The sequence below is a fragment of the Bufo gargarizans genome, chromosome 2, assembly GCF_014858855.1.
Source record: "Bufo gargarizans isolate SCDJY-AF-19 chromosome 2, ASM1485885v1, whole genome shotgun sequence".
Classification (NCBI taxonomy): domain Eukaryota; kingdom Metazoa; phylum Chordata; class Amphibia; order Anura; family Bufonidae; genus Bufo; species Bufo gargarizans.
In genome coordinates this window covers 167,612,476-167,684,564 of record NC_058081.1, presented here as the reverse complement: position 1 = coordinate 167,684,564, position 72,089 = coordinate 167,612,476, and the positions used below count along the sequence as shown (strand labels likewise).

The window sequence follows — 72,089 nt, the reverse complement described above, 5'->3', positions numbered from 1 at the left end:
CAACGCCTCATATGCGACGTGCCCACCAGGTGGATTTCCACCTTGCACATGCTGGACAGACTGTGCGAGCAGCAGCAGGCCATAGTGGAGTTTCAGCTACAGCACGAACGGGTCAGTCGCACTTCACCACCAATGACTGGGCCTCCATGCGAGACCTGTGTGCCCTGTTGCGCTGTTTCAAGTACTCCACCAACATGGCCAGTGGCGATGATGCCGTTATCAGCGTTACAATACCACTTCTATGTCTCCTTGAGAAAACACTTAGGGCGATGATGGAAGAGGAGGTGGTCCAGAAGGAGGAGGAGGAGGAGGAGGAGGAAGAGGGGTCATTTTTAGCACTTTCAGGCCAGTCTCTTAGAAGTGACTCAGAGGGAGGTTTTTGGCAACAGCAGAGGCCAGGTACAAATGTGGCCAGCCAGGGCCCACTACTGGAGGACGAGGAGGAGGTGGAGGAGGATAAGGATGAAGCATGTTCACAGCAGGGGTGGCACTCAACGCAGTTCGGGCCAATCACTGGTGCGTGGCTGGGGGGAAACGCAGGACGATGACGATACGCCTCCCACAGAGGACAGCTTGTCCTTACCTCTGGGCAGCCTGGCACACATGAGCGACTACATACTGCAGTGCCTGCGCAACGACAGCAGAGTTGCCCACATTTTAACGTGTGTGGACTACTGGGTTGCCACCCTGCTGGATCCATGGTACAAAGACAATGTGCCCACCTTACTTCCTGCACTGGAGCGTGATAGGAAGATGCGCGAGTACAAGTGCACATTAGTAGACGCGCTACTGAGAGCATTCCCAAATGTCACAGGGGAACAAGTGGAAGCCCAAGGCGAAGGCAGAGGAGGAGCAAGAGGTCACCAACGCAGCTGTGTCACGGCCAGCTCCTCTGAGGGCAGGGTTAGCATGGCAGAGATGTGAAAAGTTTTGTCAACACGCCACAGCTAACTGCACCACCACCTGATACGGAACGTGTTAGCAGGAGGCAACATTTCACTAACATGGTGGAAAAGTACGTGTGCACACCCCTCCACGTACTGACTGATGCTTCGGCCCCATTCAATTTCTGGGTCTCCAAATTGTCCACGTGGCCAGAGCTAGCCTTTTATGACTTGGAGGTGCTGGCCTGCCCGGCGGCCAGCGTTTTGTCTGAACGTGTATTCAGCACGGCAGGGGGTGTCATTACAGACAAACGCAGCCGCCTGTCTACAGCCAATGTGGACAAGCTGACGTTCATAAAAATGAACCAGGCATGGATCCCACAGGACCTTTCCATCCCTTGTGCAGATTAGACATTAACTACCTCCCCTTAACCATATATTATTGTACTCCAGGGCACTTCCTCATTCAATCCTATTTTTATTTTCATTTTACCATTATATTGCGGGGCAACCCAAAGTTGAATGAACCTCTCCTCTGTCTGGGTGCCGGGGCCTAAAAATATCTGACAGTGGCCTGTTCCAGTGTTGGGTGATGTGAAGCATGATTCTCTGCTATGACATGAAGCCTGAATCTCTGCTATGGGACCTCTCTCCTCTGTCATGGGTGCCGGGGCCTAAATATTGACAATGGACTGTTCCAGTTTTGGCTGACGTGAAGCCTGATTCTCTGCTATGACATGAAGACTGATTCTCTGCTGACATGAAGCCTGAATCTCTGTTATGGGACCTCTCTCCTCTGTCTGGGTGCCGGGGCCTAAATATATGACAATGGGACTGTTCCAGTTTGGCTGACGTGAAGCCTGATTCTCTGCTATGACATGAAGACTGATTCTCTGCTGACATGAAGCCTGAATCTCTGTTATTGGACCTCTCTCCTCTGTCTGGGTGCCGGGGCCTAAATATATGACAATGGACTGTTCCAGTTTTGGTGACGTGAACCATGATTCTCTGCTATGACATGAAGAATGATTCTCTGCTGACATGAGCCTGATTCCTCTGTCTGGGTGCCGGGGCCTAAATATGATGACATGGACTGTTCAGTGGGGTGAAGGGGATGCTTTTATTCTCTGCTGACATGAAGCCTGAATCTCTGTTATTGGCCCTCTCTCCTCTGTCTGGGTGCCGGGGCCTAAATATATGACAATGGACTGTTCCAGTTTTGGCTGACGTGAAGCCTGATTCTCTGCTATGACATGAAGACTGATTCTCTGCTGACATGAAGCCTGATTCTCTGCTATGGGACCTCTCTCCAATTGATATTGGTTAATTTTTATTTATTTTATTTTTATTTTTATTCATTTCCCTATCCACATTTGTTTGCAGGGGATTTAACAACATTTTGCTGCCTTTTGCAGCCCTCTAGCCCTTTCCTGGGCTGTTTTACAGCCTTTTTAGTGCCAAAAAGTTTGGGTCCCCATTGACTTCAATGGGGTTCGGGTTCAGGACGAAGTTCGGGTCAGGTTCGGATCCCGAACCCGAACATTTCCGGGAAGTTCAGCCGAACTTCTCGAACCCGAACAACCAGGTGTTCGCTCAACTCTACTCCCTTTCCTTTCCATACACCTTCAATAATCTTGCCCTGCACTTGTAAATCGTTTTTTTAGCACAATGAAGTTTTTTCTAACACTGTCCCTAGCGCCTGCTGACGTCTCTCCTTGCATTAAGTACACTGGTAAATGGCAGAATCTAAAATGGCTGATGCTATTTATAGGGCTGTGACATCACAGGGCTGGCTGGCTGCTGATTGGCTGCATGCATGGAATTATGGGTGATCCCGCCTTCCCAGAGTTCCTTTCTCCATGTCCTCACACGTACAGCAGCCATGTTAGGAAAAAATGCGATTTGTTACCACGAAGCACGAGGAAATTCGGCTTAGTTGCAAATCGAATTTTCCTGAAATTCGGATCGAATTCCACTTTGTCAGCTTCGATTCGCTCATCTCTAGTCATAATGTACACACGCTCACATACAAAGACTTCTGGGTAGGCTTCTATTATAGAACATAAAAATAATGGTAATGTAATAGAAGCTGGTGCAGTGAGAGAAACTGAAGCGCTGTCCACATGGACCAATTAAAAGAATAAAAGGTGAAAGTGTCTGACCAGAGAACAAACACAGGTGCCAGGAGAGAGCTGAAAGGTGAAATTTTCACATGCCAAGGAAGGCAGGATATATTGATTTCAGAAGGTTTCAGTGATTCATTTTATTAACTCTCTAGGTATCTTGGAAGATTTGTCTTTACGGGTTTTAATAAGAAAAAACAAGCAAATCTGAGAAATAATTTTACTGTGCATATGTGTAAAGACCCTGAGGAACCGTACTTAAATGGGTTTGCATTATGAAGACAACCCCTATGTAAATTGATCCCGGCAAACACCCTCCCCCCCCCCCCCCCCTATGGGTGAATTGTTATGGCTGGGAAAGTTGTGGCCAGTGGTGAAAATAAATGACCATTCATGTTTTACATGAATGGGCTGGGTCATGCTGGAGTGAAAACTGTTCTTTGTGAACTGCTCTCTGCACTGGTTATTAAAAGAGGGTGAATGAGGGTAAGTAGTTCCCTTTATGATGTTCATATGCCGTTGATATGACATATGGAAAGGGGATATCTTCATGATGCAACAGCATAGTAAAATACATATGGATGATCTTCACAAACTTTAGGTTGAGGGACACCTGGGAAATAGTGACCAATCCTAAACTCTAACCATGAGAAGTACATACCTTATGGGAATAAAAGGGCGAGTAACAAGAAAAAAAAACTATGTGGATAGAAATGGAAATAAAGCAATAAAGGACAAAAAGAAAGCATTTAAATCACTAAAACAGGGTATCAAGAAAGCATTAAAAAACTATAAGAAAAAAATTGAATGTGTAAAAGACAAATAAAAGCAGCCAAACTAGGGGCAGAGAGATTCATTGCTAAATAGTGTAAAACTAACCCTAAATGGCCAATATTAGAAAAGTTCTGGCAGCCCAGGATGGACAGAGGGGGGTAGAAAGTGGAACTAACCCCACGCTTCTGGCATTCAACGCTGAAAAGGTGTTCGACGTTAGTTGGAAATGGCCGAGGGAGGTCATGTTTAGGAGGGGCCCTTCTGAATTTATCTGGAAGCATTAAATGACTACCCCCAGGTGAGAGTCTACCTTCTGGGCTTCCTGTCAGGTATTATAGAACTCAGAAAGGGTACGGAACAGGGGTGTCCACTATCTCCCCTCCTTTTTAACATAGCCCTTGAACCTTTGGCCCAGTTATTGATACAGTCAGATATTTATGCAGGGATAGGGTTGGGCAGGAAGGAGATTAAGTTCACATGATTTGCAGAGGATCTCCTTATATTTCCAAAGACCCCATACCCTGGGATCCTAGAACTGGATTTGGCATATCCGTGGGAATTATCAGCACTGCTACACACTAGACTTAGGGATATCCCGGAGAAGGTGAAACATTCAGTGTTTCTGAGACATACTGTCATGGCATGGAGTGCTGTCTGGAAAATATACAAGCTTCCAATCTATCTTACCCCACAAATGCCTTTAGGCTCAAGTAGGAGAAACTAGGTAGCTAGTGGGCTGGGGTTGAGGGGGAAGAGAAGTTCCGGGGAGGGGGTGTTTTAGGAAAGTGGGAAAAAGTAGAAAATGGATCGGGAGGTAGTTGAGAGAATTTGGCTTATGTCATTGTGAACAATGATTGGATTAATTGGATTATTATATATGAAACTGATCTCTGGGACAGTACACCTGTCTGCGTTACAGGCATTGCACTGACATATCTTACTGTATAATGTATCAAACTGTATTGTATTCTCCTCCTGATCTCAATATAAAATGTTCTTCAATTATATAAATTGGAAAAAGTATAAACCTGAAGGTTTTGGCCCTTTACAGAATATTGGGGGGAGTTGCAGAGAGCGATAAGGAGAAAGCAAATATTTTTACTGTATTTACTGAGGAAAATAAACTGTCAGGTGAAATGCAGAATGTAAAAGTAAATTTTCCATTAAAAGTGGCCTGTCTGACCCAGCAATAAGTGTAGCAGTGTCTTAAAAAGATTAAAATAGACAAATCGCTGGGACCAGATGGCATACACCATCGTATCTTAAGATAATTAAATAATGTCATAGCCAGACCCTTATTTGTGATATTTAAGGACTGTATACTGACAGGGAATGTTCCACAGGATGGACCCATAGCAAATGTGGTGCCAAAATTCAAATAGGGTCCAAAAACCGAGCCTGGAAATTATAGGCCTGCAAGTTTTTACATCTGTCGTGGGCAAGGTGTTTGAAAATTTTCTAAGAGATGCTATCTTGGAGTACCTCAATAAAATTAAGTGAACAACGCTGTATCACCATGGCTTTATGAGGGATCGGTCATGTCAAACTAATTTAATCAGTTTCTATGACGAGGTTAAGTTCTAGACTTGACCACGGCGAATCAATGGATGTCATATATCTTGACTTCTCCAAAGCATTTCATACTGTGCTACATAAAAGGTTAGTATATACAATGAGAATGCTTGGACTGGGAGGAAACGTCTGTATGTGGGTAAGTAACTGGCTCAGTGATATAAAACAGAGGGTGGTTATTAATGGTACAAATTTATGCAGGATACCAATGATTTTTCTGTCAAAGATATTACCAGGAGTGTAACTACCATAAAACCCTTCTGCTCTGTAGTGGGGGGCCTGGTTTGATCCTTACTATGTAAGCCACTGGATATTACTACTAATTCACTGCCAATAAAGGATGGTAAAAGAAGAATACAAAAAAATATTTAATAATATAAATAAAACAAAAAAAAAGGCATACCCCCTCTAACAATGTATTTGAGACAAGCAGATGGGATCTGTATCCTGAATTAGGGCTTGTTAAATGCAGTATAATTAAGCCTGATTAATACTGTGTCAGGATACAAGGGTCTGAATAAGTGCACTCTATTGATATTGGTGCATTCAAAATACATCCAGATATAAGAGCTAATAATGATAATTAATGGTACACACTCAGATTGGGTCACTGTCACTAGTGGAGTACCAGTTATGGGCCCTATTCTCTTCAATATTTTTATAAATGATCTTGTAGAAGGCTTGCACAGAAAAATATACATTTTTGCAGATGACACTAAACTGTGTAAAATAATTAATATATAAGAGGACATGGTGACATAAATACAAAATGTATATATTTAAATTATATATTAAAATAAATACATAATAATATTAAAATTGATAAAATATCTTTATTTTGTTTTGGTAAGTATATCGCTGCAATGTCTCCTTGGTAACATTAAACATAAATATATAATATTTACAAAATATTTATTAGAATAATAAGAACATTTTTAATAATAAACTACTACTATGTCTACCCTGATTAAGGGCGACTTGCCCCACAGGTAAACATTGTGAACAAAAGGGAGGGGGGGTGGTGTGATTCTTAGTTTTCTTCCGTTTGAATGAAATAATAAATTTTTTATTTATTTTTAACAGGTGCACCAGATCAACAATCTTGTCCTGGATTGGTTGTCTTCCTGTCTCACGCAAGTCAGAAGATTACATTTCCGCAGAGGGATAATCATCTTTTGGTAAGTATAAATAATAACTGATTTTATTTGTTTATGTCACCATGCGTCCCCCTATTGTAATTACAATGGTAGGGGCTGACAGTATACTACTACAGATGGATCTGGATAAATGGGAGGCTTGAACAGAGAAGTGGCAGATGAGGTTTAACACTGACAAATGTAAGGTTATGCACATGGTTAGGAATAATACAAGTCACCCGTACATACTAAATGGTAAAACACTTGGTAACACTGACATGGAAAAGGATCTGGGAATTTTAGTGAACAGCAAACTAAGCTGTAGAAACCAGTGTCAGGCAGCTGCTGCCAAGGCCAATAAGATAATGGGTTGCATCAAAAGGGGCATAGATGCCGGTGATGAGAACATAGTCCTGTCACTTTACAAATCACTAGTCAGACCACACATGGAGTACTGTGTACAGTTCTGGGCTCCTGTGAACAAGGCCGATATAGCAGAGCTGGAGAGGGTTCAGAGGAGGGCAACTAAAGTAATAACTGTACCCAGTACCCAGAAATATTATCAAAATTAGGGTTATTAACATTAGAAAAAAGATGACTAAGGGGCAATCTAATAACTAAGTATAAATATATCAGGGGTCAGTACAGAGATCTCTCCCATCATCTATTTATCCCCAGGACTGTGACGAGGGGACATCCTCTGCGTCTGGAGGAAAGAAGGTTTCTACACAAACATAGAAGAGGATTCTTTATGGTAAGAGCAGTGAGACTATGGAACTATCTGCCTAAGGAATAGCGATGGTGAGTTCACTAAAAGAGTTCAAGAGGGGCCTGGATGTATTTCTGGAGTGTAAAAGTATTATAGATACATGCAATCTTCCCAAATGTCCAAAGGCATGTAATCACTCTCAATATTTCTCTGCAATGCACAACTGTGGGATGCAGTCCAAGGTCGGGCCAAGTCTGTATCAACAGTCAGGGCCGTCTTTAATATTGATTGGACCCTGGGCAAAAATTCACTTGGGCCCCCTGGATCCCACCTTCCCACACCTTAGCAGGCAATCACTGCCTCCACCACAACACACACACAAAAAATCCCCAATGCCTTTAGCCCCCCTCAGTGACATCAGCTCCCCAATGCCTTTAGCCCCCCCCAGTTCCATCAGCTCCCCCATGCCATCAGTCCTCTGTGCCATCAGCCCCCCCAGTGCCATCATCTCCCCCCAGTGCCATCCCCCCTCCTTGCCATCAATACTCTGTGACATCCACTCTATGTGCCATCAGCTCCCCCATGCCATCAGTCCCCCAGTGCCATCAGCTTCCCCAGTGCCATCACCCCCCCATGCAATCAATCTTCTGTGCCATCAGTCCCCCAGTGCCATCAGTCCCCCAGTGCCATCCATCCTCTGTGCCATCAGCTCTATGTGCTATCAGTCCTTTGTGCTATCTGTCCCCAATGCCATCAGTCCTCTGTGCCATCATCCCCTCCAATGCCAGTGTCCCCTCAGCTCCCCCAGTGCCACCATCTCCACTCCTAGTCTCCAGCAGCCCTTTAATACTTACCTCTCCTGTAGGGGCACCACTCCACAACTCCTCTGTCTTCTTCTCCGCTCGCTGTACTGTCATCCTGACGTCATGCAGCGTCAGGTCATAGGGCACGCTTATGTGCACTATGTCCTGACGATGTGTCAGGAGGACAGTGCAGCGTGTGGGCTGGTGGGTGACCAAGGAGCGGTGAGTGGTAGCAAGTTCTTCACTCTCTCTCCATGGTCACATGACACAAACGAATCCTCAATGCAAAAAATTTGCATCAAGGATTTTTGGTGTTGCATTTATGCCGGAAAAGAAAAACACTAGTGTGAAAGTACCCTTTTAATTATTTAAAATGTTACATATTTAGCTTTAGGAAAGTAAATAAAATCTGCCTGCCTCATTTCCCAGGAGATTTGTGTGTTGTGTTATACAGTCTACCTGCAACAATTTGACTGTGACAGCAAAAGCTTTCTCAACCTCAATATATTGAGGAACTCTATTTAATTTAACATTGATATTGTAGGCTAGTAAATAATTTGTTTTATGTGGCTGTCATGGCCCATAAAAGGTAGGAACTAGTGTTAGGGACCACTCATGAAGGCGACCTTGACGTGGTGAGTGGCTTATTACGCTTTGGCCAAAATGTACACCAATGCCTTATTCAACATCCAGCATAAAGGCAGGGCAGAGTGCTGGTTGCAGTGTGCGATTGCATTTTGTGTTTTTACGTTTGTATCTGTATTTCGCCATAGCAATCTGCACCTGCTAGGAGTTGTGCGGGTTGAATTTTCCATATTATAGATTATAGTTGCTAGATTTATGGAGAAGGGTCGTTGATCTAGGGAGCTATCCTGACTGCCTGATTGGAGTTGGGAAGGATCCCCCCCCCCCCTAAAATGAGGAAAATTGGCTTCTACCTCATAGTTTTTTTTTGCCTTCCTCTGGATCAACTTGCAGGAAATCAGGCTGAACTGGATGGACGGATGTCTTTTTTCCCCCCTACAAACTACAGTATATTACTGTTTAAGAATAGACCAAAATTTCAGCCTCTAGAAGATGTGCAAAGCTCGTAGAGACATACAACAAAAGACTTGCAGCTGTAATTGCATTCAAGGGTAATTTCAAGGCAGCAGAAATTGTTTTGTACTCTTTTACAGATCTGTGCCTCCACAAGATCATGTCTATAGGCATTTTTTTTTCCACCTCATGGCTTGGTTTTTGCTATGATATGCATTGTCAGCTGTGAGACTTTATATACACAGGGCTGTGTCTTTCTAATCATGTCCAATCAACTGAATTTATCACAGGTAGGCGTGGAAACAATCAAGAGAAATTAGATTCCCACAGAAAAAAAATTCAAGCATCATAGCAAAGGGTGTTAATATTTATATCCATGCAAAATTTTTGTTTTTCCGATTTAATAAATAAATATCGATTATTTTAGTAATCAAGTAATCTATCAATTAATCCAACGATTAATCAAGTACTCTAATAAGAAAAAACGAATAAGAAATAAAATTTTCCTGTCATCATGAGACCCCTGTGCCATCATCAGACCCCCGTGCCATCAGCTCCCCCCAGTGCCATCAGTCTCCCAGTGCCATCAGCTCCCCAATGCCTTTAGCCCCCCTCAGTGCCATCAGCTCCCCAATGCCTTTAGCCCCCCTCAGTGCCATCAGCTCCCCAATGCCTTTAGACCCCCCCAGTTCCATCAGCTCCCCCATGCCATCAATCCTCTGTGCCATCAGCCCCCCCAGTGCCATCATCTCCCCCCAGTGCCACCCCCCTCCATGCCATCAATACTCTGTGACATCCACTCTATGTGCCATCAGCTCCCCCATGCCATCAGTCCCCCAGTGCCATCACCCCGCCATGCAATCAATCTTCTGTGCCATCAGTCCCCCAGTGCCATCAATCCTCTGTGCCATCAGCTCTATGTGCTATCAGTCCTTTGTGCTATCTGTCCCCAATGCCATCAGTCCTCTGTGGCATCATCCCCTCCAATGCCAGTGTCCCCTCAGCTCCTCCAGTGCCACCATCTCCACTCCTAGTCTCCAGCAGCCCTTTAATACTTACCTCTCCTGTAGGGGCACCACTCCACAACTCCTCTGTCTTCTTCTCCGCACGCTGTACTGTCATCCTGACGTCATGCAGCGTCAGGTCATAGGGCACGCTTATGTGCACTATGTCCTGACGATGTGTCAGGAGGACAGTGCAGCGTGTGGGCCGGTCGGTGACCAAGGAGCGGTGAGTGGTAGCAAGTTCTTCACTCTCTCTCCATGGTCACATGACACAAACGAATCCTCAATGCAAAAATTTGCATCAAGGATTTTTGGTGTTGCATTACTTCATTCAATCGAGTATTCGTTTCAGGTCTATTGCAAACATTTCTAAAATTCTATTTTCGCTTTCTCATTAAGCGATATTGAGTACAGATTGATGGGTGAAACTTGATTTTTTGTTTAATTGTAGCATGAGGCCACAATTTAACCAAATGTGAATACAGTGAAAGGGTCTGAAAGCTTTCTGAATGTGCTGTATATCATATTAGAGGAAATGGATTTTTGTGCCAAAGAATATACATTTTCTGATTCTTCAGATGTGTTCAGTGAGAAAGTCTGAACACTGGGAGTCCCACTGGAAAACAAAGCTTTACAAACCTTGCGGTCTATTAAATTAATAATATATACTATTATATTTATACTGTATGTAAATCACTCATTTTCATAATATATTTTTTAGCTGTCTCCTGATACTTGTTTTCTTACTTTTATTCAGATTTCATTTCCACTTTTACTATTATTACTCATTTGTTGCTTGCTGAAAGATTGCTGCTCTAAAATCCTAGAGATTTCATTATATCTTTCAATTTCTAGACTTTAATTGTGCTTTCACTTACCAGGCATTACTTTCTTCATTTGAACCTACGGTAATACCTGACATCACTACAATGTTACTATGATGTTTAGTGATATGCTACAATAACACCAATGGGAGACGTTAATTTGAAGAAACAGTGTGGCAAATACAAGCCTTCAAAATAGATTACATAGCTGCATAACTTATGATTGAGATGTTTGTGCAATATCTGATGAATCAAATTCACCATAAACATCAGCTAGCTACCAACGCTCCCTCAAGTTTAACAATTCTACACATAACAAGCAATTAAATTTCAGCTTCACGTGCAGTTAAAAGGGGTTCTCCGGGATTTACACAACGTACACTCAGGATAGGCCATCTATATGAGATTGGCGGGGTTCCTACTCCCGACACCCCTTCTAATCAGCTTTTTGAGGAGGCCACAACGCTCCCGTGAGTGCCACAGCCTCCTCACAGCTTAACAAGCACAGTGCCGTACAATGTACAGTGGCTGTGCTCAGTACTGTAGCTCAGCCCCATTTCGTTGAATGGGGCTCAGCTGTGCCTAGGCCACGTGACCAATGAACGTGACATCACCTGGCATAGGAAGAGGTCTAAGCGCTCACAGAGCACCAAAGCCTCTTTGTGAAGCTGATTATCAGGGGTCCAGGCATCCAGCCCCCTGTTTATCTCATATTGATGACTTATCCTTAACCTTAACTTCTTTAAACTGGTAATCAAAACTGGACTGAGTATAATATGAAATTTGATATAGGCTATTTCTGGATTTTATTAAGTGGATATATGCCAATATTAGCCACAATCTGCCATTTCTCCCCGCTCACGCCAGGTCTAAAAAAGTGGGTGTAAAGTGGGCAGTGAAGGGGAAGGGCCACAGGCCCATCTCATTTATCATTTTCTACAGCTGTTTCAGGCTCAGAAGCTGTCTTACATTTATAACTGGTGGAGGATCCGCCAAAGTTATGAAATCTTGATCTTTCTTGAAGACCATGATGTGTATTTTGAAATAGATTTGTGATAGAAACTAAAGAATAGTTACAATGACATAATCAATACCATTCATTTGCACCTAGGACATTGGATATGGAAATTCCTGGAGCCCCTGCTTTGGTTGAGGGTTTACAATATATACACATAACTTTCTTTAAAATGTAATCAGAGGAATCTCATTTGTTCTATATGAATTTATGTGCCTTTCTTCCCATCAAAAAGTTATAAGCGGTCTTTCCTATGAAAACAATTTCAAGGAAATTATTAATTGCTAAATCATATCATCAATGATGAGATCCACATCTATCACTAGCAGTTTAAAACTGAAGACATGATATAAGGATTAGAAAGTGGGGTATCTGTTTGTAAAGGTAGGAGGAAACCCTGTCTTGTAAAATAGTTTTGCAGGGGAGGCTTCAGGTGTTACACAATTGCTTAGGCAGCCTCCATCTTGTTGAATGTGGCTCCTGCTTCAAACTTTTAGTGGGACATAGAGTTCCCTATTCACTTTAGAAAAAAGACGACTGAGGGGAGATCTAATTAATATGTATAAATATATCAGGGGTCAGTACAGAGATCTATCCCACCATCTATTTATCCCCAGGACTGTGACTGTGACGAGGGGACATCCTCTGCGTCTGGAGGAAAGAAGGTTTGTACACAAACATAGAAGAGGATTCTTTACGGTAAGAGCAGTGAGACTATGGAACTCTCTGCCTGAGGAGGTGGTGATGGTGAGTACAATAACGGAATTCAAGAGGGGCCTGGATGTATTTCTGGAGCGTAATAATATTACAGGCTATAGCTTCTAGAGAGGGGTCATTGATCCAGGGAGTTATTCTGATTGCCTGATTGGAGTCGGGAAGGAATTTTTTATTCCCCTAAAGTGGGGAAAATTGGCTTCTACCTCAAAGTTTTTTTTTGGCCTTCCTCTGGATCAACTTACAGGATAACTGGATGAACACATGTACTATGTTACTATAACTGGATGTACTCTTTAAAAGGATTCTTTTGATTTTGGGTTTTTACTGCTAATGATTAATCAGGACTGACGAATGAAGAAGTTCTATTTTAAGATAGCAAAACCATGCAATCATTGCCATTATCCTTACCTTGCTTTTTACTGGTAGACCAAACTGTAGTTCCATCTAGTTTAGTCAGTTGTAGATTATATATCATGAAAATGTAACTTCTATTGAACAGTAAACAATTATGTAATCTGGATTGTTTGAAACAGTGATCATCACAAAAACAGATTTAGCATATTATGGAATTTATCACTGATGACCTCTTAAATCCAATATTCATATATCCATACAGAAAGCGTCACCAACTGCCTACACTAACCACCCCTGCTCATGTAACACCAGAAAACAACATGATGACTCAATATCAACCACTTAGGATACAGAACATTTAAATATAATGAGCCAAGGGGTTCCTGACATCAAAGATCAGCATAGTAGCAAGCAGAGGGGGCAGATTCTCATTCTCATCCTGGAAGCCACATCAGTGAGTAACTTGTCGGAAGCCAGAATTGAATTAGTCAACACAGTCAGAATTGATAAATGCTGGGAGTGGTGAAGAGACGCTACAATTAGACACTAGCTGTAGCCAACAGAAAATGTAAATGTTCAACCATTATATTTAGATGTAAATCTTTATGCTTATGTACAATACAGTCCAACTAAAAATTAACTGAATATCTGGCTTGGGCAACATTTGGAACTTTTGATTGTTTCATCTTTCAAATGTATTCACATATGTATGAATAGATTTTATCTGTATTTCAATTGGCTTTATTTTTAAAGGCACGATCATATTTGATTATTTGGGGTTAGAATTGTTCCCCACTGTTACAAAAGAATGCAGCCATTTTTATGTTGACCACTAGATGTCAGTGCAAGAAGCAGAGGTTCCTTGCAAAGACATGTTGCTTTTCATTTTTATGTATTCTGCTTTTGTGCAGAAAATTTAGTAATCAGAGTAGGAAGGGTGCAATAAATCTTATCACTGACACTTAGGCACCCGATCCTTGGCTGAACAATTAGTTAGGTCTACATGCCTTCTGTTCTCTGCTGCCAAAATCATGTGGAGTATAAAAATATGGTATGCTCCACTATTTATGAGCTTCTATAATGATCATCTTGTTATTTTTGTTGTACATTTTATGCGGTACATATGAAGGATTTTGGATTAGACATTATAGGAAATAGTGCATGCACCCAAGTCATATTTACTTAGGGACTGGCCATCATTTTTCTTATGAATAATGAAAAAAAATGAAAATCACACATAATCTAGTGTACGTGACAACCTCTCCCAACAAAGCTAGAACCAGCCCTATACCTCACATGGATCCAGAGGGCTCCTCATTGAGCTTAGTGTCTCCTTTCTTAGGGGGTGTGTCCTTTTTGCTGCAGCTGGTGGCAGTTAAACAATGGAACTGAGCATATGCTTACATCTCAGTGAGCAGGGCAGATAAATTAGAAAAAGAGCAAGCAGCAGGTGGCGCTATACAGATAGATTTCATTGAATAACTCTGTGGCTATAATAAATCTTTAATTACATGCAATTACAAAAGATATTCATATCAAGGTGCTGGTTTAAAAACAGTAGAATATTTTTTGTAGGACAGTCCCTTTAAAGTCTGCAGATGTTCACCTTATGCAGTCCAGCTAATGCTACAGTAGGACAGAGATTGCCTACAGTGTAGAGGTAGAATGTCTAAAATAGACACAGTATTGAAGGCTTTGAAGGTTGCAAGCTAACATTGTAAGATTGCATAATTTATTTTGTGACATTTCAGTTATCATGTAATTGATATGTATGCCAAGTGTATTTCTTCCTGACAGGTACATGTGGAAGTGTTTACTAAAAGCTGTCATAGTTGTCGCAACTTGTAACAGGATTTGTGAAGGCTTCATATGCTTCTGCCTCTTATTGTAATATTCTACCTCCTATACCTCAATGACTCATTTTTGGCAGATATGCACCATAATTATGCCATAAAGGTGAACAAATCATATGATAATTCTGATGGTCTGCTCTTCCAGTGCCGCCTTATTACCAGGGACAATAATTACTCCTCAATGGTAACATAATATTTTATACATATGTGACTGAACACGTAGTAGAATTAATCTTTTCTGGCCATTGCAATCATTGTCTTGTTTTAATTGAAGAATACACACAATGGCCCAGATCTGCTAATCCTACCAATGGTGTAAGCTTAGACCGGCTGTCTAGATCTGCACCAGATTTATCCCAGGAGCTCAGGCTGGATGATAAATCTGGTGCAGGGATGGGCGCTTTTCTCTGACTCTCTGCCAACTATTGGTTGGAATCCTTTGAAACAGATTGTAAGTCAGAATTGTGGCACAATTATGGCACAAAAAGCTAGTATTAGGCTATGCCCCTTTCTCTTGAAGCTCCTCCCTTTTAACTATGCCCTATCCTCAAATTGAGCATGTAGAAAAAAAAAGCACAGATGCTCCAAATTACACCAAATTATGACACTTTTTACACCATTTTCTTGGCACATATACTAAATCTAGCCCATATTTTTTTTTTATCCCAGATTGAGTACCTGAAATACATGTATTTTAGGAACAAATGTTTCTAGAGTTATGCTATGTTAGGATCATTGCCTGGCAGAAATACAGAACATCTGTAGCTGGTGCTTGATCTACATTGCTAAGTCTTCTAAGTATTAATTTAAAACGTTTTACGTTTTAGACGCATCCAGCACCGCTTCTAAATGTAAGACAGCTTCCTTGCTGGCTTACATTTGAACCATTTTATATACGTAAACCAGGCATAGAAAATGATGAGTGAGACAGGCCTACCTGCCTGTCCCTGTCACTGAGAACAACTACCTAAAAAATAACTTTTAATAGAATTGTTTAAAATTAACGATCCCTACCAGGGGAATCCACAATAACGCATAGACAAATACAACAAGACACAGAACAAAAACCACAAAAAGAAGAGCAGGTACGGATCAGGCAGGCAGCTAAACGTGAGGAGACGGGGGGGAACGGGGCAACACGTATAAAAATCAGTGTCTGTCCCTGTGATATCCCTTGAAAAAGTCCTCAGCCCGCAGATGTGCCTTGATGGTAGGTACACTCTGTCCACGTGCCTCAGCTGTCTATCCTTGTAGCGCCCTTGGTATACTAGCCCATATGGATATTTGGGTACTAGTCTGTATTAAATACTAATTATTATGCCACGTGTCCCATCTGGTGATGGAGACGTGATTCATGCTGTAGGATCCAGGATGATTGTCTTGGGGGACTCCAGGGGGCAAAAACTGATGTAGCTCCCTAATTTTAAACAATTCTATTAAAAGTTATTTTTTAGGTAGTTGTTTTCAGTGACAGTGATTCTTCATTTTACAACTACCCTCTATAATTATTGTTTTTTGACAATAAACAACTACCTGCCTGTCCCCTTCCCCGCCCATGCCACATCTACTTTTTAAGACCCGGCGTGAGCGGGGAAAAATCTCAGATTGCGGTGATGCGTCACAGTCTGCACCTGAAATACACCTAATTTAGGAGTATTTAAGGTTAATAAATGACCCCCTAAATCTATAGACAACTGATTAATAACAAAAAAAATGAAATCTCAATATTATTTACTAGCCTACAATATCAATGTTACATCAATAGAGTTCCTCAATATATTGAGGTTGAGAAAGCTTTTGCTGTCACAGTCAAATTGTTGCATATAGACTGTATAACACAACACACAAATCTCCTGGGAAATGAGGCAGGCAGATAGATTTTTTTTTGTATTACTTTCCTAAAGCTAAATATGTAACATTTTAAATAATTAAAAGGGTACTTTCACACTAGCGTTTTTCTTTTCTGGCACTGAGTTCCGTCCTAGGGGCTCTATACTGGAAAAGAACTGATCAGGCATATCCCCATGCATTCTGAATGGAGAGCAAACCATTCAGGATGCATCAGGATGTCTTCAGTTCAGTCATTTTGACTGATCAGGCAAAAGATAAATCTGCAGCATGCTATGGTATTATCTCCGTCCAAAATGCCTGATCAGTTGCCGGAATGCCAGCTCCGGCATTAATTTACGATGACATGTATTAGTGCTGTATCCGGCATTAAGAAACACCTGAAGGACGGATCCGTCCTTCCGGTCTGCTCATGTGCAGAACGGGAAAACTGTGGAAAGCGGAGAGACGGATCTGTTCTTGCAATGCATTTGTGAGACGGATCCGTCTCACAAATGCTTTCAGTCACATCCAGATCAGCGGATCCGGCAGGCAGTTCTGAAAAACGGAACTGCCACAAGTGTGAAAGTAGCCTAAGAATATATAAAAAATGTCTTCAGTATCACACTTTACAATGAATGAAAAATAAAAAGTTGGAGCCAGAAACTAGAAACCATGGAAACTACAAATAAAACATCTGTGCTAAGCATATTTAGAATGGTCTGACTGTACATAAAACTCAAAAATGTCCTAAAAGAAATTATAATGAATCAGACTATAATACATTTCCAGCTGATGCAATGAACTCCTTCCTTAGGCTGAATGCACACGGCCGTGTTCCGCGGCTGAGAGTGGTCCGTGGTATGCCGGGCTGGATTCCTGCTGACAGCAGGAGTGCACGGCGTCATTGGTTGCTATGACGCCGTGTGCTTCATGCCGCCGCTGCTGTACAGTAATACACTAGTATAGAGTATAGTGCATTCGGCCTTAGACTTGGGTTTTCCATGGTATTAAATGGCTTTTTGTTATTACAATAACAAAAGACAGAGCCGGACTGGGGGGCGCAGCCTTTAGGGGAGGCGACCATGACGGGGGGCTGGTTTGAGGGAGCCCCTGGGGAGGGATTGGTCAGTTTAAGTTATGGGGGCGGTGGAACGAGGGGTTAAATAGGTGAGGGCCCGGGATGAAGGAGGCCATTTTGTGGAGAGAACGGAGCTGCGTACACGTGCACTCCTCACTTACCTTCTATCATGGATGTAGAGTCGCTTCTGGCGGATCTCAGGTCGGCAGCAGCTGCTCGGGGACCCGGCTGGCTCCAGGAGCAGGTCCAGCAGCTGCTCAGAGGGGCGGCTGAGGCTCCCGTTTCGCCTCAGCCACGGGCATCCCGGCCGCGGCGGGCCCGGCCGCCGGCGCGCCTCAGCCCAGATATGGCCTCCCCTCGGGCTCAGCGCCGCAGACGGAGCCCTGCTTCTCAGGACCCTTCACGCCTGCAGGCGCCGGGTGCAGTTCCTTCCCGGGCGTCCAGACGTGGAAGGAATCCAGCCAGTAGGCGGAGCTCTCGGGCAGGCCTCAGCAGGCCTCATCAGCAGTGCAGCAGCGCCACCTTGTGGTCGGGACCGGGAACGGCGGGCTCTCTCCAGGATCCTGATGTGGATGAGGCCCCTCAGCATGAGCAGTCTTCCAGAGGGCACGGGGCTGCTGCGGACCTTGGCAGCAGGCCCTCGTCGGCCAGGCAAGTCGGGGAGGGAGTCGTCGCCTCGCAAGTCGTTTCCAGAGAGGATCCGGAAGATCACGTCCCTGGCCCCAGCCCGGCCAGGGGACATCCGTGGGAGCTCGCTGTGCCAGGACCGTCTCAGAGGACCGAGCGGCGGGAGTCAGGACCTTCGGCTGATGGGGTCACAGCACCCAGGCAGCCAGGTGAGGCACCTTGGGGACCTTTATGTCAGTTAGTGTCTGGGGGGGCTGGGGGGTCTCAGTCGGATTTGAGTAAGGGACTGGGCCAGCTCTTGGGGGGTTTGGTGGGGTTGTTAGCAAATTTGGGGGCGGCAGGGAATCCTGTGTTACCGTTGGGGGGTGGCGTCGGCGGGGCGGTAGCGTCAGGGCCATTGCCGGCGTGGGGTGTGGGGGCGGTCGCTGGGGGGCCGCCAGCTTCAGATACACCCACGGTGGTTTCATGTGGGACTTCGGCGTCCGTTCAGACGCAGGTAGGTGGGTCTGATCAGGAGGATGGAATGCGGTTAGATGATAGGGCTAAAGGGGAAGTTTATGTTTGTTTCGAGGGCCCGTTGGGGGCACATTTGAAGCAGGAGGTTAGGGAGCGCATTTGGAAAGGGGAGTATGTGGATATATTTTCCTTACTCCCTTTGGACAGGTTCAATTTGGATAGGGCGCGAAAGGATGAGGGTAAGCGGGAGGACGAGGAGAAGCGTAGGCACCGACTGATACCGCGGACGTTCCCTAACTGGTTGCAGGCGTTCGCGATATTGGCCAGTGTGATAGGGGAGAAGGCGCCGGAGTGCTGCTCCGCGCTTTTTTGTTACCTGGATGCTATTGGGGAAGCTTACCGGGTGTATGGGGGTATGGCCTGGCTGCGTTACGACGAACAGTTTAGGCAGCGGAAGGCGGTACGCCCTAGCATCAAATGGGACCACAAGGATATCGCTTTGTGGCTCAAAGTGACGGCGCCGGTTCGGTCAGGTCAGCCCTTTCGGAGCGAATCAGGGGCGGGGGGGCAATCCGGATTCGCGGCAGCAGCTGCGAAGGGGTTGTGTTTTTTATTCAATGAAGGGGGGTGTAAATTTGGAGCCAAGTGCAAATTTAAGCACGAATGTTCCACCTGTGGCGGGTCTCACGGAGCCACGCGCTGCTTTAGAGGGGCAAGACAGAAGGGGGGCGAGAGTTCTGGAAAAGGGGGAGACGCCAGTGCGGTTGGAAGAGATGGACCGGTTTCTCGCTAGATATCCGGATAAGGGGGCTGCGCAATTGTTGCGGGACGGTTTTTCGGGGGGGTTTAAAATTCCTTTTGTTCCATCGGGGCCTGTGTTGCATAGGAAGAATTTGCAGTCGGCAAGGGAGCACCCTGATGTGGTGACTACAAAATTAGAGAAGGAAGTTAGACTTGGAAGGATGGCTGGCCCCTTTTTTGGAACCACCTTTGCAGAACTTGCGTGTGTCGCCTCTGGGGGTGGTCCCAAAGAAGGAGGCGAATACGTTTCGCCTGATTCAACATCTATCCTTTCCTAAGGGATCGTCGGTCAACGATGGTATTGACCCGACGCTGTGCTCGGTAGTTTATACCTCGTTTGATGCGGCAGTGAAGTGGGTTAGGAAGTTTGGGAGGGGTGCGTTGATGGCAAAAACAGATATTGAGTCAGCTTTTAGGTTGTTGCCGGTGCACCCAGAGAGCCTGCATTTGTTGGGATGTTTTTGGGAGGGTAAGTTTTTTGTTGATCGTTGTCTGCCAATGGGGTGTTCTTTGTCCTGCGCGTATTTTGAAAAGTTCAGTTCTTTTCTAGAATGGGCGGTGGTGGATTCCTCCGGATGTGAATCGCTTATTCACTATCTGGATGATTTCTTATGTATTGGCCCCCCGGGATCCAGGGTGTGCTCTTTACTGTTGCACACGATGGAGGCGTTGTTTGATTCCTTTGGGGTTCCCTTGGCGGCAGAAAAAACGGTGGGGCCGACCACGGAATTGAGTTTCCTAGGCATAGTGATTGACTCAGTGAGGATGGAATGTAGGCTGCCCTTGGACAAGGTTGAGGACTTGAAACGGGAGGTCGACAGGGCAAGGCGACTGCAGAAAATCCAATTGCGGAGCCTACAGTCACTCCTGGGGAAGCTGAATTTCGCCTGTAGGATTATCCCCATGGGTAGGGTATTTAGTAGGCGTTTGGCGGCGGCAACGGCGGGGGTGGCGGCGCCGCACCATTTTATTAGATTGGGGAAGGAGCTTAGGGCGGATTTGCAAGTTTGGGCATCGTTTCTGGAGTGTTATAATGGGAGAGGTCTGTTTATGGGTGAGGCGGTAGACTCCTTTGATTTTGACCTTTTCTCTGACGCGGCGGGAGGAGGCGGTTTCGGGGTCTATTGCGGGGGGCAGTGGTGTGCGGGGGGTTGGCCTGATACCTGGGTGGAGAGGGGCTGGGTCAAGAATTTAGCGTTGCTGGAATTGTTCCCCATTGTGGTGGCGGTGATGTTATGGGGGGAGGAGTTTAGGAACAAGAAGGTTCGTTTCCATTGTGACAACTTGGGGGTGGTGCAAGCGATTAACGGGTTGTCAGCTTCTTCGCCGTTGGTGGTGCGTCTGTTGCAGAGGCTGGTGCTGGAGTGCTTGTCACTCAATGCGTGGGTGGTAGCAGTGCATGTACCAGGGGTTGATAACTGTATCGCTGACGCTCTCTCTCGTTCACAGTGGGAGCGTTTCCGCCAGCTGGCCCCGGGGGCAGAGGAGCGCGGGCTGGACTGCCCGAGTGGCCTGTGGGAACTTCTGGAGACACCGTAGCTGGTCTCATACGGGCTTCACTTGCACCCGGTACGTGGGAGACATATGAGAGGGCATGGCAATGCTGGGAGGATTGGAAGACCAGGTTGGCTGTTGTGTCGGATGACTTTGAGATTCCCTTGCTATTGTTCATTGGGCATTGTAGGGAGGAGGGGTGGTCTGTCTCTAGGATTAATAGTTGTGTTTCAGGATTGGCGTTCGGTTTTCGTCTTAGACATCTGCCGGACGTCACCAAGTCTTTTCTGGTGGTGAGGGCTTTGAAGGGTTGGCGGCGTTCTCAGTCAGGCCAGGATGACCGTAGGCCGGTGTCTTTTGCTTTGCTGTTGAGGCTGGGGGATCAATTAGTCGACGTTTGTGCCTCGCCGTGGGAGTTACGTTTGTTTCGGTTGGCTTTTTCGCTGGCATTTTTTGGGGCCTTGCGTTTGGGCGAGTTGGTTTCTCCGTCGGTTAAGAGACAAGGTGGTTTGTTTAGGGACGACGTAGACCTTTTTCAGGACAGGGTGGAGTTTCGTATTAGGCGGTCAAAAACTGATGTGGAAGGGAGAGGTCGGAAGGTTGTTTTGTTTGCGGTCCCGGGTTGCGCAATGTGTCCGGTATTTTGCTTGAGGGAGTACGGGGTTGCGGTGGTGGGGACGAATTCCCCTCTCTTAGTGCATGCGGACGGGTCTTTCCTTTCCCGTTTCCAGTTCACGGCGGTCTTTAAGCGGTGTTTAGGGCTGTTGGGCTTAGCGCTTGGGGGTTACTCTAGCCATTCTTTCAGAATTGGGGCTGCGACGGAGGCGGCCAGACGTGGATTGGGGCAGGATGTTATCATGCGGATAGGAAGGTGGGAATCGATTCGCTTTAGATCATATATTCGTCTGGATCGGTTGTGATATTGCATTGTATTCTGTCTCATCCCGCACGGTATGCTTTTGTTATTGTTATTTCGTTGCAGGTTCGGACCCAGCGCTAATCTGGATAATGGGTCACTCCTATGTTTTCTGGGGAGCCATCCGGGCAGCGGTTCGGCCGGATGGACAACAGTTGGGGATTGACCGGTCGGTGGCGGTGGTAAGATGGTTGGGGCGTAGGGGTATGGTGTGGGGGGGCGTGTTACCTGAGGTCCACAAGTTTGTTAGGTTGGATAGAGTGCCGGATGTGTTGGTGTTGCACGTGGGGGGCAACGATTTGGGGGCGCGGCCGTTGCGGGAATTGGTGAAGGACGTTAAATTCGACCTACTCCGGTTGTGGGCGCTGTTCCCGGGTCTTATTTCCGTTTGGTCGGACATTGTTCCCCGCAAAGTGTGGAGGGGGGCGCGTTCGGTGGAGGGGGTAAATAAGGCTAGGATAAAGGCTAACCGGGCCATAGGGCGGTTTATGGCAAGGAATGGGGCAGTGGTAGTACGGCATACCGAACTGGAAAAAGGGGTTGGAGCTTTTTGGCGGTCGGACGGCGTTCACTTGAACGCAGTGGGGATTGACATGTGGTGTCTGGCAATACAGGAAGGCATTGAGACAGCTTTGCGGATGTGGAGGGACGCACAGGCTTAAGGTGTCAAGCATGTGCGTTCATGGCGGTGGGAGGTCCTTGAAGTTGGAGAGATTCAGGTGACGAGGATGGGAGGGCTCCACGGTTGGGGCTGGACTCCTATGGCTGGTGGTCGGTTGTGGCGGAATTTGGGCGAGCCGTCAGTGGTGCCTCCGAGCTGGTGCTTAACGGCTGGGGGCAAGTCGGCTCAAAAAGGATACTGGGAAAATTCCGAGGTTTGGGGCTTCCAGGACCTCCCCCGTGTTACTCAGGTGAATTAAGTTGGTTATATCTTATGGGGATGTTTTTGTGGGAAATAAAAAGGTTAATTATTTATGTATATGTTTTCAATAAACGGCTGCTGTGGCCGATATAATCCAACTTGGTGTCCGTGTCTTATTGGGGTTCTGACGGGGCCAGTTTAGAAGGTTAGGGCTTGTGGTAAGTGAGTCAAGGGTTAGTAAGTGACTGATCATGAGGGGCGAGCGGGTAATAACCAATACCCCGTCAAGACAGAGCCGGACTGGGGGGCGCAGCCTTTAGGGGAGGCGACCATGACGGGGGGCTGGTTTGAGGGAGCCCCTGGGGAGGGATTGGTCAGTTTAAGTTATGGGGGCGGTGGAACGAGGGGTTAAATAGGTGAGGGCCCGGGATGAAGGAGGCCATTTTGTGGAGAGAACGGAGCTCCCACCCACCCACCCCTTGTTCATGTTCCAGAGCCTGGGTTGGATGGCGGGGGATGGGGAGGGGACGGAGTGGGGTGATCGTGTAATGTATAAGTGAAATAAAATGTTAATTATTTTGTCACGGCGGCTGTGGCGGTGGGAGGTCCTTGAAGTTGGAGAGATTCAGGTGACGAGGATGGGAGGGCTCCACGGTTGGGGCTGGACTCCTATGGCTGGTGGTCGGTTGTGGCGGAATTTGGGCGAGCCGTCAGTGGTGCCTCCGAGCTGGTGCTTAACGGCTGGGGGCAAGTCGGCTCAAAAAGGATACTGGGAAAATTCCGAGGTTTGGGGCTTCCAGGACCTCCCCCGTGTTACTCAGGTGAATTAAGTTGGTTATATCTTATGGGGATGTTTTTGTGGGAAATAAAAAGGTTAATTATTTATGTATATGTTTTCAATAAACGGCTGCTGTGGCCGATATAATCCAACTTGGTGTCCGTGTCTTATTGGGGTTCTGACGGGGCCAGTTTAGAAGGTTAGGGCTTGTGGTAAGTGAGTCAAGGGTTAGTAAGTGACTGATCATGAGGGGCGAGCGGGTAATAACCAATACCCCGTCATGTAATTTTTATAGAGGTAAACAGTTACTTTGAGCAATGAGCAAAGACTATGTGTCCTCTGTGGAGTCCACAGAAAAAATAAAGAAAAGCATCTGGCCCTTACAAGGTCTAAAAATTAGGTAGATACCTCAGATGAACAACCCATGACAGATTGTTCACTATTTATTTAACAAAAACTAGGCCACAATGCAGAGGCTGTGAAAAAGTGGGCACTTACTGCTTTCATAGGAGTTCAGAGGGTAGGAAGCAGCTAGGTGCTGCTAAACAAATGCCTTGATTAACTGAACATCATGAAGTGTGACCACCACTAGGGATGAGCGAACCCGAACTGTATAGTTCGGGTTCGTACCGAATTTTGGGGTGTCCGTGACACGGACCCGAAACCGGACATTTTTGTAAAAGTCCGGGTTCGGGTTCGGTGTTCGTCGCTTTCTTGGAGCTTTTTGAAAGGCTGCAAAGCAGCCAATCAACAAGCGTTATACTACTTGCCCCAAGAGGCCATGACAGCCATGCCTACTATTGGCATGGCTGTGATTGGCCAGAGCACCATGTGACCCAGCCTCTATTTAAGCTGGAGTCACGTAGCGCCGCCCGTCACTCTGCTCTGATCAGCATGGGGAGAGGTTGCGGCTGCGACAGTAGGGCGAGATTAGGCAGATTAACTCCTCCAAAGGACTTGATTAATCGATCGATCTGCAGCTGTGGGTCATTGAGCTGCTGATACTCAATTGCTCACTGTTTTTAGGCTGCCCAGACCGTTTGTCAGTCACTTTTTTCTGGGGTGATCGGCGGCCATTTTGTGTCTTGTGGTGTGCCAGCACAAGCTGCGACCAAGTGCATTTAACCCTTAATGGTGTGGTTGTTTTTTGGCTAAAGCCTACATCAGTGTGAAGCTGTCACACCAAGTGCATTTAACCAACAATAGTCTGTTTATTTTTTGGCCATATACTACATCAGGGGCAAGCTGCGCCTGTCACCAAGTGCATTTAACCCTCAATGGTGTGGTTGTTTTTTGGCTAAATCCTACATCAGGGTGAAGCTGTCACACCAAGTGCATTTAACCAGCAATAGTCTGTTTATTTTTTGGCCATATACTACATCAGGGGCAAGCTGTCACCAAGTGCATTTAACCCTCAATGGTGTGGTTGTTTTTTGGCTAAATCCTACATCAGGGTGAAGCTGTCACACCAAGTGCATTTAACCAACAATAGTCTGGTTATTTTTTGGCCATATACTACATCAGGGGCAAGCTGCGCCTGTCACCAAGTGCATTTAACCCTCAATGGTGTGGTTGTTTTTTGGCTAAATCCTACATCAGGGTGAAGCTGTCACACCAAGTGCATTTAACCAGCAATAGTCTGTTTATTTTTTGGCCATACACTACATCAGGGGCAAGCTGTCACCAAGTGCATTTAACCCTCAATGGTGTGGTTGTTTTTTGGCTAAATCCTACATCAGGCAGGGTGAAGCTGTCACACCAAGTGCATTTAACCAGCAATAGTCTGTTTATTTTTTGGTCATATACTACATCAGGGGCAAGCTGCGCCTGTCACCAAGTGCATTTAACCCTCAGTAGTGTGGTTGGTCAAGCTGTCACACCAAGTGCATTTAACCATCAATAGTGTGGTTATTTTTTGGCCATATCCCAGTCTAATTCTGTCAGTAAACGTATACCTGTCACCCAGCGCCTAAATACTAGGCCTCAAGTTTATATCCAGCTAAATCTGTCGTTACTGGTGTGGCTGGTCAAGTTATTTAGTGTCCGTCAAAGCACATTTTTTGTTCTGTGTTGATATACAATTCCCAATTTAGCAATTTCATAATTTAGTGGTTTCTGCTGTATCAGAGCTATTTGAAATCTATCCCTAAAAGGGTATATCATATTCAAGGTGCACATAGGGTCATTCAGAATAACTTCACACACCCGCTACTGTGCATTTCCAAGTCTAATTCTGTCAGTAAACCTATACCTGTCACCCAGCGCCTAAATACTAGGCCTCAACTTTATATCCAGCTAAATCTGTCGTTACTGCTGTAGCTGGGCAAGTTATTTAGTGTCCGTCAAAGCACAGTTTTTGTTCTGGGTTAAAATACAATTCCCAATTTAGCAATTTCATAATTTAGTGGTTTCTGCTGTATCAGAGCTATTTGAAATCTATCCCTAAAAGGGTATATCATATTCAAGGTGCACATAGGGTCATTCAGAATAACTTCACACACCCGCTACTGTGCATTTCCAAGTCTAATTCTGTCAGTAAACCTATACCTGTCACCCAGCGCCTAAATACTAGGCCTCAAATTTATATCCTGCTAAATATGTCGTTACTGCTGTACTGTTGTGGCTGGGCGAGTTATTTAGTGTCCGTCCAAGCACAGTTTTTGTTCTGGGTTGAAATACAATTCCCAATTTAGCAATTTCATAATTTTGTGGTTTCTGCTGTATGAGAGCTATTTGAAATCTATCCCTAAAAGGGTATATAATATTCAAGGTGCACATAGGGTCATTCTGAATAACTTCACACACACGCTACAGTGCATTTCCAAGTCTAATTCTGTCAGTAAACGTATACCTGTCACCCAGCGCCTAAATACTAGGCCTCAAATTTATATCCTGCTAAATCTGTCGCTACTGCTGTACTGTTGTGGCTGGGCAAGTTATTTAGTGTCCGTCAAAGCACAGTTTTTGTTCTGGGTTGAAATATAATTCCCAATTTAGCAATTTCATAATTTAGTGGTTTCTGCTGTATCAGAGCTATTTGAAATCCATCCCTAAAAGGGTATATCATATTCAAGGTTCACATAGGGTCATTCTGAATAACTTCACACACCCGCTACTGTGCATTTCCAAGTCTAATTCTGTCAGTAAACCTATACCTGTCACCCAGCGCCTAAATACTAGGCCTCAAATTTATATTCAGCTGAATTTGAATACAATACATTGGGCCAAATAATATTTTTGTTGTTGTGGTGAACGATAACAATGAGGAAAACATCTAGTAAGGGACGCGGACGTGGACATGGTCGTGTTAGTGGACCCTCTGGTGCTGGGAGAGGACGTGGCCGTTCTGCCACATCCACACGTCCTAGTGTACCAACTACCTCAGGTCCCAGTAGCCGCCAGAATTTACAGCGATATATGGTGGGGCCCAATGCCGTTCTAAGGATGGTAAGGCCTGAGCAGGTACAGGCATTAGTCAATTGGGTGGCCGACAGTGGATCCAGCACGTTCACATTATCTCCCACCCAGTCTTCTGCAGAAAGCGCACAGATGGCGCCTGAAAACCAACCCCATCAGTCTGTCACATCACCCCCATGCATATCAGGGAAACTGTCTGACCCTTAAGTTATGCAGCAGTCTCTTATGCTGTTTAAAGACTCTGCTGGCAGGGTTTCCCAAGGGCATCCACCTAGCCCTTCCCCAGCGGTGGAAGACATAGAATGCACTGACGCACAACCACTTATGTTTCCTGATGATGAGGACATGGGAATACCACCTCAGCAAGTCTCTGATGATGACGAAACACAGGTGCCAACTGCTGCGTCTTTCTGGGACCGAGCACCCCAAAGGCAGCTTCAAGGAGATCCCTGGCATGGCACTTCTTCAAACAATGTGCTGACGACAAGACCCGAGTGGTTTGCACGCTGTGCCATCAGAGCCTGAAGCGAGGCATTAACGTTCTGAACCTTAGCACAACCTGCATGACCAGGCACCTGCATGCAAAGCATGAACGGCAGTGGAGTAAACACCTTAAAAACAAGGAAGTCACTCAGGCTCCCCCTGCTACCTCTTCTGCTGCTGCCGCCTCGGCCTCTTCTGCTGCTGCCGCCTCAGCCTCTTCTGCTGCCGCCTCGGCCTCTTCTGCTGCTGCCGCCTCGGCCTCTTCTGCTGCTGCCGCCTCGGCCTCTTCTGCTGCTGCTGCCTCGGCCTCTTCCTCCGCCTCTGGAGGAACGTTGGCACCTGCCGCCCAGCAAACAGGGAATGTACCACCAACACCACCACCACCTCCGTCACCAAGGATCTCAACCATGTCACACGGCAGCGTTCAGCTCTCCATCTCACAAACATTTGAGAGAAAGCGTAAATTCCCACCTAGCCACCCTCGATCCCTGGCCCTGAATGCCAGCATTTCTAAACTACTGGCCTATGAAATGCTGTCATTTAGGCTGGTGGACACAGACAGCTTCAAACAGCTCATGTCGCTTGCTGTCCCACAGTATGTTGTTCCCAGCCGCCACTACTTCTCCAAGAGAGCCGTGCCTTCCCTGCACAACCAAGTATGCGATAAAATCAAGTGTGCACTGCGCAACGCCATCTGTAGCAAGGTCCACCTAACCACAGATACGTGGACCAGTAAGCACGGCCAGGGACGCTATATCTCCCTAACTGCACACTGGGTAAATGTAGTGGCAGCTGGGCCCCAGGCGGAGAGCTGTTTGGCGCTCGTACTTCCGCCGCCAAGGATCGCAGGGCAACATTCTTTGCCTCCTGTTGCCACCTCCTCCTTCTCGGCTTCCTCCTCCTCTTCTTCCACCTGCTCATCCAGTCAGCCACACACCTTCACCACCAACTTCAGCACAGCCCGGGGTAAACATCAGCAGGCCATTCTGAAACTCATATGTTTGGGGGACAGGCCCCACACCGCACAGGAGTTGTGGCGTGGTATAGAACAACAGACCGACGAGTGGTTGCTGCCGGTGAGCCTCAAGCCCGGCCTGGTGGTGTGCGATAATGGGCGAAATCTCGTTGCAGCTCTGGGACTAGCTGGTTTGACGCACATCCCTTGCCTGGCGCATGTGCTGAATTTGGTGGTGCAGAAGTTCATTCACAACTACCCCGACATGTCAGAGCTGCTGCATAAAGTGCGGGCCGTCTGTTCGCGCTTCCGGCGTTCACATCCTGCCGCTGCTTGCCTGTCTGCGCTACAGCGTAACTTCGGCCTTCCCGCTCACCGCCTCATATGCGACGTGCCCACCAGGTGGAACTCCACCTTCCACATGCTGGACAGACTGTGCGAGCAGCAGCAGGCCATAGTGGAGTTTCAGCTGCAGCACGCACGGGTCAGTCGCACTGCGGAACAGCACCACTTTACCACCAATGACTGGGCCTCCATGCTGTGTGCCCTGTTGTGCTGTTTCGAGTACTCCACCAACATGGCCAGTGGCGATGACGCCGTTATCAGCGTTACAATACCACTTCTATGTCTCCTTGAGAAAACACTTAGGGCGATGATGGAAGAGGAGGTGGCCCAGGAGGAGGAGGAGGAGGAGGAGGAGGAAGAGGGGTCATTTTTAACACTTTCAGGCCAGTCTCTTCGAAGTGACTCAGAGGGAGGTTTTTTGCAACAGCAGAGGCCAGGTACAAATGTGGCCAGCCAGGGCCCACTACTGGAGGACGAGGAGGACGAGGATGAGGAGGAGGTGGAGGAGGATGAGGATGAAGCATGGTCACAGCGGGGTGGCACCCAACGCAGCTCGGGCCCATCACTGGTGCGTGGCTGGGGGGAAAGGCAGGACGATGACGATGCGCCTCCCACAGAGGACAGCTTGTCCTTACCCCTGGGCAGCCTGGCACACATGAGCAACTACATGCTGCAGTGCTTGCGCAATGACAGCAGAGTTGCCCACATTTTAACGTGTGCGGACTACTGGGCTGCCACCCTGCTGGATCCACGGTACAAAGACAATGTGCCCACCTTACTTCCTGCACTGGAGCGTGATAGGAAGATGCGCGAGTACAAGCGCATGTTGGTAGACGCGCTACTGAGAGCATTCCCAAATGTCACAGGGGAACAAGTGGAAGCCCAAGGCCAAGGTAGAGGAGGAGCAAGAGGTCGCCAAGGCAGCTGTGTCACGGCCAGCTCCTCTGAGGGCAGGGTTAGCATGGCAGAGATGTGGAAAAGTTTTGTCAACACGCCACAGCTAACTGCAACGTGTTAGCAGGAGGCAACATTTCACTAACATGGTGGAACAGTACGTGTGCACACCCCTCCACGTACTGACTGATGGTTCGGCCCCATTCAACTTCTGGGTCTCTAAATTGTCCACGTGGCCAGAGCTAGCCTTTTATGCCTTGGAGGTGCTGGCCTGCCCGGCGGCCAGCGTTTTGTCTGAACGTGTATTCAGCACGGCAGGGGGCGTCATTACAGACAAACGCAGCCGCCTGTCTACAGCCAATGTGGACAAGCTGACGTTCATAAAAATGAACCAGGCATGGATCCCACAGGACCTGTTCGTCCCTTGTCCAGATTAGACATTAACTACCTCCCCTTAACCATACAGTCATGTGAAAAAATTAGGACACCCTTTGAAAGCATGTGGTTTTTTGTAACATTTTTAATAAAAGGTTATTTCATCTCCGTTTCAACAATACAGAGAGATTAAAGTAATCCGACTAAACAAAGAAAACTGAAGAAAAGTCTTTTCAAGATCTTCTGTAAATGTCATTCTACAAAAATGCCTATTCTAACTGAGGAAAAAGATAGGACACCCTTGCCCCTAATAGCGAGTGTTACCTCCTTTGGCTGAAATAACTGCAGTGAGACGGTTCTTGTAGCCATCTACCAGTCTTCGACATCGGTCTGAGGAAATTTTACCCCACTCCTCAATGCAGAACTTTTTCAGCTGTGAGATGTTTGAGGGGTTTCTTGCACGTACAGCCCTTTTCAAGTCACCCCACAGCATCTCAATGGGATTCAAATCTGGACTTTGACTTGGCCATTCCAGGACTCTCCATTTCTTCTTTTTCAGCCAATCTTTGGTTGATTTACTAGTATGTTTTGGGTCATTGTCATGTTGCATGGTCCAGTTCCGCTTCAGCTTTAATTTTCTAACTGATGGTCTCACATGTTCTTCAAGCACCTTCTGATACACAGTAGAATTCATCGTGGATTCTATGATGGTGAGCTGACCAGGTCCTGCTGCAGCAAAGCAGCCCCAAACCATGACACTTCCACCTCCATGCTTCACAGTTGGTATGAGGTTCTTTTCTTGGAATGCTGTGTTTGGTTTACGCCAAACATGTCCTCTGCTGTTGTGTCCAAATAATTCAATTTTGGACTCATCTGTCCAAAGAACATTATTCCAGAAGTCCTGGTCTTTGTCAACTTTATCTCTGGCAAATGTCAGTCTGGCCTCGATGTTTCTCTTGGAAAGCAAAGGTTTCCTCCTTGCACACCTCCCATGCAAGTTAAACTTGTACAGTCTCTTTCTGATTGTAGAGGCATGTACTTCTACATCAACAGTAGCCAGAGCCTGCTGTAGTTCTCGAGATGACACTTTAGGGTTTTTGGAGACCTCTTTTAGCATCTTGCGGTCTGCTCTTGGGGTGAACTTGCTGGGGCGACCAGTCCTGGGCATGTTGGCAGTTGTTTTGAAAGCCCTCCACTTGTAGACTATCTTCCGGACAGTGGAATGGCTGATTTCAAAATCTTTTGAGATCTTTTTAAATCCCTTCCCAGACTCATAGGCTGCTACAATCTTTTTTCTGAAGTCCTCTGACAGCTCTTTTGCTCTCACCATGGTGCTCACTCTCACTTCAACAGTCAGGAGCACACCAAACTAAATGTCTGAGGTTTAAATAGGGCAAGCCTCATTCAACATGCAGAGTAACGATCTACTAATTATGTGCACCTGGTGTGATATACCTGTGTGAGATCTGAGCCAATTTAAGAGGGAATACATGTGAGGGTGTCCTATCTTTTTCCTCAGTTAGAATAGGCATTTTTGTAGAATGACATTTACAGAAGATCTTGAAAAGACTTTTCTTCAGTTTTCTTTGTTTAGTTGGATTACTTTAATCTCTCTGTATTGTTGAAACGGAGATGAAATAACCTTTTATTAAAAATGTTACAAAAAACCACATGCTTTCAAAGGGTGTCCTAATTTTTTTACATGACTGTATATTATTGTACTCCAGGGCACTTCCTCATGCAATCCTATTTTTATTTTCATTTTACCATTATATTGCGAGACTACCCAAAGTTGAATGAACCTCTCCTCTGTCTGGGTGCCGGGGCCTAAATATATGCCAATGGACTGTTCCAATGTTGGGTGACGTGAAGCCTGATTCTCTGCTATGACATGCAGACTAATTCTCTGCTGACATGAAGCCAGATTCTCTGTTACGGGACCTCTCTCCTCTGCCTGGGTGCTGGGCCTAAATATCTGACAATGGACTGTTGCAGTGGTGGCTGATGTGAAGCCTGATTCTCTGCTATGACATGCAGACTGATTCTCTGCTGACATGAAGACAGATTCTCTGTTACGGGACCTCTCTCCTCTGCCTGTGTGCTGGGCCTAAATATATGCCAATGGACTGTTCCAATGTTGGGTGACGTGAAGCCTGATTCTCTGCTATGACATGCAGACTGATTCTCTGGTGACATGAAGCCAGATTCTCTGTTACGGGACCTCTCTCCTCTGCCTGGGTGCTGGGCCTAAATATATGCCAATGGACTGTTGCAGTTGTGGCTGATGTGAAGCCTGATTCTCTGCTATGACATGCAGACTGATTCTCTGCTGACATGAAGACAGATTCTCTGTTACGGGACCTCTCTCCTCTGCCTGGGTGCCGGGGCCTAAATATCTGACAATGGACTGTTGCAGTGGTGGCTGACGTAAAGCCTGATTCTCTGCTATGGGACCTCTCTCCAATTGATATTGGTTAATTTTTTTATTTTTTATTTTATTTTAATTCATTTACCTATCCATTTGTTTGCAGGGGATTTACCTACAGGTTGCTGCCTTTTGCAGCCCTCTAGCCCTTTCCTGGGCTGTTTTACAGCCTTTTTAGTGCCAAAAAGTTTGGGTCCCCATTGACTTCAATGGGGTTCGGATTCGGGACGAAGTTCGGATTGGGTTCGGATCCCGAACCCGAACATTTCCGGGAAGTTCGGCCGAACTTCTCGAACCCGAACATCCAGGTGTCTGCTCAACTCTAACCACCACCATAAAAGCAGACGTTTTGGCAGGTTGCCAAGGAGGAAAGACATCAGTGATCGCTTTAGAGAAGCAATTGTTGCTGCTCATTAATCTGGGAATCGTTTTAAGACCATTTCCAAACAGTTTGAAGTCCATCCTTGTATAGTGAGAACGGCTATTCACAAGTGAGAACATTGAAGACAGCTTACAAATTTCATAGGAGTTTCAACATCCCCAAAAATTCAACCCAGGCTCAGACTATGTAATGCTCAGAGAAATTGTAAACGACCTATGCTTAGTAGACCACCCACTGGACTCCTGTGCATAGAAATAGCAGGGATTTCATTCAGTCAATTAGAAATATGCTGAATCTTTTCCTACAAAACGATATATCAGTCTGCTTGACTCCTCCTGCTCTATAACATGCAGCTGGCATATTGGAGGGCATATCCAATGTGATAGGTTCTCTTTAAGTCTTGCTTGAAATGTCTTATCTGCTTTTACAGAATAATGTAGAATAGTATGATCTTTGATCTGAGCTTTTTGTGCAGGATTTCCATTATTTCTCCCTGGACCCTGGATGTCCTCCTCTTATTCCTATTGTACTGTGAATGCTTAACATGTAAATACCCCACATTGACATCTGTATAAACACAATTCCCTGTACTCATATGCCCAGGGCCGGTGCAAGGATTTTTGCCGCCCTAGGCAAGATAAAAATTGCCGCCTCCCCCCCCCCCCGCCTTATCAGATGATCTGCCCATATCATGTTCCACCCCTTTCTCAGCTTTTAAATTAAAAGAACTGCTATGTTTCCTTAGGGTTAATCCAGCTTCTTGTAGCTGTCTCTTTTTGCGGAACGGAATTGCGGACCCATACATTTCCGGATCCGCAATTCCGATCCTGAAAAAAATAGAACATGTCCTATTCTTGTCTGCAATAGCGGACAAGAATAGGCATATTCTTAGTGCCGGCAATGTGCGGTCTGCAAAATGCGGAACGCACATTGCCGCTATCCGTGTTGTGGATCCGCAAAACACACACGGATGTGTGAATGGACCCTAAAAAATTGTTTCCAATGTAGTATTAATAACTAAACAATTACATAATAAACACATTGCATTGTCTACTTGCCACCAGGACAATAAGATGATCTGATCTCTGGCTCTTGGTCTGGCTCTGGGGACTCCCTTGTCACTCTCTTCTCCCCCCCCTTGTCACTCTCTTCTCCCCCCCTTGTCACTCTCTTCTCCCCCCTCCGTCCTTTGTCACTCTCATTATTCCCCCCCCTCCCTTGTCACTCTCATTATTCCCCCCTCCCTTGTCACTCTCATTATTCCCCCCCTCCCTTGTCACTCTCATTATTTCCCCCCTCCCTTGTCACTCTCATTATCCCCCCTCCCTTGTCACTCTCATTATCCCCCCTCCCTTGTCACTCTCATTATCCCCCCCTCCCTTGTCACTCTCATTATCCCCCCCTCCCTTGTCACTCTCATTATCCCCCCTCCCTTGTCACTCTCATTATTCCCCCCTTCCTTGTCACTCTCATTATTTCCCCCCTCCCTTGTCACTCTCATTATCCCCCCTCCCTTGTCACTCTCATTATCCCCCCCTCCCTTGTCACTCTCATTATTCCCCCCCTCCCTTGTCACTCTCATTATTCCCCCTCCCTTGTCACTCTCATTATTCCCCCCTTCCTTGCCACTCTCATTATTTCCCCCCTCCCTTGTCACTCTCATTATTTCCCCCCTCCCTTGTCACTCTCATTATCCCCCCTCCCTTGTCACTCTCATTATTCCCCCCTCCCTTGTCACTCTCATTATTCCCCCCCTTGTCACTCTCATTATTCCACCCCCTCCCTTGTCACTCTCATTATCCCCCCCTCCCTTTTCACTCTCATTATCACCCCCCTCCCTTGTCACTCTCATTATCCCCCATTCCCTTGTCACTCTCATTATTCCACCCCCCCTTTGTCACTCTCATTATTCCACCCCCCGGCACTCTCATTATTCCACCCCCCCTTGTCAATCTCATTATTCCACCCCCCCCCCGTCACTCTCATTATTCCATCCCCCCCTTTGTCACTCTCATTCTACCCCCCCACCTCTAGTGTAGCGTGGCCGAGCTCTGTTCGGTCCGCGGTACAGGAGCATTTGTTTCCTGTACCCGACTGACAGGAAGTGCACACTAAGTGAGCACTTCCTGTGAGTCCGGCCGGGTACAGGAAACAAAAGCTCCTGTACCGCGGACCGAACAGAGCTCGGCCACGCTACATTAACAACAGCACAGAGCAGACACAGCAGGCAGGATTCTTTAGAGCGACAAGTGCTCAGCCTCAGCCGCTCAGGCGGCGCAGCATGAGGGGCGCCGCCGGCCGGTCGGCCGCCCGAACTTATATAATCAACTTTTTTTTTTTTTTTAAACCACAACGGGCGCCCCCTGCTAAATGGAGCCCTAGGCGACTGCCTAATTCGCCTTACTGGTGACGCCGGCCCTGCATATGCCTTTAACAGATGCCCTTCCTACAGGACCACCTTTCTGCAGGCTGTAGGTAACTTCATCCTTGACTCCAGCTTAAACTGAGAAAAGGAATGAGGTTCAACACCTTTCTTCTTGCTTTTTCCTATTTACTGTAACATCAGTATGAGAACACCGCCTATTGAAGAACTAGTAAAAGAAAACTATTGATTTGATTAAGGTCAGGAAAAAAGTTGACATTGTGTTCACCCACCACTCAATAACTTCCCTTTTAATTTGCTCATATAGTAATTCATTATTGCAATCAATGATCCATTTTTATAGTGAGCTTATTCTAACATGCAGAATTTATATTCTCCTAAACTTTCTTATTACCACTCTACTTGTTAAATAAAAAAAGTAAAAATAAGAAATACTTTAGTTGATAGTGAGGTATAAAAATCTACTTTTGCAAACCTCTACCCTTCTGAGAATTCGCCCTGCATTGGGATTTGAATGGTAGATGAGTGTCTGTGCTGAAACGTGAAGTCATAAGCAACTGTGAACTTAATGCTTTTCAAATGTACTGCATAATATATGTCTAGTATACACTTTTAGTGCCATACCTTTGGCATTTTATAACCTGCTGTGCGAGGTAATGAATCCATACGGGTAAGACATCTTTGAGAGTACAGCTAGAAAGATATGACTTATACGGTAAGAGTAAATAATAGAGGAAATATATCAAGTCACATAAAGATGTATGGAAGAGTTATTCCTTGATCATTGTTTCTGTCTGCAAGATGTCAACTGTGTAAAAATGTAAAGTGGCATTGCATAGAAGCTATATAGATCCCTCATCTTATTTTTACTTTAGTGTCAGAGATTCACCTTAATTGATGGTACTACTGAGTGAAATGTTGATAAAAAAAATCTCATGTGAAATGGCCAACACAAATTAGGCAAAGTTGTATCACAGTAAAGATAGCATTGCTTGGCTCTTAACCCCTTCAGGAACAGCCTGTTTTGGGCATTTAGAGCAAAGCAATTTTGTCATTTTTTGCTTTCAAGAGGTACAGTATACATTTTTTTACCTTATAATTTTTCTTTCTCTATGAGGGCTTGTTTTTGCAAGGCAGGCTGTAGCATTCATTAGTATTACATAATGATTTTTTTTTTTTATCAGGCAATATGAATATACTGTATAATCACCCAGCAATTCTGGAATTTTTAATATATACAGGTCCTTCTCAAAAAATTAGCATATTGTGATAAAGTTCATTATTTTCTGTAATGTACTGATAAACATTAGACTTTCATATATTTTAGATTCATTACACACCAACTGAAGTAGTTCAAGCCTTTTATTGTTTTAATATTGATGATTTTGGCATACAGCTCATGAAAACTCCAAATTCCTATCTAAAAAAATTAGCATATCATGAAAAGGTTCTCTAAACAAGCTATTAACCTAATCATCTGAATCAACTAATTAACTCTAAACACCTGCAAAAGATTCCTGAGGCTTTTAAAAACTCCCAGCCTGGTTCATTACTCAAAACCGCAATCATGGGTAAGACTGCCGACCTGACTGCTGTCCAGAAGGCCATCATTGACACCCTCAAGCAAGAGGGTAAGACACAGAAAGAAATTTCTGAACGAATAGGCTGTTCCCAGGGTGCTGTATCAAGGCACCTCAGTGGGAAGTCTGTGGGAAGGAAAAAGTGTGGCAGAAAAACGCTGCACAACGAGAAGAGGTGACCGGACCCTGAGGAAGATTGTGGAGAAGGACCGATTCCAGACCTTGGGGGACCTGCGGAAGCAGTGGACTGAGTCTGGAGTAGAAACATCCAGAGCCACCGTGTACAGGCGTGTGCAGGAAATGGGCTTCATGTGCCGCATTCCCCAGGTCAAGCCACTTTTGAACCAGAAACAGCGGCAGAAGCGCCTGACCTGGGCTACAGAGAAGCAGCACTGGACTGTTGCTCAGTGGTCCAAAGTACTTTTTTTGGATGAAAGCAAATTTTGCATGTCATTCGGAAATCAAGGTGCCAGAGTCTAGAGGAAGACTGGGGAGAGGGAAATGCCAAAATGCCTGAAGTCCAGTGTCAAGTACCCACAGTCAGTGATGGTCTGGGGTGCCATGTCAGCTGCTGGTGTTGGTCCACTGTGTTTTATCAAGGGCAGGGTCAATGCAGCTAGCTATCAGGAGATTTTGGAGCACTTCATGCTTCCATCTGCTGAAAAGCTTTATGGAGATGAAGATTTCATTTTTCAGCACGACCTGGCACCTGCTCACAGTGCCAAAACCACTGGTAAATGGTTTACTGACCATGGTATTACTGTGCTCAATTGGCCTGCCAACTCTCCTGACCTGAACCCCATAGAGAATCTGTGGGATATTGGGAAGAGAAAGTTGAGAGACGCAAGACCCAACACTCTGGATGAGCTTAAGGCCGCTATCGAAGCATCCTGGGCCTCCATAACACCTCAGCAGTGCCACAGGCTGATTGCCTCCATGCCACGCCGCATTGAAGCAGTCATTTCTGCAAAAGGATTCCCGACCAAGTATTGAGTGCATAACTGAACATAATTATTTGAAGGTTGACTTTTTTTGTATTAAAAACACTTTTCTTTTATTGGTCGGATGAAATATGCTAATTTTTTGAGATAGGAAATTTGGGTTTTCATGAGCTGTATGCCAAAATCATCAATATTAAAACAATAAAAGGCTTGAACTTCTTCAGTTGGTGTGTAATGAATCTAAAATATATGAAAGTCTAATGTTTATCAGTACATTACAGAAAATAATGAACTTTATCACAATATGCTAATTTTTTGAGAAGGACCTGTATATATATATATATATATATATATATATATATTTTTTTTTTTTTACACAGTGTTCACTAAGTGTGAAAAGGAAATTTGTAACAATCTGTTGTAGAAAAATTAATAGTGTAATCAGCTCGCATCAAAGTTTGTGTAAGGAAAAAGGTAAATCCATTCCCATCAGCTGCAGTCAGAGACAGACCCACTTGTTACCATCTCGATTGAATTCTCCTGAGCATCTCCTCCCGCCCTGCTCAGTATGTACACTTTTATTAACTAAACAAAAGGTGTAAAAGGGGCTTGCCCAAGACAAGGATACAGGAAGTGATGACGTACAGGAAGTGATGACATAGGAAGACAAGCATTTAGAATAACATAGCCAGCTAACAAACACATGTATACAATAATCTAACATTACCACTGGAGTGAACTTTATCCAGCCTTGCTCAGTGATCAATGCCAGATAAAGTTACTATGATCCACATGCAGGTTTATTTACAGGACAGCGTCATTATCTCCAGCGGCTGATCAGGCGCACTAGAGACAACAAACGCACGTTCCTTTCGTTTATATTGTTCTCTTAACAAATGCATCCACGCCAAGCCAATAAATCTGTGTCTTGCGCGGGGGCCCTAGCCGGCAGCAATACATGAGACAACAAAACACTGCTCTGCTGAACACATCAGTCTCCCCCGGCCTACAGCCCAGTGCTTAGCACATGGACCATTTGCCGATGGAGACCCCTGCGCCCAGCAGCTGTGAGAGGACATACACGGGAAGATATCCACTCCAATGGTTTACCCTGACACAGAGACATGATGACAATACACAATATATCAAATACACATCCTAATAAAATTTCCTCAACAAGTGGTACAATTTACATGTTACATTTATTCTGTAGACTCATATGATTATGGTGATACCAGATTTGTGTAATTTTTATGTTTTACTACTTTTGTGCTAAATAAATCCCTTTGTTATAAAATTCATTTTTTGTGCCATCATATTCTGTATTTACCTTATTTTTTTTATGTTTTGAGCTCTGTGACAACTTCTTTTTTGTAGAAGGACCTGTAGCCTTCATAGGTATCATTTTGGGGGACCTTTTTATCATTTTTTATCCTTTTTTTTTTATATTGGAAGGATAAACAAAACAGCTGGAATTACTTTTAATGTATTTTTTATGACATTAACCATATAGTATAATTGACATGCTAACTTTATTTTGCTGGTCAATATGATTATGGATATATCAAGTTTACTGTATATAGATTTTCAATATTTCACCAATTGTGCATAAAAAATCCTTTTTGTAAAGATTTTTTTTGTGTGTGTTGCCATATTCTAAGGACCTGACTTCTTTACTTCTTTACTTTTCAACCGACAGAGCAGTGTGCAGCCTTGATTTTTTTCTCCTATAGGTTTTATTAGTTCTAGTTTGGGGTAAATACTGTACATCTTTTAGATTAATTTTTATATGTTTTTGGGAGATGACAAAAAAACTGCAATTTTGGAATAGTTTTATTTGCTTTTTTATAGCATTCAATATGTAGATTAAATAACATGCCAACTTTATATGATGGGCTCTTACAGACACAACATTGCCGATTTTGTATATATATTTTTTTTAAATACTCATTTATTGTTAAAAATGCTAATTATTCTATAATTCACAGACCTAAAGGCCTCTGGCTGCCAGAATAACCATCAATACCCCACATTTGTGTTGTGGTGGCGCCAATAAAGTGACAGTGGGAGCCCCTCCTTCTGTCAAATTGCTTACACTATTGACCACCCAATCTAAGGGGTTGAATAGCTGAGAATGGAGCCATCTCGATCCGAGCCATTGCAGTGGGAACCGGGCTGTATTAACCATCTACTGATAGAGGTGGCGTAAGAACAATTGCTGTGCCTGTGCCATCTTGGTGGCATAACTGTAGGATGAGGTGGCATTAGTTAGCCCTCACCTCGATCCTCGATATACTGTTACATTGTAGTCAGGAAATTTGTTAACAAACCTAATAATTTAAATAAACTATCTCTAGCTATGTTAGCTATGACTAAGAGCACATTCACTTCTCAGTACAAGTAAGTGTTTATGTTACTGTCTATACAAGTGTTCTCATCACAGATTTTACAAGCATTTTATACCTTCTGAAACTGCTGGACAGATCTACTATTTCCAATGATGTATATCCTGCTGAGCCACAGCAGCGTCCGTGCACTAAACCATAAAGCAGCAACAGCAGGGGTGAGCAGGTCTTCACTGTACTTGTATAATCTTTAACCTCATCATCAACTTCTGTCCCCTGAGTGATCATTACCCCTTCCCACATGCTAATGTACTTGTATCGATAGTGTTCATGAGGTGCACAGAACTGGAGAAACCCTATCATAGCTGTAGACGAGAAAGCTTACAGTTTTATAATGTCAACCTGGGGGTTACTATTCCCTCTAAGCTGTGCACTCTCGAAATTATGGGGCATTTTTATCAAGCCCTGCACTCCAGAATTTTGTCTTCAAAAAAAGCTAACTCTGAATGATACAAAAAGTTGGCAGTGGCTGGAGCTGTCAAATAAAAGGAAAGAGAAGCTCCAAGGGAAAAGCCAGGCCAGTGGGACCAAGGCCACCCAAAAACCACAACGGGACCTAAAGACCAGTACACCAGTGGGTGAAACCGGCTTAAAATAACTGTTGGTCCATGTGAGGCCCAAAATATAAGGTCAAAATAAGAGGGCTATCAACAAGGAGTGCCTACCTGCAAGCGCTTTTTAAAAGCAATAGTCGGCGCACCAGTAGTCCAGGACCGCCCATTTCCGTCATTTGGTGCAGTGTGATGAAAAACACGTGACCGGTGGAATGCAGGACATCGCTGCGCTCCAACAGCTGAATCGAGGAACGCAGTGCAGGAAGCCGCCACGCTCCACGTGACAGAAGTCACGTGATGGAGCTTAAGAGGCCGTGGAACTCAGCGCCGAAGCCCGGGCGCTCCAGTGCATGTGGTCCACAGAAGGGGCATAAACAATCTGGAGGTGGGCTGAGTGCCTAGCAACCAGGACGCCACAAAAGGGGAAACCCCGAACGTCGTAGGTTGTAATGGAGACTCACAATAGCATGAGCCTCTGGTAACAAAAGCACAATAATAGTGAAACAGAGCTTACTAATGCAAGGCCAAAGAACAATAGGCCCTGTATAAGCAGCAACAGGTTGGTCGTTATGCCAGAGACACAACTAGGAAAATAATCAAAGTCGCAGACGGTTATCAATTGAAGCAGCTAAAATTTAGCTGCTCATTCAAGCCCAATGTGCCCATGGTTTTAAGATAATAAATCCAGCAAGTTTCACGCTGGAGAATAACCCGGTCCCAGTACCCCCCACGCCGTGGGGAAGGACTCTGTCTATGCCCATAAAAGACACCTGAGGTTTGCCATTATGATGATTGTAAATGTGATTGGCCACTGGTGTGTCTTTGGCCTTAGAGATATCATTCAAGTGTTCGCCAATTCTTCTGCGGAACTCGCGGATGGTTTTACCGACATATTCCTTGCCACACTCGCAAGTTAGGCGATAAACCACTCCTCGAGTTGATGTAGTGATAAATAGTATATTCTTTATCAGTGATATTACTTTGGAACGTCTTCCCAGTTTGCAAGTGGACGCAAGCAATGCAGCCACTGCACCTATAGCAACCCTTGACATTCATTTGTAGCTACAAGGAGCCAGCGTGGGGCGGAGGTATGTATTCACTGGAAACCAGCCTGTCATGAATACTGCGTCCATGGCGGTATGTAAGATGTGGGTATTCGCCCACAACCTCCCTCAGATCTGGGCCCATCAAAAGAATACCCTAATTACTGCGAATGACATCACGAATCTCAATTGCCGCCCTGTCATATGTAGTAATTAGGTGGATGAGCTTTGGGGTCTGTGCATGATAAGGTCTCAGGGTGAGGAGATTAGTTCTATTTTTTTATTGCTGACCTGAAATCTCCCCCCTGAACCCTATCTGTGTACCCTCGATGATGAAACTTGTCATCTTCTTGCCTGCCTGTTGAATTCACGTTTGGTGAAGCAATTCCTCCTTAGACGGAGGTATTGCCCCTTAGGAATACTCCTCTTAAGGGGAAGAAGATGACTACTCTACCACTTAAGTAAAGTGTTAGTGGATGTGGGTTTCCTATATACAGACGTGCAAAGCTCACCTCCTTCAGTTTTGGAGATAAGAACATCAAGAAAAGGCAGACGTTCACTGTCTGATTCACATGTTAACCGGAACCCAATGGTGTTAACGTTAAGCGCCTCCACCAGGGACCGGAATGAGGCATCATTACCATTCCAGATGATAAAGATGTCGTCAATGTATCGCGTCCACAGTCCCACCGGTTCCATGATGACGGATCGCTCCTCCGTAAAAAACAGGGTCTCCTCCCACCAGCCCAGGAACAGGTTAGCATACGATGGGGCACAGGGACTCCCCATTGCTGTGTTGCTGTGCCCCTGAGCTGGTGGGAGACCCTGTCATTAAAGGAAAACACATTTCTGATCAGCGTGAATTCCAATAAACGGAGGACAAAGAGACTGTGGGCGCAGTACTGACAACCTCGGGTACTCAAAAAATGCTCCACTGCTTTAATGCAGAGGGAATGAGGAATGCTGTAGTACAGCGCCTCAACGTCGATGCTTGCAAGTAAACTACCCTCCTTTATGTGAATCCCCTCTAACTGTTTAAGGAGATCTGTGGTGTCACAGGTGTAGGAGGAAAGTGCAATCACAAAAGGGGCCAGAATCTGGTCGACATAGATCCCTAGGTTTTGACAGAGGTTCCCCACCCCTGACACTATGGGTCGCACTTTATGTGGGTGCGTTCCCTTATGTAGCTTAGGGAGACAGTAGAACGTAGACATACAAAGACAAGCAGGTAACAAAAATCTATACTCATCATCAGTTATAATTTGTGACAGCTTGGCCTCATCTAGAATTTCTTTGAGTTCCAATCTGAAATCATTAGAGGGGTCCCGAGCTAACATTTCATATGTGGCGGAATCGTGTAATAGGGACTCACACATGACCCTCTTTGATGATGATTTATAACCACTGTATTCCCCCCCCCCCCTTGTCTGAGGATTTAATGACTATAGAAAGGTCACTTTCAAGATCAGAAATAACAGTGGCATGGGCCTGGTCAAGATTGGAAAAATAAGAGGGCTGTAAGTCGTCAATCTGATGTGAAACAGTGTCAAGAAAGACATCCACACAGGACAGTTCAGCAGAATTTTATTGCTTTTAAGTTTTAAATTAGTAAAAGGACCCAAACCTTCCTGCTGCTCAGATTCCCTTTCGAGATCATAGAGCAGACGCACATCTGAAAAGATGTCCAAGGGAATACCAAGTTCGTGACACTGCTTCTTCTCCTGCAGTTTAAAATATTTGTGCAAGCGAAGCTTGCGAACAAAAAGATTAAGGTCCTTAATGATATTAAATCTGTTGAAATTAGGAGTCGGTACAAAAGGAGAGGCCAAGTTCAAGAACTTGAGTCTTAACAGCACTCAGGGGGTGGGAGTAAAGATTTGGGGTCCAACCGGTTTGGAAGAAGTTGAGTCCGGTTGCGTAGTGGATAAACTTGCAGGGAATTGGGTTGGCTTGGATATGGGCCAGTTCCCCCTAAAAAACAACGGTCTCTCCCCCCGTGAACCTCCTCTCTGTCGCCCCCGAGGATTCCCCTTGAGGAGACTGCCTAGCCCCTTTGGTACACTGTCGGAATCAGAAAAGTCTGTTTTAGTCGAGGATTGGTCGGTGTTGCCACCCACAATATCTCTTTTATTGGCAATGGAGGAATAGATCCTGTTTTCTTTGAAGTCTCTCACAAACTGGCAGTGCTTGCGTTCCTTGAGATGATATTCATATTTCTCAAGGACATTTTGCAGTTGTTTCTCTTTATTTGTAAACTCCGCCTCTTGCGAGAACGTTTGGGCAACCTCCAGTTAATTTTTTATTTAAAGTTTCCAAGTTGTTTTTCTCCTCTGCCAAGAGAAGGTGCATAAGCCGGAGAGAACTATTGGTAGCCTCCTGTTCCCACTTACTCAGGAAGCCTGTATTTCTGAATCTCTCTGCAGGCAAGAGCGAGATCCGAAGTCCCCTTGGAACAATGTTATGTTTTAAATAGTTCTCCAAGCTATGTACCTCCCACCAAGAAAGGATTTGATACTTGTAAATGTCAGTTAGTGCTTTAAATGCTGCATGAAAGGAGGGAATGTATTTTTTGGGGGAAAATTCTTTGTCAGAAAACACGTCTTTGGCTTCCACCAGCCAGTTATCTGCCTTAAAGCCTGTTGCAAGAAAGCCTTCCATACTCTGGAGCAAAAATTCGAACCACAAAACAATGGGCCAAGAGTACAAAAAACTGATCCCCAGGAAAGGGACAAAGGGAGACAAAACAACATTTATTAAATATGCTTAAAATGCAAAACCGCGCTAGCCACGGATAAGTACCCTCAAAATCAAACAATAGAAGACCCCTGTTTGGGCCAAAACACACAAACACTGAATGATACCAGTATATAACACCATAAAATAATGAACGCTCTCACCCATCAATGGCTGTAGATGTTGATAAATTCTCCCAGTTAAGTGGGCATATAATCAGTGGGTTCTCCATATTGATGTAGAATGAAGGATCAAGTGGACCTAAGTACCACTCAGAGGAGGTGCCAATCATGCAACTTCAGCGTAGATAGGAGTCAGGAATATATGTCCCTAGTGGCGGGGACTAGTTTCAACCTACATATCTATACAAAGTTCTTGCCCTGCAAGGGGCAACCTCGTCTGGATACGATTCCCTGATACCGGGCAGTGTCCCTAGTACACCCTGCTAAAGATGAACTCCCGATGTGTCACGTTTCGTTCCACATGAACTCATCATGTACAGTTAGGGTGGCAAGCAAGAAAAGCTTGCCATGAAAGGGGTAAATGTAAACAAAATGTTGGCAGTGGCTGGAGCTATCAAATAAAAAGAAAGAGAAGTTCCAAGGAAAAAGCCAGGCCAGTGGGAACAAGGCCACCCAAAAACCACAACGGGACCTAAAGACCAGTACACCAGTGGGTAAAACCCGCTTAAAATTACTGTAAATGTTTAATTGCTTTTATTTCCTGAATGGAGAGAATTCTCTAAATAAAAGAACTTCATAGGAAGTCTTTTTTTGAAAAAGAAAATCCTGAAATCAGTAATACAGCACAACATCCAGAACGCATACATATCATTCTTCCTTTCAATGTACAATATAAGAAGACTGAAAGAATTATCAATAAGTATTGGCATTTTATTCAAAAAGATAAAGTAATAGGTCCAAAGTATTTGCTAAGAAGCATTTAAACTAGGAAAGGGGGGAAAAAGAGTGATAATCCAGCAGTTCGACTGCCCCCCGGAACAATGCCAGAAAATGCTAGTAGCACATAGGTTAAGAAATTACAAAATCAGAGTCTTGTCTACAAATGCTCGCAGTTTAGGGAATAAGATTAATGAACTTGAGTCTATAATGGCATCTGAGAATACAGGGAATGCAGAATTATTAGGCAAGTTGTATTTTTGAGGATTAATTTTATTATTGAACAACAACCATGTTCTCAATGAACCCAAAAAACTCATTAATATCAAAGCTGAATATTTTTGGAAGTAGTTTTTAGTTTGTTTTTAGTTTTAGCTATTTTAGGGGGATATCTGTGTGTGCAGGTGACTATTACTGTACATAATTATTAGGCAACTTAACAAAAAACAAATATATACCCATTTCAATTATTTATTTTTACCAGTGAAACCAATATAACAGCTCAACATTCACAAATATACATTTCTGACATTCAAAAACAAAACAAAAACAAATCAGTGACCAATATAGCCACCTTTCTTTGCAAGGACACTCAAAAGCCTGCCATCCATGGATTCTGTCAGTGTTTTGATCTGTTCACCATCAACATTGCGTGCAGCAGCAACCACAGCCTCCCAGACACTGTTCAGAGAGGTGGACTGTTTTCCCTCCTTGTAAATCTCACATTTGATGATGGACCACAGGTTCTCAATGGGGTTCAGATCAGGTGAACAAGGAGGCCATGTCATTAGATTTTCTTCTTTTATACCCTTTCTTGCCAGCCACGCTGTGGAGTACTTGGACGCGTGTGATGGAGCATTGTCCTGCATGAAAATCATGTTTTTCTTACCTTGCAGACTTCTTCCTGTACCACTGCTTGAAGAAGGTGTCTTCCAGAAACTGGCAGTAGGACTGGGAGTTGAGCTTGACTCCATCCTCAACCCAAAAAGGCCCCACAAGCTCATCTTTGATGATACCAGCCCAAACCAGTACTCCACCTCCACCTTGCTGGTGTCTGAGTCGGACTGGAGCTCTCTGCCCTTTACCAATCCAGCCATCTGGCCCATCAAGACTCACTCTCATTTCATCAGTCCATAAAACCTTAGAAAAATCAGTCTTGAGATATTTCTTGGCCCAGTCTTGACGTTTCAGCTTGTGTGTCTTGTTCAGTGGTGGTCGTCTTTCAGCCTTTCTTACCTTGGCCATGTCTCTGAGTATTGCACACCTTGTGCTTTTGGGCACTCCAGTGATGTTGCAGCTCTGAAATATGGTCAAACTGGTGCCAAGTGGCATCTTGGCAGCTGCACGCTTGACTTTTCTCAGTTCATGGGCAGTTATTTTGCGCCTTGGTTTTTCCACACGCTTCTTGCGACCCTGTTGACTATTTTGAATGAAACGCTTGATTGTTCGATGATCACGCTTCAGAAGCTTTGCAATTTTAAGAGTGCTGCATCCCTCTGCAAGATATCTCACTATTTTTGACTTTTCTGAGCCTGTCAAGTCCTTCCTTTGACCCATTTTGCCAAAGGAAAGGAAGTTGCCTAATAATTATGCACACCTGATATAGGGTGTTGATGTCATTAGACCACACCCCTTCTCATTACAGAGATGCACATCACCTAATATGCTTAATTGGTAGTAGGCTTTCGAGCCTATACAGCTTGGAGTAAGACAACATGCATAAAGAGGATGATGTGGTCAAAATACTCATTTGCCTAATAATTCTGCACGTAGTGTATAGATTTAGTGGCTGTTACTGAGACATGGTTCAATGGGAGTAATGACTGGGATATAAAAATACCAGGGTTCTCTCTATATAGGAAAGACAGGGAAGGCAAGAAAGGGGGAGGGGTGGCCCTGTATGTGAAAGATAGCATAAAATCTAATTTAATACAAGTTAGCAAGACCAATTTAGAGTCAGTTTGGGTTACGTTGCAGCATGATAATCATAAGGTAACTCGTGTAGGTGTGATATATAAGCCACCTGGCCAAGTCAAAGAATTAGATAATCTACTAGTTGAGGAAATTGCTAAAATTACATTGAAAGAGGAAGTTATCATTATAGGAGACTTTATTCTTCCTGATGTAAACTGGAAAACCAAAATAGCTAGTTCTGCCAGGAGTACAGATATTCTAAATTCCCTACTGGGATTATCTCTACAGCAAGTAGTTGAGGAGTCAACCCGGAAGAAGGCCATTTTAGATTTAGTATTCACAAATGGGAATTTGGTATCTGATATAACTGTAGGGGAAAGCTTGGGATCTAGTGATCACCAGTCAGTGTGGTTTATTCTAAGTATAGTGACTGAGTCACACCACACAAAAACAAAAGTTTGAGATTTGAGAAAAACGGACTTTTCTAAAATTAGATTAGACGTATACGAGTCCCTATCACAGTGGTGGCGAACCTATGGCACGGGTGCCAGAGGTGGCACTCAGAGCCCTCCCTGTGGGCACCCACATCCTGGAATAAGTCTGTGGTGTACCAATATGCCATAGACTTTTCCTGCCATTTATCAGCGCAGGGCGCACTATGAACAGCGCAGGCAGCGCACTGAATGTAGGCAGGGTATTATAGCTAAATGATAAAGTACATGGAAGATACACTATACTGGACTGTAGTATTCAGGGTGAATTACCGTGTCGGCACTTTGCAATAAATAAGTGGGTTTTGGGTTGCAGTTTGGGTACTCGGTCTCTAAAAGGTTTGCCATCACTGCCCTATCAGATTGGAACAGTTTCAATGGAGTCCAGGAGAAATGGGACTACTTAAAAGTGGCATTATTGAAGGCAACAGAAAATTGCATTAGCTAGTCAGTAAAAGAAAAATAGGAAGAGACCATTGTGGTACTCAACAGAAGTGGCCAAAATTATTAAAAACAAAAAGATAGCATTTAGTAATTATAAATAAATAAATTTAAAAAAACGAGGATGACAGAGAAAATTATAAAAGATTAGGCAGAGAGAGACCAAGCAAGTTATAAGAGCTTCTAAAGCACAGGCAGAAGATAAATTAGCTCAGTCAGTGAAAAAAGGTAATAAGACATTCTTAAGATACATAAATGAAAAAAAGAAACTAAAACAAGGAATTACCAAATAAAAAAAAAGAAGAAGGAAGGTGTATGGAAAAACATAAAGAACTAGCTGACTGCCTCAATGAATACTTCTGTTCAGTTTTTACAAAGGAAAATGAAGGAAAAGGACCTCAGTTAGGGAGGAAGACTAATAAATATTTTGATGCATGTGTCTTTACAGAGGAAGAGGTTCTAAGTCAGCTATCTAAAATTAATACGAATAAGTCACAGGGGCCTGATGGGATACACCCAAAGCTATTAAAAGAGCTTAGCGGTGAACTAGCAAAACCATTAACAGATTTATTTAACCAATCACTGGTAACAGGAGTCGTTCCAAAAGATTGGAAATTAGCAAATGTTGCGCCCATTCACAAGAAAGGTAGTAGGGTGGAATTGGGCAACTATAGGCCAGTAAGCCTCACATCAATAGTGGGGAAATTAATGGAAACCATACTTAAGGAGAGGATTGTGGAACATCTAGCATCCTATGGATTGAAAGATGAAAAACAGCGTGGGTTTACTTAAGGGAGATCGTGTCAAACTAATCTTATCGATTTTTTTGATTGGGTGACTAAAATAATAGATGGCGGAGGTGCAGTAGACATTGCTTATCTAGACTTTAGTAAGGCTTTTGATACTGTCCCACATAGAAGGCTTATCAATAAATTGGAGTCTTTGAGCTTGGACTCCCATATTGTTGACTGGATTAGGCAGTGGTTGAGGGACAGACAGAGGGTTGTTGTCAATGGAGTATATTCAGACCATGGTCTTGTTACCAGTGGGGTACCTCAGGGATCTGTTCTGGGACCCATATTGTTTAATAGCTTTATCAGCGAAATTGCAGAAGGCCTCGATGGTAAGGTGTGTCTTTTTGCTGATGACACAAAAATTTATAACAGTGTTGATGTTCCTGGAGGGATATATCAAATGGAAAAGGATTTAGAAAAACTAGAGGAATGGTCAAAAATCTGGCAACTAAAATTTCATGTTGATAAGTGCAAAATAATGCACCTGGGGCGTAAAAACCCAAGAGCAGAATATAAAATCAGTGATACAGTCCTAACCTCAGTATCTGAGGAAAGGGATTTAGGGGTCATTATTTCAGAAGACTTAAAGGTAGGCAGACAATGTCATAGAGCATTAGGAAATGCTAGCAGAATGCTTGGGTGTATAGGGAGAGGCATTACCAGTAGAAAGAGGGAGGTGCTCATGCCGATTTACAGAGCACTAGCGAGACCTCATTAGGAGTATTTTGTCCAGTACTGGAGACCATATTTCCAGAAGGATATTGATACTTTGGAGAGAGTTCAGACAAGAGCTACTAAACTAGTACATGGATTGCAGGATAAAACTTACCAGGAAAGATTAAAGGGAGTCTTTCACCTAATCTGAGCGTTTTAGACCGCTCAGATCAGGTTATAGACTCTTTAACCCTCATTACGATCATACCTTTGTCTTATGTGTCCCTCGCCCAGATAATGAAAACAACACTTTTTAAACTTATGCAAATTACCTTCTGAAGGTGCCCAGGGGCGGCGTTACTGGGCGATGTGCCCAGAAAAACACACCTCCAGCCGGCGGACTTCATGAGCGGCACCAGAGGACGGCGGGCTGGGAACTGGCCCGCGCCTGCGCACTGCTCTGCCCATTATGGGCAGATGAACAGCTTTTCATATTGCGCATGCGCCGGCCAACTAAAGACAGCCGGCCGGCGCATGCGCAATATGAAAGGATGTTCCTCTGCCCATAATGGGCAGAGCAATGCGCAGGTGCGGGCCAGTTCCCAGCCCGCCGTCCTCTGGTGCCGCTCGTGACGTCCGCCTGCTGGAGGTGTGTTTTTCTGGGCACATCGCCCAGTAACGCCGCCCCTGGGCACCTTCAGAGGGTAATTTGCATAAGTTTAAAAAGTGTTATTTTCATTATCTGGGCGAGGGACACATAAGACAAAGGTATGATCGTAATGAGGGTTAAAGAGTCTATAACCTGATCTGAGCGGTCTAAAACGCTCAGATTAGGTGAAAGACTCCCTTTAAAGGACCTTAACATGTATAGCTTGGAAGAAAGACGAGACAGAGGGGATATGATAAAAACTTTTAAATACATAAAGGGAATCAACAAGGTAAAAGAGTAGAAATTATTTAAAAGAAGAAAAACTGCTACAAGAGGACATAGTTTAAATTAGAGGGGCAAAGGTTTACAAGTAATATCAGGAAGTATTACTTTACTGAGAGAGTAGTGGATGAATGGAATAGCCTTGCTGCAGTAGTGGTAGCTGCAATACAGTGAAGGAGTTTAAGCATGCATGGGATAGGCATAAGGCCATCCTTCATATAAGATAGGGCCAAGGGCTATTCATAGTATTCAGTATATTGGGCAGACTAGATGGGCCAAATGGTTCTTATCTGCCGACACATTCTATGTTTCTATGTCCATCAATGCCGACCAATCCAACTATAGTATACACTAGAGCTGCTAATCTAGGATTCAAAATTTCTCCAACTGTCAAGCTAAATAAAAAACCATCTGATCATTCTATGAACAACTGGCTGAACTCGAAAGTTTTTTTTAGGTGTAATAGCTGTGGTAACTATAAAAATATCTTCCACTTCTAATTCACATATGAGATACGCAATTTACATACTACAATGCCCGTGTAATAAACAATATATTGGTCATAACAAGAGAACCCTGAAGGGTCTCTGAACACTGTGCAAAGAAAAGGAATGGATTTGACAACCATACTGTTTCAAGACATTTTAAACTGCACCATAACCAAAACCCGAAGGACCTTTTTTTCGCTGCCATTGAAAGGGTAAAACCCCATTGAAGAGGGGGTAACTTCATCAAGCAAATGTTGAGCTTGGAATCCAGATTTATTTTTGATTTTAATTCAATGTTTCCTATGGGTTTAAATGCCGAACTTGAACTATTTGGCTTTCTCTAAGATGGGCGCCCTATGCTCGACGACGGTCCAGAGGTGGTTTGTTTATACCCACTCTGGCCCCTCCTTGGCGTAGGGCCTCCACCCACACGTCTGTCAAGCTGTAGTTCAAATATTACTGTACAATATCCTGCCTGAGCAAACAAGTGATATTTTTGCATATTTTTCCATTCTTTTTTTTGTATTTTTTAAGCTTCTTTTAAGTATTTTAATGAAACAATATATGACTTACACTTACTTTTTTCCCCCTCATTAATAAGGGAAAACGCACCTTTGTGTAAGAAAACGCATCAATTCCGCATGACAACTGTAGTGACAATAGAACTTAAAATAGAACCCCTATGCAGTTCTAAATTATGAGAACACTATGGGGGTCATTTTAGGGGACTTGTTGTTCTCTAATTTTATTGAAGACGGTATCCAAATATTGGCATAATCAAGGTGCAAAAAAAAAATAAAAAATTAATATTTTGTTTGCGGAAACAAGTGATATCTATTGGCATTTTAGACAGAATAATATATGACTTATACTCATCCCCCTTTTATAGCATTGATGAGGAAAAAACGTATCCTCATGTAAGAAAACGCATCAGTACCGCACGATAAATTAAGTAATAATAGAATATAGAAATATAGATTTTTATGGAGTAGAACGTTCCACATGTTATTGGCTAAGATAGATATTCTACCGCATTTATATTTGTATGGTCTGTTTTTGTCTTTTTTCCTGTTATTAAATCCAACTTGAATCCATTCCGGACCTTACTATTCTTGGAGGCGCTATATAAAGGAGGGCTAAATCATTTTGCCGGTTACCACTGAGGAAGGGGCCAGGAATAGACCCCGAAACGCATCTGGTTTGAAGGATACCCGCTTACTATATGATGGACTTATACCGTCATATGTAATTCTCCTTCTATGGATATTCTCTAACTCTACATGCAGAGCCCGTAACATTGGATACAATTTCCACACTCCACCCGATATACACGTGGTACACTGTGATCTCAACCTCTTACCTTAAAGAGAACCGGGGATATCACACAAGCGGCTGAAGTGGCCGAAAAACACCCAGATAGAGACAGCGTTGAATTGAAGTGGCAAACTAGCGGAGATAAGTGGTTACAGTCACAGCGCTGAAGCGGTTGAAGACTTCAGGGCAGGTACTCACGAACATAACGCTGCAACCACGTGGGACTGCCACTGTGAGCGCAGCATAAATACCGCAGTATAAACATTGTATTAACCCAACATATGAGGCTATACAAATAATTGCATTTGCCTATGTTTGAGCTCTATACACTTTTTGGGCAGCATATAGTAACACATAATCTCTGGGTCCTATACACAGAAAACTATATATACACACCGCTATTCAACATCAGTTTTTTACCATTTAGAGTGAACATGTTCAGACCTGCATACATGAGGAGTGACTGAGAGATATGATCTAGTTCAGGCATGCTCAACCTGCGGCCCTCCAGCTGTTGTAAAACTACAACTCCCACCATGCCCTGCTGTAGGCTGATAGCTGTAGGCAGTCCAGGAATGATGGGAGTTGTAGTTTTTCAACAGCTGGAGGGCCGCAGGTTGAGCATGCCTGATCTAGTTGATTTATGAACTTTGCATCATTTGGATAATATCGTTTATGGACTACTTTTAACAACATCTGTTTATGCAATATGCATGAAGATTATTTCCAACAGCATTTTCAGTTCTGGTTTTCTACAAATGTCATGATGAACTAACCAGTGTTAGTAATTTTTACTGTATTTGTTTTTATTCACATATATATTGTCTAGAGTTTTTTTTATATATTTTTCATATATAGTGCTATTAACTATTAAATCACCAAGTAGCAATTTAGATTCTGGGTGTCACGGCTGGCGGTGGGGGAAACCCCCAGCCGTGCGGTGCCAGGAGATGGTAGGGTTACCCCTTGGCCGGGACCACAGAGTTAGGGAGCAGGTCACCTCCTATTGCGTCCCTAACGCTGACCCTGTCTCCTATCTGTATGAGCCGACCTTGGTGGTAGGAGGACTCATACGCCGGAACCTTAAAGTCCCTACGAGCCCTCAAGTCGGCCCTGTACTAGGGGACAGAGTGAGACGACCTGCTCCTCCTAGGAACGGGGGAGCAGGAGTCTCAACGGCCAAGCAACACAGGGGAATACAATAACAGACTTATGGCAGTGACAGGCAAATGGGACCAACACATCACTCACCTGCCACAGACAACAAACCCTGGATCCCATGTGCAGGTGCTGCGGTTCAGACACCAACGAACACAGCACACACCAGACATCCCACAGGAACCCAGGACCACAAGCTGCACTAACATAAAACCCCACACACACCTAAATAACACCGTGAAACATAGAAATTCCCGACAGAGGTTTTATGACCAGAAGGATGGTCCCCACTGGTAGATGGTGGAAACAGGAGGCTGCTCCAGCCAGCATGGCTGAGAGCAACCTACTGAACCAAGCCAGGAACTGAGGCTTTATAGGCCAAGTGGCCCCACCCACCGGTCAGACACACCCAGTGACTCACAGACACACTGGGAAGGGAATTAACCCTTCCAACACCACAGAAGGGAAGGGAAGACAGCAACTAAAAGGAACAGTGTCCACACACAACAAACACACTGTGCCCACCAATAAAAGGCACACCTAAAGGAGAGGTTGCCAGGTGCAACCGCATGCCTACCGCAGCAAGCTGCCTAACACCGCTCAGGCAGCGCTGCTGCCACATATCCAATGTTGCCAGCGGCAACCACACCTAGACCGCAGGCAACTGCATGCGGTCACAAGAAGTCACGACCATGACCAAAGGTCGTGACACTGGGGTGTTGGTTTCCATTTTCCAAGTGTTGAGTGCTCAGCCCTTGCCATTACTTTTCCACACCTGCCTAAAACTTCTGCATAGTACTGTACACACATACTAGCAGAATGACCTGGCTTTGCACAGGTATATTTAGTCTATTTCATTTAATGTTTTTTGTGAGTGGTTAAAAGATGTCCACAGTGTCCTCATAACAATGCCCCTCCCCCTTAACAGTGACCTCTACAGTGCCCCACCCCCTTAATATTGACCTTCACAGTGGCCCGCCCCCCTTAGCAGTGACATCCATGCACCTTATGATTACAATATGAGTGATCTCTATCCTCAAATTCATAGTGCCCTGCCCCCCTGAAAATATGACCTCCACTGCAGCCCCCCCCCTTAACAGTGAACCCTTAACAGCATCCCGGCTCTTAACAGTGACCTTCACAGAACTCCACCCCCTTAACAATGACCTCCACAGCACCCGGCCCCCTCAAAATGTGACCTGCATAAGTCTATGTCTTGCTGTGACTTCATGGGATTTCTGTAAATTGAATTCCAAAAAATGTATTTTGTACAAATGATGTTTTAGACAATGTTACTTTATTGTGTATAATAGCCCTATATAGGAACATAAAGCTCATCAGCATTTTTATGTTTTTATCCCCCTTAAATTTCACATATAATACTATAAAGAAAAGGTTTATTAAATCATGTACCCTATATTTTATGAGAAAGTATCTCAGTTATTCCTGTTATGTCTTCCTGATGTTTATCATTAATGACGAATTGTAACGGGGTGCCGAAGGCGCACTCGGTCACCCATCAGCCGCAGACCTCGGGAGCAAGGTTCTGTGTTTGACCTCGTTTCCAGTGCGGCTTTGCTAGCTGGGAGGATCCCTGCTCCTAGGTCTGCCTTTAGCGCCGAGCTGATCACTCGGTGCTCGACTGGTCGGTCTGTCGGTCATGTGATGCTGGCCACGTCACATGACCCTCACTCCCCACTATAATTACAGGCAGCCTGCTGGCCACAGGTTGCCTGTTAATTTAGGTTCCAGGCATTTGTTGGATACCTGTATACTTACCTGATCCTGTTCCCTGACGATCCTCTGCCTGCCCCTCCTGTACTGCGCATCCCTCCTGGTATTTTGACCTCAGCTTCCACCTGACTATTCTTTGCGGACTCCTTTGGTACTTCTCGACTCTCCTGGTATTTATGACCATAGCTTCTCCTGACCATTCTTTGCTTATCCCTCTGAACTGCATTGTCCTCTTGGTTTTGACCCGGTTTGTTCACTATCCGTTATTTGTCTTCTCTGTCCTTCCCGCACGTATCCTAAGTTAGGGACTGCCGTCCAGTTGTCCCCTTTCATCAGGACTTGTGAGGCAAGTAGGCAGGGCCAGGGGTGAGGGTGGAGCGCAGTGGTCACTATCCTTCCCCCTGTGTGTGTGTGTGTGTGTGTGTGTACTGGACCGTTACACAAATACCATCATATACATGAAGGAATAATACATAATGCATATATATAGATGAATAATGCTTAAGTGGGTTAGCTTTTTCTTACAAGAACAGCTCCTCTCACATCCATGAACTGTGCCTGGTCTTGCAACTCAGTCCTATGAAAGTAGATGAGGCTGAACTACATTACAAGATAGTGGCCATGGACAACAGTTATGCTATTTCAGGACAAAATTGAGACCATTTTTGTTTCTAATCTGATACAAGACAAATAGAAAGAGCAAATCCAAGGAGATTACCTTTCCTTTTGAAATGTAGGTTAGCTAGAGAAATTTAGGCCGTGAGTTATCAAAAACAACCTGTGTCTTGATAAGGCACAGGCGGCTGGAGCAGACATTTAATTTATGACGAGGTGCAGACCTTATCATATATTAAATGTCTGTCAGTTTCTGGCATTAATGATGTTGAATTTGCAGATCCTCCCTCACCACACCCCAGTTTCGGAAACCAGGTGAAAATGGCAGTAGAGACTTAAAAACGTTGTAGTAGCCTTTAAAAAGAAGCAAAACTGGTGGTGGAGGAGATAATAAATTCTCCCCATAGGTTTGACCAGTTCAGCAAAATTTTGTAAGTTAGAATTTCATATAGCTTGAAGTCAGGGCTCCTCCGGCAGTCCATGTGTCAAACTGAAATCTATGGTAGCTCAGAGCTGCCATAGAGTTCAGTCACTATTCAAGCCAGTTCCTGGTGTAAATTATGATGAATGTGTCGGGGCTGATGGCCCCACCCACACCATAACTGCGCCGCGCCCCCTTTTCAGCATTAATAACTTGCTTACACTTAGTGTATTCCAACAAAATTACCATCAACTGCGTAATACAATGTATTTATCTTCTTATTCAGGAATAAAAGTGGCTTAAAGAGGTTTTCCAAGACTTTAATACTAATGACCTATCCTCATGATAGGCCATCAGTATCTGATCAGTGGGTGTCCGACACATTAGCTGTTTAAGAAAGCACTGGCACTTACAGTAGCGCCATGGCCTTCTCTCAGCTTTTCCTAGGCCAGTAATGACACATTCATCAGTCACATAGCCTAGACACAGCACAGCTCAAGTAAATGGGGCTGAATTGCGACATGAAGCACAGGGGTTATACAATGTGCGGCGCTGCGCTTGGTGAGCACGGAGAAGGCCATGGCTGATTGGCGGGGGTCCTGGGTGTCAGTATTAATGTCTCAGAAAACCCTTTTAAGGAGTGCATGATAATATAAGGACCAGATGAGCTTGTGTTGGAACAATATTGCTTTCCCAGTGTGTACATACTCTGATAATACATTTTTAGTGAGCTCTATCTCATGAAATGCATTTTGACAAAATATTTTCTCCAAACTCCTGAAGCAAGAATTGAATCCATTGCACCTTATGATTACAATATGAGCGATCTCCATCCTCAAATTCATCCATCTCATGAAAATAACCTACAGGAAATCTGACCTTTTCAAATAACCAGCTTCACAGTCAGCAGCACTTAGTTGTTAGTGGTTAGCCTGCAGCTGGCAAAAAATAAATACCGTGCTTCATGCTTACACGACTGTTGCTTCTGTTCTTCCTACAGGGAATGTATCCCGCATATGTATGAAAAATAAACACCGTTCACCCAACATTTCTGAAAGGCTGGGCACAATTTAAAGACAAAGATATAAAAAAAATGTTTTTAAAAGCTCCAAAATGATGAAGCCAGAAAACATACAGAAGTAGCAATCCTCATGTTGAATAACACATTAATGGGCATCTGTCAGTAGATTTGTACATATGACACTTGCTGACCTGTTGTATGTGCGCTTAGCAGCTGAAGGTAACTGTGTTGGTCCGATGTTCATATGTGCCCGCATTTCTGAGAAGATTTATTATTTTTTATATATGCAAATGAGCCTCTAGGAACAACAGGGGCACTGCCATTACACCTAGAGGCTCTGCTCTTTCTGCAACTGCTGCATCTTCTCCACTTTCCCCATCACTCAGGTCTAGGCAATGAAAACATCATCACACCTGGCCCTATCAAAGTGCAGAGGGCGCGGCAAGTTGCAGAGATAGCGGACTGCACATACAGCAGGTCATCCAGTTTTATAGGTACAAGTCTGCTGACAGGTGCCCTTTACGTAAACAATGGCAGGAGACTTTTAATTGACTTTTCAAATGTTTTCAATGTCTCTTGTGCTGTGATATCACACTCATCAAGTTTAGAACTCCTACACCTGTATGGTAATAAATTTCATATCCATATTAGCTAGATCATGGGTGCACATCTGCTGCAGGTGTAAACAGATAGGGTTGAAAAAAGTTATTTGACTGTTACTTTATTCTCTTTTGTCTACACTGATCTGATCCCATTCATATTCCATGTCCTGCACTTCCTTGGGTGAAGGTATGAAAAATGCTATTCGTCTGCTTCACCGAATTTAACAAAGAAATTCAATTTGTGACAAATGACTTCATCATAAAGCGCATTCCTTTGTATGTAATGGGCGCAATGATGGGAAATGATGATTGCGCCACCCCCCATCATTGAACCCCCTAAATACCGTGTCCAACTACGATCGCGTATGAAAAAAATACACACTCACCTTATTCATTTGCTTGTGGGCAGGCTGTTGCCACCATCTTGATTGAAAACACCACGAAAAATCTCATGTTATCATGCTGGCCTGACGTCACTGCTCCCGGCCAGGGCGCTGGCATGGTGACATCACACGTCACCCCGCACACCTCCTGTGTAAAGTGATTGAAGTGCAATATAAGAAAAACAGCAACAGCTGTAATAATTAGAATCTAAACCAAACACCTACTGCATCGTTGGTGGTTCCAGTGTGAGTCATAGTGTCCCTAAACTGCTACTGCGCATGTCCGGGCATCCCGTGCTGTCTCAATCCAGCACTCGCCGGGACGCGTATCATGTGACCAGGGAGCGTAATCATGTCGATCACATGAGCGCTACCAAAATAACACAGACGCCTCTGGGGGCGGGAGCAGAGAGAACCGCTCAGGATCACCTGACCAGCCCAGTCACATGATCGGGGCACGCACATGTAAACAAAAGAATGTGAACTAAGTATTGATCATGATCAACATACAGATATAGAGTAGATGAATCTTACAATGAAATTAAACTCATTTGATGTAAAACATAACGGTTCCATTATATGCAGCATATTTAACTCACCCATAAGGGGAGAACACTAAAGTATGGAAAGAGGGAGAAATCAACCATAGTGCATGGCCAGACTATCCAGTAGGAGATCCTGGGATTGGGTGCGAAAATTCGCCACTATTGATGGCTGAATTATCAGCACCAGTTATAGTCCCATGAAGAAGGGCACAAGTTCATGTCAATCAGCACGAGACCAAGTTCTCATCCTAGACACCCCAAGTAAAACCACACTGATTCAGCGGCTGCAAGACTTAGCACAAAATGGACCCAAATATCATAAAAAATATTAAAATAAATGAGAAGAAATATAGCAAGAAAGCTGTAACACATCCAAATTGTATAGATGCCATTCTAATAATCATTCCTGGTAGGCCAGACGGGTAGAAATATAGTTAGTATAGATTAGATCACAAAAAGGAACCATCAAACTGTAGTGGTGATGAATAGTGTTAGTTGAGCACCATATGCAGTGTCCCACTTACGTGACCGTGGGCACCGCAAATGTGCTTTTATCATGTATTAATGTCATGTAATATGCCTGCATTTTGTATTTTATCTCCTGTCATATTCTCCCATGTCACAATGTGATTCTACATGCAAATATCCTTTACACAGGCCTAGTCAGGGTGCACTACACTTGTTTCTCCACAAGATGGAGCAGTGTCAGTGTGTATAAATAGCTTAGCTCAGACCTAAGTAGGCAGTTGGTTGGTTTAGGTCAATCCAAACCAGATCAGATGTTAAGCTCAGGCCAATCCAAGTGAGAGTTCAGTTCAAAGCAGTTCTCTCATGAGCTTACTCAGAAAGCAACAGTAATGTAGCTAAATTTCTCTATATTCGTTTTTTCTTTGAATATTCGCTATATTGCTATAACTTTGTTTTTTCAAATATTCGTAATATTCTAGAACAAGAATATATAGCAATATAGCGAATATTCGAAAAAACAAATATAGAGCAATTTAGCTAATATAGTGCTATAATCTTTTTTTTCATAGTTGCCATTTTTTTCCGATCTGAACTTCAGATGAGAAAAAAATTACAACTATTAGACAAAGAAGATTTGGACACTGTGCAAATCGTGAATAAAAACTGAATGCAATGATGTGGAGGTGCCAACTTCTAATATTTTATTCAGAATAGAACATAAATCATGGAACAAAAGTTTAAACTGAGAAAATGTACCATTTTAATGGAAAAATATGTTGAATCAGAATTTCATGGTGTCAACAAATTCCCCAAAAGTTGGGACAAGGCCATTTTCACCACTGTGTGGCAATCTCCCTTTCTTCTTACAACACTCAACAGACGTCTGGGGACCGAGGAGACTAGTTTCTCAAGTTTAGAAATAGGAATGCTCTCCCATTCTTGTCTAATACAGGCCTCTAACTGTTCAATCGTCTTGGGCCTTCTTTGTTGCACCTTCCTCTTTATGATGCGCCAAATGTTCTCTATAGGTGAAAGATCTGGACTGCAGACTGGCCATTTCAGTACCCGGATCCTTCTCCTACGCAGCCATGATGTTGTGATTGATGCAGAATGTGGTCTGGCATTATCTTGTTGAAAAATGCAGGGTCTTTCCTGAAAGAGATGACGTCTGGATGGGAGCATATGTTGTTCTAGAACCTGAATATATTGCATTGATGGTGCCTTTCCAGACATGCAAGCTGCCCATGCCACACGCACTCATGCAACCCCATACCATCAGAGATGCAAGCTTCTGAACTGAGCGTTGATAACAACTTGGGTTGTCCTTGTCCTCTTTGGTCCGGATGATATGGCGTCCCAGATTTCCAAAAAGAACTTTGAATCGTGACTCGTCTGACCACAGAACAGTCTTCCAATATGCCACACTCCATTTTAAATGATCCCTGGCCCAGTGAAAACGCCTGAGCTTGTGGATCTTGCTTAGAAATGGCTTCTTCTTTGCACTGTAGAGTTTCAGCTGGCAACGGCAGATGGCACGGTGGATTGTGTTCACTGACAATGGTTTCTGGAAGTATTCCTGAGCCCATTCTGTGTTTTCCTTTACAGTAGCATTCCTGTTTGTGATGCAGTGTCGTTTAAGGGCCGGAGATCACGGGCATCCAGTATGGTTTTACGGCCTTGACCCTTACGCACAGAGATTGTTCCAGATTCTCTGAATCTTCGGATGATGTTATGCACAGTTGATGATGATAGATGCAAAGTCTTTGCAATTTTTCGCTGGGTAACACCTTTCTGATATTGCTCCACTATCTTTCTGCGCAACATTGTGGGAATTGGTGATCCTCTACCCATCTTGGCTTCTGAGAGACACTGCCACTCTGAGAAGCTCTTTTTATACCCAATCATGTTGCCAATTGACCTAATTATTGTTAATTCGTCTTTCAGCTCTTCGTTATGCTCAAATTTACTTTTTCCAGCCTCTTATTGCTACTTGTCCCAACTTTTTGGGGATTTGTTGACACTGTGAAAATTTGAATCAACGTATTTTTCCTTTAAAATTATACATTTACTCGGATTAAACGTTTGATCTGTCATCTACGTTCTATTACAAATAACATATTGACATTTGCCATCTCCACATCATTGCATTCAGTTTTTATTCACAATTTGTTCAGTGTCCCAACTTTTTTGGAATCCGGTTTGTATATATTCTTGTTTTAGAATATGACGAATATTTGAAAAAACTAAGTTATAGCAATATAGCGAATATTCGGAAAAAAAAAAAAACAATATAGAGAAATTTAGCTACATTGCTGTTGCTTTCTGAGTAAGCTCATGAGAGAACTGCTTTGAACTGAACTCTCACTTGGATTGACCTGAGCTCAACATCTGATCTGGTTTTGATTGACCTAAACCAACCAACTGCCTACTTAGGTCTGAGCTAAGCTATTTATACACACTGACACTGCTCTATGCTATATATACCGAATATTCGAAAAAACGAAGTTATAGCAATATAGCGAATATTCGGAAAAAAAAAAATAGAGCAATTTAGCTAATATAGTGCTATAATCTTTTTTGTCTAATAGTTGTAAGTTGGAAAATTCGCAATAAAAACTTCGTATTACGAAAATTCGTATTACGAAAATTATAGCACAATTTTTTTTTTACAAAGGTATTTGTGATGAGGAAACATACAGGATAGGTACCACAGGAAATGTCACAGTTTGCAGTGTCACTGATATTTTAGGAATGCGCACAATTTACACAGGAGATGTGGCGCAAATGATTTAGTTGTCCACAGCGGCCTATTAAACGGTATTTTGCGCAGGATGCGCTAAAAATATATATTGCCGCTGTCACACACAATAGTCCTAAAAGGACTGTTGGGTCTCAGAAAAGTTTTTTGTATAGAAATATTCCTATTACACTCCCTAAACTGTCTGTCCCTTCCTATGCACAGCTCTCCCTAACACTGAGCAATTTAGCGCAGGTTGCGCTACAAACATATATTGTTGCTGTCACACTTACAAGGACTCTGAAACGTTTTGGTAGAAAAATTCCATTCCCTACACTTTCTATCCCTTCCTATGCTCAGCTCTCCCTGACTTAGGCCTCATGGCATTATCTTGTTGAAAAATGCAGGGTCTTTCCTGAAAGAGATGACGTCTGGATGGGAGCATATGTTGTTCTAGAACCTGAATATATTGCATTGATGGTGCCTTTCCAGACATGCAAGCTGCCCATGCCACACGCACTCATGCAACCCCATACCATCAGAGATGCAAGCTTCTGAACTGAGCGTTGATAACAACTTGGGTTGTCCTTGTCCTCTTTGGTCCGGATGATATGGCGTCCCAGATTTCCAAAAAGAACTTTGAATCGTGACTCGTCTGACCACAGAACAGTCTTCCAATATGCCACACTCCATTTTAAATGATCCCTGGCCCAGTGAAAACGCCTGAGCTTGTGGATCTTGCTTAGAAATGGCTTCTTCTTTGCACTGTAGAGTTTCAGCTGGCAACGGCAGATGGCACGGTGGATTGTGTTCACTGACAATGGTTTCTGGAAGTATTCCTGAGCCCATTCTGTGTTTTCCTTTACAGTAGCATTCCTGTTTGTGATGCAGTGTCGTTTAAGGGCCGGAGATCACGGGCATCCAGTATGGTTTTACGGCCTTGACCCTTACGCACAGAGATTGTTCCAGATTCTCTGAATCTTCGGATGATGTTATGCACAGTTGATGATGATAGATGCAAAGTCTTTGCAATTTTTCGCTGGGTAACACCTTTCTGATATTGCTCCACTATCTTTCTGCACAACATTGTGGGAATTGGTGATCCTCTACCCATCTTGGCTTCTGAGTAGAGTTGAGCGAACACCTGGATGTTCGGGTTCGAGAAGTTCGGCCGAACATCCCGGAAATGTTCGGGTTCGGGATCCGAACCCGATCCGAACTTCGTCCCGAACCCGAACCCCATTGAAGTCAATGGGGACCCGAACTTTTCGGCACTAAAAAGGCTGTAAAACAGCCCAGGAAAGAGCTAGAGGGCTGCAAAAGGCAGCAACATGTAGGTAAATCCCCTGCAAACAAATGTGGATAGGGAAATGAATTAAAATAAAAATTAAATAAATAAAAATTAACCAAAATCAATTGGAGAGAGGTTCCATAGCAGAGAATCTGGCTTCCCGTCACCCACCACTGGAACAGTCCATTCTCAGATATTTAGGCCCAGGCACCCAGGCAGAGGAGAGAGGTCCCGTAACAGAGAATCTGTCTTCATGTCAGCAGAGAATTAGTCTGCATGTCATAGCAGAGAATGAGGCTTCACGTCAGCCACCACTGCAACAGTCCATTGGCATATATTTAGGCCCAGCACCCAGGCAGAGGAGGGAGGTCCCGTAACAGAGAATCTGTCTTCATGTCAGCAGAGAATTAGTCTGCATGTCATAGCAGAGAATGAGGCTTCACGTCAGCCACCACTGCAACAGTCCATTGGCATATATTTAGGCCCAGCACACACACAGGCAGAGGAGAGAGGTCCCGTAACAGAGAATCTGGCTTCATGTCAGCAGAGAATCAGTCTGCATGTCATAGCAGAGAATGAGGCTTCACGTCAGCCACCACTGCAACAGTCCATTGGCATATATTTAGGCCCAGCACACACACAGGCAGAGGAGAGAGGTCCCGTAACAGAGAATCTGGCTTCATGTCAGCAGAGAATCAGTCTGCATGTCATAGCAGAGAATGAGGCTTCACGTCAGCCACCACTGCAACAGTCCATTGGCATATATTTAGGCCCAGCACCCAGGCAGAGGAGGGAGGTCCCGTAACAGAGAATCTGTCTTCATGTCAGCAGAGAATTAGTCTGCATGTCATAGCAGAGAATGAGGCTTCACGTCAGCCACCACTGCAACAGTCCATTGGCATATATTTAGGCCCAGCACACACACAGGCAGAGGAGAGAGGTCCCGTAACAGAGAATCTGGCTTCATGTCAGCAGAGAATCAGTCTGCATGTCATAGCAGAGAATGAGGCTTCACGTCAGCCACCACTGCAACAGTCCATTGGCATATATTTAGGCCCAGCACACACACAGGCAGAGGAGAGAGGTCCCGTAACAGAGAATCTGGCTTCATGTCAGCAGAGAATCAGTCTGCATGTCATAGCAGAGAATGAGGCTTCACGTCAGCCACCACTGCAACAGTCCATTGGCATATATTTAGGCCCAGCACCCAGGCAGAGGAGGGAGGTCCCGTAACAGAGAATCTGTCTTCATGTCAGCAGAGAATTAGTCTGCATGTCATAGCAGAGAATGAGGCTTCACGTCAGCCACCACTGCAACAGTCCATTGGCATATATTTAGGCCCAGCACCCAGGCAGAGGAGGGAGGTCCCGTAACAGAGAATCTGTCTTCATGTCAGCAGAGAATTAGTCTGCATGTCATAGCAGAGAATGAGGCTTCACGTCAGCCACCACTGGAACAGTCCATTCTCAGATATTTAGGCCCCGGCACCCAGGCAGAGGAGAGAGGTCCCGTAACAGAGAATCTGTCTTCATGTCAGCAGAGAATTAGTCTGCATGTCATAGCAGAGAATGAGGCTTCACGTCAGCCACCACTGCAACAGTCCATTGGCATATATTTAGGCCCAGCACCCAGGCAGAGGAGAGAGGTCCCGTAACAGACAATCTGGCTTCATGTCAGCAGAGAATCAGTCTTCATATCATAGCAGAGAATCAGGCTTCACGTCACCCACCACTGTAAGAGTCAATTTTCATAAATTTAGGCCCAGAACCCAGGTAGAGGAGAAAGGTCCCGTAACAGACAATCTGGCTTCATGACAGCAGAGAATCAGTCTGCATGTCATAGCAGAGAATCAGGCTTCACGTCAGCCACCACTGCAACAGTCCATTGTCATAAATTTAGGCCCAGCACCCAGGCAGAGGAGAGAGGTCCCGTAACAGACAATCTGGCTTCATGTCAGCAGAGAATTAGTCTGCATGTCATAGCAGAGAATCAGGCTTCATGTCAGCCACCACTGCAACAGTCCATTGGCATATATTTAGGCCTAGCACACAGGCAGAGGAGAGGTTCATTCAACTTTGGGTAGCATCGCAATATAATGGTAAAATGAAAATAAAAATAGGATTGAATGAGGAAGTGCCCTGGAGTCCAATAATATATGGTTATGGGGAGGTAGTTAATGTCTAATCTGGACAAGGGACGGACAGGTCCTGTGGGATCCATGCCTGGTTCATTTTTATGAACGTCAGCTTGTCCACATTGGCTGTAGACAGGCGGCTGCGTTTGTCTGTAATGACGCCCCCTGCCGTGCTGAATACACGTTCAGACAAAACGCTGGCTGCCGGGCAGGCCAGCACCTCCAAGGCATAAAAGGCTAGCTCTGGCCACGTGGACAATTTAGAGACCCAGAAGTTGAATGGGGCCGAACCATCAGTCAGTACGTGGAGGGGTGTGCACACGTACTGTTCCACCATGTTAGTAAAATGTTGCCTCCTGCTAACACGTTGCGTATCAGGTGGTGGTGCAGTTAGCTGTGGCGTGTTGACAAAAGTTTTCCACATCTCTGCCATGCTAACCCTGCCCTCAGAGGAGCTGGCCGTGACACAGCTGCCTTGGCGACCTCTTGCTCCTCCTCTGCCTTGGCCTTGGGCTTCCACTTGTTCCCCTGTGACATTTGGGAATGCTCTCAGTAGCGCGTCTACCAACGTGCGCTTGTACTCGCGCATCTTCCTATCACGCTCCAGTGCAGGAAGTAAGGTGGGCACATTGTCTTTGTAGCGTGGATCCAGCAGGGTGGCAACCCAGTAGTCCGCACAGGTTAAAATGTGGGCAACTCTGCTGTCGTTGCGCAGGCACTGCAGCATGTAGTCGCTCATGTGTGCCAGGCTGCCCAGGGGTAAGGACAAGCTGTCCTCTGTGGGAGGCGTATCGTCATCGTCCTGCCTTTCCCCCCAGCCACGCACCAGTGATGGACCCGAGCTGCGTTGGGTGCCACCCCGCTGTGACCATGCTTCATCCTCATCCTCCTCCACCTCCTCCTCATCCTCGTCCTCCTCGTCCTCCAGTAGTGGGCCCTGGCTGGCCACATTTGTACCTGGCCTCTGCTGTTGCAAAAAACCTCCCTCTGAGTCACTTCGAAGAGACTGGCCTGAAAGTGCTAAAAATGACCCCTCTTCCTCATCCTCCTCCTCCTCCTCCTGGGCCACCTCCTGTTCCATCATCGCCCTAAGTGTTTTCTCAAGGAGACATAGAAGTGGTATTGTAACGCTGATAACGGTGTCATCGCCACTGGCCATGTTGGTGGAGTACTCGAAACAGCGCAACAGGGCACACAGGTCTCGCATGGAGGCCCAGTCATTGGTGGTGAAGTGGTGCTGTTCTGTAGTGCGACTGACCCGTGCGTGCTGCAGCTGAAACTCCACTATGGCCTGCTGCTGCTCGCACAGTCTGTCCAGCATGTGCAAGGTGGAGTTCCACCTGGTGGGCACGTCGCATATGAGGCGGTGAGCGGGAAGGCCGAAGTTACGCTGTAGCGCAGACAGGCGAGCAGCAGCAGGATGTGAACGCCGGAAGCGCGAACAGACGGCCCGCACTTTATGCAGCAGCTCTGACATGTCGGGGTAGTTGTGAATGAACTTCTGCACCACCAAATTCAGCACATGCGCCAAGCAAGGGATGTGCGTCAAATTGGCTAGTCCCAGAGCTGCAACGAGATTTCGCCCATTATCACACACCACCAGGCCGGGCTTGAGGCTCACCGGCAGCAACCACTCGTCGGTCTGTTGTTCTATACCCCGCCACAACTCCTGTGCGGTGTGGGGCCTGTCCCCCAAACATATGAGTTTCAGAATGGCCTGCTGACGTTTACCCCGGGCTGTGCTGAAGTTGGTGGTGAAGGTGTGTGGCTGACTGGATGAGCAGGTGGAAGAAGAGGAGGAGGAAGCCGAGAAGGAGGAGGTGGCAACAGGAGGCAAAGAATGTTGCCCTGCGATCCTTGGCGGCGGAAGGACGTGCGCCAAACAGCTCTCCGCCTGGGGCCCAGCTGCCACTACATTTACCCAGTGTGCAGTTAGGGAGATATAGCGTCCCTGGCCGTGCTTACTGGTCCACGTATCTGTGGTTAGGTGGACCTTGCTACAGATGGCGTTGCGCAGTGCACACTTGATTTTATCGGATACTTGGTTGTGCAGGGAAGGCACGGCTCTCTTGGAGAAGTAGTGCCGGCTGGGAACAACATACTGTGGGACAGCAAGCGACATGAGCTGTTTGAAGCTGTCTGTGTCCACCAGCCTAAATGACAGCATTTCATAGGCCAGTAGTTTAGAAATGCTGGCATTCAGGGCCAGGGATCGAGGGTGGCTAGGTGGGAATTTACGCTTTCTATCAAATGTTTGTGAGATGGAGAGCTGAACGCTGGCGTGTGACATGGTTGAGACGCTTGGTGACGGAGGTGGTGGTGGTGGTGTTGGTGGTACATCCCCTGTTTGCTGGGCGGCAGGTGCCAACGTTCCTCCAGAGGCGGAGGAAGAGGCCGAGGCGGCAGCAGCAGAATAGGCCGAGGCGGCAGCAGCAGAAGAGGTAGCAGGGGGAGCCTGAGTGACTTCCTTGGTTTTAAGGTGTTTACTCCACTGCAGTTCATGCTTTGCATGCAGGTGCCTGGTCATGCAGGTTGTGCTCAGGTTCAGAACGTTAATGCCTCGCTTCAGGCTCTGATGGCACAGCGTGCAAACCACTCGGGTCTTGTCGTCAGCACATTGTTTGAAGAAGTGCCATGCCAGGGAACTCCTTGAAGCTGCCTTTGGGGTGCTCGGTCCCAGATGGCGGCGGTCAGTAGCAGGCGGAGTCTCTTGGCGGCGGGTGTTCTGCTTTTGCCCACTGCTCCCTCTTTTGCTACGCTGTTGGCTCGGTCTCACCACTGCCTCTTCCTCCGAACTGTGAAAGTCAGTGGCACGACCTTCATTCCATGTGGGGTCTAGGACCTCATCGTCCCCTGCATCGTCTTCCACCCAGTCTTGATCCCTGACCTCCTGTTCAGTCTGCACACTGCAGAAAGACGCAGCAGTTGGCACCTGTGTTTCGTCATCATCAGAGACATGCTGAGGTGGTATTCCCATGTCCTCATCATCAGGAAACATAAGTGGTTGTGCGTCAGTGCATTCTATGTCTTTCACCGCTGGGGAAGGGCTAGGTGGATGCCCTTGGGAAACCCTGCCAGCGGAGTCTTCAAACAGCATAAGAGACTGCTGCATAACTTGAGGCTGAGACAGTTTCCCTGGTATGCATGGGGGTGATGTGACAGACTGATGGGGTTGGTTTTCAGGCGCCATCTGTGCGCTTTCTGCAGAAGACTGGGTGGGAGATAATGTGAACGTGCTGGATCCACTGTCGGCCACCCAATTGACTAATGCCTGTACCTGCTCAGGCCTTACCATCCTTAGAACGGCATTGGGCCCCACCATATATCGCTGTAAATTCTGGCGGCTACTGGGACCTGAAGTAGTTGGTACACTAGGACGTGTGGATGTGGCAGAACGGCCACGTCCTCTCCCAGCACCAGAGGGTCCACTAACACCACCACGACCATGTCCACGTCCGCGTCCCTTACTAGATGTTTTTCTCATTGTTATGGTTCACCACAACAACAAATATATTATTTGGCCCAATGTATTGTATTCAAATTCAGCGGGATATAAATTTGAGGCCTAGTATTTAGGCGCTGGGTGACCGGTATGGATTTAGTGACAGAATTAGACTTGGAAATGCACAGAAGCGTGTGTGTGTGAAGTTATTCTGAATGACCCAATGTGCACCTTGAATATTATATACCCTTTTAGGGATAGATTTCAAATAGCTCTGATATAGCAGAAACCACTAAATTATGAAATTGCTAAATTGGGAATTGTACTTCAACCCAGAACAAAAAATGTGCTTTGACGGACACTAAATATCTTGCCCAGCAACAACAGTACAACGGTGGGTAACGAGAGATTTAGAGGGAATTAAATTTGAGGCCTAGTATTTAGGCGCTGGGTCACCGGTATGGATTTAGTGACAGAATTAGACTTGGAAATACACAGTAGCGGGTGTGTGTGAAGTTATTCTGAATGACCCTATGTGCACCTTCAATATTATATACCCTTTTAGGGATAGATTTCAAATAGCTCTGATATAGCAGAAACCACTAAATTATGAAATTGCTAAATTGGGAATTGTACTTCAACCCAGAACAAAAAATGTGCTTTGACGGACACTAAATATCTTGCCCAGCAACAACAGTACAGCGGTGGGTAACGAGAGATTTAGAGGGAATTAAATTTGAGGCCTAGTATTTAGGCGCTGGGTCACCGGTATGGATTTAGTGACAGAATTAGACTTGGAAATGCACAGAAGCGTGTGTGTGAAGTTATTCTGAATGACCCAATGTGCACCTTCAATATTATATACCCTTTTTGGGATAGATTTCAAATAGCTCTGATATAGCAGGAACCACTAAATTATGAAATTGCTAAATTGGGAATTGTACTTCAACCCAGAACAAAAAATGTGCTTTGACGGGCACTAAATAACTTTCCCAGCTACAACAGGACAACGGTAACGAGAGATTTAGAGGGATTTAAATTTGAGGCCTAGTATTTAGGCGCTGGGTGACAGGTATGGGTTTAGTGACAGAATTAGACTTGGAAATACACAGTAGCGGGTGTGTGTGAAGTTATTCTGAATGACCCTATGTGCACCTTCAATATTATATACCCTTTTAGGGATAGATTTCAAATAGCTCTGATATAGCAGAAACCACTAAATTATGAAATTGCTAAATTGGGAATTGTACTTCAACCCAGAACAAAAAATGTGCTTTGACGGACACTAAATATCTTGCCCAGCAACAACAGTACACCGGTGGGTAACGAGAGATTTAGAGGGAATTAAATTTGAGGCCTAGTATTTAGGCGCTGGGTCACCGGTATGGATTTAGTGACAGAATTAGACTTGGAAATACACAGTAGCGGGTGTGTGTGAAGTTATTCTGAATGACCCTATGTGCACCTTCAATATTATATACCCTTTTTGGGATAGATTTCAAATAGCTCTGATATAGCAGGAACCACTAAATTATGAAATTGCTAAATTGGGAATTGTACTTCAACCCAGAACAAAAAATGTGCTTTGACGGGCACTAAATAACTTTCCCAGCTACAACAGGACAACGGTAACGAGAGATTTAGAGGGATTTAAATTTGAGGCCTAGTATTTAGGCGCTGGGTGACAGGTATGGGTTTAGTGACAGAATTAGACTTGGAAATACACAGTAGCGGGTGTGTGTGAAGTTATTCTGAATGACCCTATGTGCACCTTCAATATTATATACCCTTTTTGGGATAGATTTCAAATAGCTCTGATATAGCAGAAACCACTAAATTATGAAATTGCTAAATTGGGAATTGTACTTCAACCCAGAACAAAAAATGTGCTTTGACGGACACTAAATATCTTGCCCAGCAACAACAGTACAGCGGTGGGTAACGAGAGATTTAGAGGGAATTAAATTTGAGGCCTAGTATTTAGGCGCTGGGTCACCGGTATGGATTTAGTGACAGAATTAGACTTGGAAATACACAGTAGCGGGTGTGTGTGAAGTTACTCTGAATGACCCTATGTGCACCTTCAATATTATATACCCTTTTTGGGATAGATTTCAAAGAGCTCTGATATAGCAGGAACCACTAAATTATGAAATTGCTAAATTGGGAATTGTATTTCAACCCAGAACAAGAAATGTGCTTGAACGGACACTAAATAACTCGCCCAGCTACAGCACTAGGGACAGATTTAGCTGGATATAAATTTGAGGCCTAGTATTTAGGCGCTGGGTGACCGGTATGGATTTAGTGACAGAATTAGACTGGGATATGGCCAAAAAATGAACAGACTATTGCTGGTTAAATGCACTTGGTGTGACAGCTTCACCCTGATGTAGGCTTTAGCCAAAAAACAACCACACCATTGAGGGTTAAATGCACTTGGTGACAGGCGCAGCTTGCCCCTGATTTTGTATATGGCCAAAAAATGAACAGACTATTGCTGGTTAAATGCACTTGGTGTGACAGCTTCACCCTGATGTAGGCTTTAGCCAAAAAACAACCACACCATTGAGGGTTAAATGCACTTGGTGACAGGCGCAGCTTGCCCCTGATTTTGTATATGGCCAAAAAATGAACAGACTATTGCTGGTTAAATGCACTTGGTGTGACAGCTTCACCCTGATGTAGGCTTTAGCCAAAAAACAACCACACCATTGAGGGTTAAATGCACTTGGTGACAGGCGCAGCTTGCCCCTGATTTTGTATATGGCCAAAAAATGAACAGACTATTGCTGGTTAAATGCACTTGGTGTCACAGCTTCACCCTGATGTAGGCTTTAGCCAAAAAACAACCACACCATTGAGGGTTAAATGCACTTGGTCGCAGCTTGTGCTGGCGCACCACAAGACACAAAATGGCCGCCGATCACCCCAGAAAAATGAGACTGACAAACGGTCTGTGCAGCCTAAAAACAGTGAGCAATTGAGGATCAGCAGCTCAATGATCCACAGCTGCAGATCGATCAGTTAATCAAGTCCTTTGGAGGAG

General features: G+C 44.8%; 1 protein-coding gene across 1 annotated transcript; it reads left to right on the top strand.

Moving 5' to 3' along the window:
• Nucleotides 1-17,883: 17,883 nt before the first annotated feature.
• On the top strand, nucleotides 17,884-43,680 carry LOC122925731. The gene is made up of 4 exons (XM_044277079.1): nucleotides 17,884-18,550; nucleotides 21,048-21,683; nucleotides 22,075-22,190; nucleotides 43,558-43,680. Exons 1-4 carry the CDS (start codon nucleotides 17,884-17,886, stop codon nucleotides 43,678-43,680), a joined length of 1,542 nt encoding a protein of 513 aa, XP_044133014.1.
• Nucleotides 43,681-72,089: the final 28,409 nt, after the last annotated feature.

Excerpts from the sequence above, each read along its gene's own strand:
- LOC122925731 (XM_044277079.1), top strand. The coding sequence starts at position 17,884 with ATGGATGTAGAGTCGCTTCTGGCGGATCTCAGGTCGGCAGCAGCTGCT. Across the intron at positions 18,551-21,047 it reads CACAGCACCCAGGCAGCCAG|TGGGAGCGTTTCCGCCAGCT; the intron begins GTGAGGCACCTT and ends TCTCGTTCACAG. Across the intron at positions 22,191-43,557 it reads TTGACCGGTCGGTGGCGGTG|TTTAAAATATTTGTGCAAGC; the intron begins GTAAGATGGTTG and ends CTTCTCCTGCAG.